The sequence below is a fragment of the Neopsephotus bourkii genome, unplaced genomic scaffold (assembly GCF_033783945.1).
Source record: "Neopsephotus bourkii isolate Nb327-2 ecotype Australia unplaced genomic scaffold, CSIRO-AGI_Nbou_v1 NB_329, whole genome shotgun sequence".
NCBI classification, from domain to species: Eukaryota; Metazoa; Chordata; class Aves; order Psittaciformes; family Psittacidae; genus Neopsephotus; species Neopsephotus bourkii.
In genome coordinates, this window is record NW_026900837.1 from 9114 (window position 1) to 66916 (window position 57803).

The 57803-nt window shown below is 63.1% G+C and overlaps 3 protein-coding genes across 3 annotated transcripts; 2 read left to right on the forward strand and 1 right to left on the reverse strand.

Moving 5' to 3' along the window:
* Nucleotides 1-14439: 14439 nt before the first annotated feature.
* Nucleotides 14440-31128, forward strand: COL1A1 (collagen type I alpha 1 chain). The gene is made up of 52 exons (XM_061347831.1): nt 14440-14625; nt 16948-17142; nt 17291-17325; nt 17417-17452; nt 17540-17632; nt 17715-17783; nt 18664-18708; nt 18988-19041; nt 19233-19286; nt 19396-19449; nt 19596-19649; nt 19758-19811; nt 19908-19952; nt 20149-20202; nt 20305-20349; nt 20509-20562; nt 20877-20975; nt 21070-21114; nt 21192-21290; nt 21469-21522; nt 21608-21715; nt 21946-21999; nt 22144-22242; nt 22377-22430; nt 22517-22615; nt 22800-22853; nt 23099-23152; nt 23235-23288; nt 23404-23457; nt 23692-23736; nt 23838-23936; nt 24067-24174; nt 24466-24573; nt 24673-24726; nt 24827-24880; nt 24978-25085; nt 25162-25215; nt 25609-25662; nt 25814-25975; nt 26113-26220; nt 26330-26437; nt 26617-26670; nt 26760-26867; nt 27096-27149; nt 27256-27363; nt 27468-27521; nt 27640-27747; nt 27828-28110; nt 28893-29083; nt 29162-29404; nt 29485-30346; nt 30377-31128. The coding sequence occupies exons 1-51, from the start codon at nt 14544-14546 to the stop codon at nt 29629-29631; spliced, it is 4362 nt and encodes a 1453-aa protein (XP_061203815.1). The 5' UTR covers nt 14440-14543; the 3' UTR covers nt 29632-30346; nt 30377-31128.
* A 1770-nt stretch (nt 31129-32898) lies between these two features.
* SGCA (sarcoglycan alpha) lies at nt 32899-40226 on the reverse strand. The gene is made up of 10 exons (XM_061347832.1): nt 40024-40226; nt 39207-39301; nt 38593-38802; nt 34942-35084; nt 34793-34865; nt 34517-34715; nt 34273-34435; nt 33988-34193; nt 33844-33870; nt 32899-33124 (listed from the first exon to the last, which is right to left on the reverse strand). Exons 1-10 carry the CDS (start codon nt 40224-40226, stop codon nt 32941-32943), a joined length of 1503 nt encoding a protein of 500 aa, XP_061203816.1. The 3' UTR covers nt 32899-32940.
* Nucleotides 40227-41663: 1437 nt separating this feature from the next.
* On the forward strand, nt 41664-54319 carry PPP1R9B (protein phosphatase 1 regulatory subunit 9B). Its single transcript, XM_061347830.1, has 10 exons — nt 41664-43388; nt 46890-47022; nt 47130-47250; nt 47361-47465; nt 49766-49901; nt 50013-50165; nt 50885-50938; nt 51642-51871; nt 52421-52517; nt 54225-54319. The coding sequence occupies exons 1-10, from the start codon at nt 42120-42122 to the stop codon at nt 54276-54278; spliced, it is 2352 nt and encodes a 783-aa protein (XP_061203814.1). The 5' UTR covers nt 41664-42119; the 3' UTR covers nt 54279-54319.
* The last annotated feature ends 3484 nt before the right edge of the window (nt 54320-57803 follow it).

Here is a 57803-nt window from a genome sequence, read left to right on the forward strand (position 1 = left end):
GGGGATGGGGATGGGGATGGGGTGGGGATGGGGGTGGGGATGGGGATGGGGATGGGGTGGGGATGGGGGTGGGGATGGGGATGGGGATGGGGTGGGGATGGGGATGGGGATGGGGTGGGGATGGGGATGGGGATGGGGATGGGGTGGGGATGGGGATGGGAATAGATACGGACATAGGAATAGGGGTGGGGATGAAATAGAATGGGGATGGAGATAGGGATAGGGGTGAGGATGGGTTGGGATGGGGATGGGAATGGATAGGGCATAGGCATAGGGATGAAATAGATGGAATGGGGATGGGGATGAAGAAAGGGATGGGGATGGGAACAGAGATAGGGACAGGGGCAGGGTGTGAGGGCCCCACTCAGCAATGTCCAGACTGCACCCACAAACACCAGCCCCCCCCCAGAACCCTCCCCCTTGCACCCCAGCACCCCCAGCCCAGGACCCAGCGCAGCAGAGAGCTTTGGCACCTTAAACACAATAAATAGAGACCCCCGTGGCCCCACATCCCCCTGGTCCTCAAGAACCCGGGGGGGGTGGTGGTGGCGTGGGCCCAGGTGTCTGGGGGGGCATTGACCTGAGCATCGCAGGGGAGCATCCTCAGCGGGGTGACCCCTAGAAGCTGGTCTGGGGGGGCGGCGCCCCAGGGCCGCGGCTGCACTCGGGGCACGGCCCCTGCAGTGAGGGGTACAGGAAGGGCTTCGCCGTCACCTGAGGGGGTCGGGGGGGGGGGCATGTGGCACCCATAATCCCTCATGCTCTGATGAGCCCCATTACACCATAGCTCCCAGCACCCATCACCCCACACCCACAGCACCCATCACCCCATAGCCCCAGCACCCATCACCCCATAGCTCCCAGCACCCATCACCCCATAGCCCCAGCACCCATCACCCCATAGCCCCCATCACCCCATAGCCCCAGCACCCATCACACGGTACCATGGGCACCCACCAACCCATAACCCCATCGCCCCATCACCCTCAGCACCCACTGCCCGCTGGCCCCACCTCGCTGTATGGGGGGGGCTCGATCCCCACGGGCACTGGAGCCAGTGGGGGGGGGCGCGGGGGCTCGGCACAGCTTGCGGCAGAGGTAGAAGAGCACGATGAGGAAGAGCATGGCCATGAGGGGGATGAGGATGATGATGAAGAACACGGCCCTGGGGACACCGAGGGGCCTGTGCTGGGCAATGGAGGATCCCCCGGCCCCAGGCACCCTTATGGGAACTGAGGCTTCCTGGCACCCTCATTGCCAGAGCCGGACTCCGGACCGGGGTGCCCGGGGACACCCCACTCCCTGTGCCCAGCACCCAGCACCAGGCGCCCTTTGCACCCTCCCTGCCCCACTGTGCACTTTGCCCTGGGTGGGGGCTCGGGGGGGACCCTGTGCTGGAGCGCCCTGGGGCCATAGGGCTGGCGGCCTGTGGTGGGAGGGGGGCTCTGTCCTCTGGTGCTGCAAAGGTGGGGGTGTCCCACACTGAGGGGGTGCAATGGGGTCCCCAAGGACTGGGAGATCCTGGTGTCCTCCCCTGGGGATGGGGACCTGGCATCTGCCCCCGGCCCTGCTGCTCCCATCGCCCTCCTCGGGGTGCCCCTCTCCCTCCCTCCTCCTTCCCTACCCCGGGAAGCTTGGGGGGAGCTGCTCAGCTCCGTGTCCCCGTAGCCTGGGGACACCTTGGGGCTCGCCCCCACCTCTGTCCTTCCCCACCACATCTGGCTCCCAGCTGTGGGATGGGGCCCTTCCCCATGCTGCTGATGTGGCGGCCAGCATGGCTTGTGTCCCCGTGTCACCATGTCCCCATATCCCCCATGTCTGTGCATGTGCAGTATCCATGTGTGTGTGCACATGCATGTGCAGCACACACTAGGTGTGTGGGGAAGCAGCATAACGAGGGGTGCCTGCGGAGGTTCATAGGGTGCAGAGGCTGGCGCATGGGGTGCCCAGATTGCCACAAGGAGCCCATGGGGATTATGGGGTGCCATGGGGTGCTCAGGTGGCTCCCAGCCTGTACAAGGTGGCATAGGGGCTGCCCAGCGCTGTGAATGGGGTGAGCAGAGAGCGTGCATGGGGCAAGTGAAAGGTGCCCATGGGGTGCAGGGGGGACACCCATCCCTAACCCTAACCCTAACCCTAACCCTAACCCTAACCCTAACCCTAACCTAACCCTAACCCCCATCCTCACGCAGTCTGTGCCAGCGCCGAGCCGGCGGCGAGCGCGGAGGATCCGGCTCATCCCGGTCCCGCGGGTGCAGCAGCCGCGGCTCAGCACCGTAAGCTCCCCAAAGCCGATCAGCGCCCTGAGCCCCGTGCAGGGGTGCCCGCACCGTGCCCCCAGTACCGAGGGGAGCGCAGGAGCTGCACGGGGGCGGGCGGCGGGGGCAGAGGGGACCCTGGGTGCGGGGGCAGAGGGGGCGGTTTGGGCGCAGGGGGCTGCGGGGGCTCTGACCCGGATCATCCCCCCCGAGGGGCTCCTGCTTCTCGGGCACAGCCCACGAGAGGCTCCAGGGCCGTAATTGGCTCAAGGGCTTAGGGAGGGATTTGCCTCCACGCGACCTCCAGTGCCCCCCGCAGGTCCCGCATGGGGGACACCCCCCCCCGTACATCGCATCCCTCCCTGCGCGCTGAGCGTGCCGGGTGTCAGCCGCGGCTGGGGCACGGAGCCGTGGCCATGGGGCAGGACGGTGCCTGCGTTTTATTTTGGCTCCTAATTACAGGGTGGGATTAAATCCGGGCTGGAGGCAGAAATAGCCCTGAGGCAGGTGGGTGCCGGCGGCCGGACCCGGCCGGACACGTGGGCACCCAACTCCGGGGTGCGCATGCTGCACACATGCACACACACATGCACACACACATGTACACACACATGCACACACACATGCACACACACATGCACACACACATGTACACACACGTACACACACATGTACACACACATGTACACACACATGCACACACACATGCACACACACATGTACACACACATGCACACACACATGCACACACACATGCACACACACATGTACACACACACGTACACACACATGTACACACACATGTACACACACATGCACACACACATGTACACACACGTACACACACAGGTACACACATGTACACACACATGTACACACACATGTACACACACATGCACACACACATGTACACACATGTACACACACATGTACACACACGTACACACACATGTACACACACATGCACACACACACGTACACACACACGTACACACACAGGTACACACACATGTACACACACATGTACACACACATGTACACACACACGTACACACACATGCACACACACATGCACACACACATACACACACATGTACACACACATGTACACACACATGTACACACACATGTACACACACATGCACACACACGTACACACACATACACACACATGCACACACACAGGTACACACACACGTACACACACAGGTACACACACATGTACACACACATGTACACACACATGCACACACACATGCACACACACAGGTGCACACATATGTACACACACACATGTACACACACACGTACACACACATGCACACACAGGTACACACACACGTACACACACATGTACACACACACGCACACACACGTACACACACACATACACACACACGTACACACACAGGTACGCACACATGTACACACACACCACAACAGTACACACAGACACACATGCACACACACATGTACACACACATGTACACACACATGTACACACACGTACACACACATGCACACACACATGTACACACACATGTACACACATGCACACACACATGTACACACACAGGTACACACACATGTACACACACATGTACACACACATGCACACACACATGTACACACACGTACACACACATGTACACACACATGTACACACACATGTACACACAGATGCACACACACATGTACACACACATGTACACACACATGTACACACACATGTACGCACACATGTACACACACATGTACACACATGCACATACATCCCCCAGCACATGGAGCCTCCCCAGCCCCATGGATGCCCCCGTGTGCTTGTATGGACAGGGCTACCACAGCGCCACCAGTTCCATCGGGCGCTGTCCCCAGGTGACCCCGTCCCATCACAGCACAGGACGGCGCTGGGGGTGACACATGGGGCAGCGGGCACTGGTGCCACCGCAGCAGGGCCGCGCCAGGGCGGGACACGCTGCAGTCCCCACCAGAGCCGGTGGTGGCACAAGCGGGGCACCCGCCGTGTGCCTCAGTTTCCCCGTCAGGGTGCGGGGCCGGGGGCTGAGCTGCCTCTGTGCAGCGGCTGCGCACAGCCGGGTGTCCCTGTGCCCTCCCGGCCGCTGCTCCCTGCGGACAGGGCTGCCGCCGAGGGGACCGTGTGTGCCTGCATCCCCAGCCCCGAGCCCTGCCCCGCCGCGGCCCCTCTCCCTTCCCTCGGCCCGGCCGATCCCGCTCCGGCTCCCTTCTGCTTGGAGCCAGTTTTTCCACAGCTCCTTCCAAGAGCCGCTAATGAGAAACAAACGGGATTCTCCGGCCGCTGCTGTCGCCGCCCACGCCCCGCCGGCGGCGTTCGGGGCATCCCCATCCTGCCCATCCTGCACCAGCCCCACGCATCCCCCTCCTGCCCATCCAGCATTATTCCTGGGCATCCCCATCCTGCCCACCCGGCACCATCCTGGCCATCCCCATCCTGTTTATGCACTGCTGCCTCTGGGCACCTCCATCCTTTCCACATGCCACAGTCCCCAGGCATATCCATCCTGTACATCCAGCCGGCATCCCTGGGAATCCCTGTCCTGCCCATCTAGCCACCATCCCAGGAAGTTCCATGCTGTCTTTGTGCCACTACCCCAGGTCACCTTCATCCTGCTCACCCCAGGTCAGCTTCATCCTTCCCATCTAGACCCATCCCAAGACGTCTTCATCCAGTTTATCCAGCACCAACCCTGGCCATTTCCATCTTGCCAATCCAGCACCATCCCCACATCTCCATCCTGCCCATGCACCACTGCTAATGAGAAACAAATGAACGGGCTCGTCCCGGCATCTTCATCCTGCCCGTGGGCATCCGCATCCTTCTGATGCACCACCAGCCCAGGGCACCTCCATCCCATCACAGAGCAGGGCTAGGGCAGGGTGCCACCATTCCCCTCAGCAGCCTCCTCCGCTGTGTGTGTCCCAGCAGGGACGTGGCCGTGGCCAGGGCCAGGCACAGGAGGTGTGAGGGAGTCCCGAGCTGTCCCCCCGCCGCGTCCCCCCCAGCCGCCGTGGCTCAGCTGGGGCCGCAGCCAAGCCCAAGCTCTTTCAGTTGGCCCCAGTTATCTGCAGCTCCGGAGCCAGTCACATTTTCCACTGAGCCTGTTTGTGTTTGAAAGCAGCCGGGAGGAGGGGAGAGGAAGGAGCGCGGGAGAAGGGCAGAGACCCCCTGGAATCCGGGTTCACACCACGAGAAGTGGGATGGTGCCTTTGTGGAGGAAGGGATGGGAGCAGGATTGTCATCCAGCAGCAAGTGGAGGTGGGAGTGGGATGAAGGGATGGGATCAGTAGCAACGACGGGAGCAGTACCTGGGATGGGAGCGTGGCTCCAGATAGGAGATGGTACCCAAGAACAGAGCCATGACCAATGATGCGAGCAACGCCTGGGGGTGGGAGGGCAGTCTGGGTGTGGAAGCAGCACCCATGGTTGGAGTGGCACCCAGGGAAGGCACAGTACCCACGGATGGAGCAGCACCCATGTATGGATCAGCACCTGTGGATGGAGCAGTGCCCACGGATGGAGCAGTGCCCACGGATGGAGCAGTGCCCACGGATGGAGCAGTGCCCACGGATGGAGCAGTGCTCCTGGAGGGAGTGGTGCCCAAGGACGGAGCAGCACCCATGGATGGATCAGCACCTGTGGATGGTGCAGTCCCCATAGATGGAGCAGTGCTCCTGGAGGGAATGGTGCCCAAGGACGGAGCAGCACCCATGGATGGATCAGCACCCATGGATGGATCAGCACCTGTGGATGGAGCAGCACCCAAGGATGGTGCAGTCCCCATAGATGGAGCAGTGCTCATGGAGGGAGTGGTGCCCATAGACGGAGCAGCATCCATGAATGGAGCAGCACCCATGAATGGAGCAGCACCCAAGGATGGAGCAGCACCCATGGATGGAGCAGCGCCCATGGATGGAGCAGTGCCCATGGATGGTGCAGTGCCCATGGATGGAGCAGTGCTCATGGAGGGAGTGGTGCCCATGGACGGAGCTGCACCCATGAATGGATCACCACCCAGGGATGGTGCAGCGCCCATGGATGGTGCAGCGCCCATGGATGGTGCAGTGCCCATGGATGGAGCAGTGCCCATGGACGGAGCAGTGCCCATGGATGGAGCAGTGCTCATGGAGGGAGTGGTGCCCATGGACAGAGCAGTGCCCATGAATGGAGCAGTGCTCATGGAGGGAGTGGTGCCCATGGATGGTGCAGTGCCCATGGATGGAGCAGTGCCCATGGACGGAGCAGTGCCCATGGATGGAGCAGTGCTCATGGAGGGAGCGGTGCCCATGGACGGAGCTGCACCCATGGGTAAAGCAGCACCCAGGGATGGAGTGGTGCCCATGGCAGGCGCAGTGCCCATTGAAGGAGCAGCACGCAGCCGGCGCAGGCGGTGCATGAGCCGACCCCTTCTGCTCCCCACTGTCCCATGCTCGGTGCTCGCAGCTCCCTCCTCATCCTCAAGCTGTGGGCCCCGGGCAGTGCAATCCCCGCCGGGGCTGCGGGGCCGGGCCGGTTCCTCGAGCGCAGGAGCAGGGGCCAGGAGCGGGCTCGGCCTGAGGGGACGTCACCGGGGCCGGATCCTCGCCTGCTTCCTCGAAGGAGCCGCCGCTGCGTGCCAGGGTGACGCTGGCGGCTCGGGCCTGACCTGCTTTCCCTGCTCCAGCCCTTCCCCTCTCCGGCTTCCCTCCGGCACGGCCGAGCGCTCGCCGGCTCCCTGTAGGCGGCAGGAACTTGGCCCCGTCCGGCGGGGCTGGAGCCGGACCCGGACAAGGCGCAGCGAGCACAGCCCCAGCACCAGCACCGGCACCAGCACCAGCAACGGCACCAGCACCGGCACCGGCACCGGCAGCAGCACCGGCACCAGCACCGGCACCAGCACCGGCACCGGCAGCAGCAGCAGCAGCACTGGCAGTGGCACCAGCACCGGCAACGGGACCAGCACCGGCACCAGCACCGGCACCGGCACCGGCAGCAGCAGCAGCAGCACCGGCAACGGCACCAGCAGCACCGGTGTTCCATCGGGAACCTGCCTGGCAGCGGGGACGTGGGAGAGTGGAGGGGGTGGCAAAGGGGTGGCCCATTTGGGCCTTGTGTGTGTGCAGCCGTGGCACAGGCGTGGCACAGGCATGTGAATCCCACTGGTGCTGCCCAGCACACACAGGAGCACGAGCTGGGGTTGCACGCGTGTTACACACCCATGGGTTATGGGTGCCCGCATTGCACTCACAGATGCACACATGCAGGGCTCGCACACACGGATGCATGCGTGCAGGGCTTGTACATGCAGCCTCACAGCCCATCTCTGTCCCGCTCCCCTGGGACGTGGCTCCAGCTGCTCGTCGCCTGTACCTGGAAGAGGAAACACCAGGATTCCCGGTCTAACATGCTCTGTGGCCCGCAGACCAGGTTTAGTGTCATAGGGCTGGTGGATGGCGGGTGCTCAAGCCTATATTAGACATCAGAGAATCCCCAACGGCCTGGCTGTGCAGCCAGAGTAGGAATGCTCAGGGAGCTGAGACCAGGGCGCTCCCTGGGGCGGGAAGCTGGGGGCTGCTCCAGTGGGAAGCATCCCAGGGTGCTGCTGTGGGCAGGGTGATGGGGTCCTGGGGGACCTGTGAGTGTGGGGGAGCGAGATGTGGGGAGAGGGGAATGGGCGGACACGATGGAGGAGAAGGAATGGATGGAGCAGGGAGAGGGAGGGAGGATTTGGGGGCATGGAAAAGGAGGGAGGGAGGAAGTGGTGGAGGCAATAAAGGAATATAAAGTGGTAAGAGTGGATGGGTGGATGGATGAGTGGATGGGTGGATGGATGGATGGATGGGTGGATGGGTGGATGGGTGGATGGGTGGACGGATGGGTGGATGGGTGGATGGATGGATGGACGGATGGGTGGATGGGTGGATGGATGGATGGATGGGTGGATGGATGGATGAATGGACGGATGGATGGTGGGGGACAGACAGGCGGCTGCAGCGAGGGGCAGCTGTGTCATGTCCAAGAGGGACACTTAGCGTGGTGTCATCACACCCTAAAAGCCAACCCCCCCCTTGATGTCACCCCTTACTCCCTCTTTGCTTCAGGCCCTCTCCATCCTGCAGTGCAGCACCAACCCCCGGGTGCCCATGGTGGGTCCCCAGTGCTGCTCACGGCACCGTATCCCGCCTTGCCCTCAGCGCTGCGCAGCTCCCGCTGCCCGCCCGGGCTGGGCAGGCTGGGGAAGACCCCGCACATCCAGGGGGTCCCTCCCGCACCCCCGCTCCCGCCGCGGCCCTGGCCCGGCACCGCTGCCGACGTGGAGGCTGCGCTGGGACGTGTCCGCGGCGCCGGGAGCCAAGGGCATCGCCTGGCCCGGGAGGGGGGGGGCCGAGCCCTCCCCGCCAACGGGAGGCACCGTCCGCGGCCGCACCGGGCCCGGGCCCGCACGGAGGCGGCTGCTCCCGGCAGGGGCGCATGGACGGGGCCGGGGGGACCCCGCTGCTGCCCCTCGCAGGGGGCTCTGTGAGCACCAAGGGGGTGCCCATGGGGACCCCGTGCGTGCCTCAGTTTCCCCCCGGCGCACGCTGCGCTCGGGCAGGGACAGGAATGGGGCTTTTTGGGGGGGGGGGAGAAATGACTTTTTTTGGCTTTACCCCAATTTCATCCCTTTTAAATCCTTTTGTTGAAGGGCCCCGCCCCCTCCGCACATGTCCCGCCCTTCCCTTCTCCCATCCCCCCCCCCCATTCTTTCCCAACCACCCCCATCTATATTTCCACGATGGCTGGATCCTGCTGCCAAAGCGGCTGGGACGGGACGTGGCAGGGATGGAGGGATGGATGGATGGATGGGGGATGCCGTAGAGATGGGGGACATGGAAGGGATGGGGGAGACCCCCATGGGAATGGGGGACACCATGGTAATGCGGGGACACGGCGGGGATGTGGGACCCTATGGTAATGCAGGTACACCATAGGGATGAGGGGGACATCCTGTGAGGATGGAGAACCCCATGGGTATGTGGGACACGGAAGGGATGGAGGGAACCCCATGGGGATGGGGGAGACCATGGGGGTGGTGGGGGGGCATTGTGGGGGTGGGGGACATGGAAGGAGTGAGGGGTCCCCATGGGGTTGGGGGACACAGAATGGATGAGGGGTCCCTGTGGGGAGCAGCAGGCTTCAAGGGAAGAGTTGTCCCCCCTTGTCCATGCTGATCCCCTGGGCAGGGAACTGGGATGAACTGGGGTGGGGGGAGCCGGGAGGAAGGTGCTGACGTGGGGCTGGGAAGTGGCTGGGGGAGGAGGAGGAGGAGGAAGAGCTGAGGCTGGGCTGGAGCATCGCTGCTGCTTGAGCCCGGCTCCAGCTGGAGGGACCCCTTATCGGGGGCGGTGGAGATGGAGGGGCCAGGCTGGGGGGGCCGGGCTGGGGGGCACAGACCCAGCTCCCCTGCCCAGCCCCACCCAGCTCTGTCTTGCTTGGGGTGGGTGAATCCTGCCCCACAGCTGAGCCGTGCCTCCCAGCCCCACCGACCCTGGGACCCCCAGCTTTGGAGATCCCCTTCCCATGGGCTCAGCAACTCTCTGGAGCAAGTGGTGGGGCTGGGGGGGTGTGGAGGTTGGGGGACCCCCATGGATGTGGGACTTCTGAGCACTGATGTCCCTGCACCTCCCAGGGGGCACCCACCTCGTCCACACCTCGCCTGTGCATCTGTCCATCCCGCACCGTCCACACCCCCACTGCTGCCTGTGTCTGGAGGACCCCAGCCCCCAAATCTGAACCAAATCATTCCCAATGTTATAAACTGCAGCCCAAGACCCCCCCAGCCCAACCATCCAACAATGTCAACCCCAACACGACCACCACCAACCCAAACACCCCAGCTACCCACCCAACAGCCCTAACCCAACAACCCAAATACCCCAACCCAACATCAGCAAACCACCAACCTCAACCTGACAACGCAGTGATGGCAACCTCCCCCAACAACCCCAACCACCCCTAACAACCCCAGCCACCCCCAACAACCCAACAACCCCAGCCACCCCCAACAACCCCAACCACCCCCAACAACCTAACAACCCCAACCGCCCTCAACAACCCAGCAACCTCAATCACTACCCAGCAACCCCAACCACCCCCAACAACCCAACAACCTCAATCACTACCCAGCAACCCCAACCACCCCCAACAACCCCAACCTCCAACCTAACCACCCCAACCATCACCCAACAACCCCAACCCGACCGCCCCATTCCAGCACCCAACTCCCTGACAAGGGAGACCTGGCTCTCCAGGGTGCCCCCCACAGCCGGGCTCCCGCTGGCTGGGGCACTGGAGGGTGCGAGGCTGTGCTGGGAGCCCCATCCCTGGCCACGTGGCACCGGAGCCATGGTCCCCGCCAGGCCCCGGGCTCCCGGCCAGCCCGTGGCGGATGAGGTCACCCGGCTCTGTGCCGGCAGGAATCCCAGCCAGGCTGCAGCGCCGGCAGCAACCCCATATCCCCATCACATCCCCGTCCCCTTCCTCATTCCCATCCCACCCCCATCCCCTTTCTTATTCCCATCCCCATTCCAATCCCATCACATCCCCATCCCCATCGTATCCTCATCCCCATCCGTACCCCATCCCCATCCCCCAGAGATGCTTTTCCTTGGAGTGGAATGATGAGGGTGAGGGGGTCCAAAGTCCTGGGGGCTGTGGAGAGACTGAGGGGAGTCCTGCATCCCTCCCCATCCCATGGTCCCACTGGGATGGCGCTGGGAGCACTGTCCCATTCCCGGGATGCCCCGGCGGAGGGTGCCCGGGGGGGGAGCAGCAAATTCTTCAATGAAACTGAAAAGGAGGAAAAAAGGGAAGGGGGGGGGGGGGGAGGGAAAATAGGAGCGAGTCAGGAACTGCAACGGAAAATGTTCGGCGTGGACTCGGCCCTCAGAGTTTCCATCCCAGCTCCCTGAGCCCAGACAGTGGGGCCCGGGCTGGGCTGGGGCTCCCGGCCCCCCCCCAAAATACCCCTGTGATGACCCCCGGGTTGCCCCTCAGCTCCCCTGCTTTGTGGGGTGCAGATGGGTGGGATGAGCCCCCCAGGAGGGACCCAGTCCTACGATGTGGGGTGCAGAGCGGCGGGATGAGGTTCCCAGCCCTGGGAAGGGGGTGAAGCCCAAATCCCCTCCTCGCCGGTCCCATCCCAGCAGAGGGACCCCCATGCTGTGGTTGTCACCTCCATGACCCCCGTTCAAGCCAGGGGCCCCGGCCACCCTGCTGGGGACAGGAGGTGGCCCCATTGCGGCCCCCCCCGGCACCGGTACCCGCGCCGGGCAGCGGCGTGGCGCTGGCAGCCCCATTGGAGCCGTTTGCCTGTCCCGGTTGGAGCGGCTGGAAATAGCCGGGAGTCGCGGCCCGTGATTACCGGGTTCTGCCCTGCCCGCCACAATTGAGGGTGCCGAGGGCAGGAATAGCCCGGGCGGAGCCGGGCTGCGGGCTGCGGGCGGGCTGGGATGGGGAAACTGAGGCACCGAGTCCCCCACTGTGTCCCCAGGGGGAGTGAGGTGGGGATCAAGGTGGTGGTGGGGGAAATGCACCCCCCCCATAGGGCTGGTGCTGTGTGTCCTGTGGGAGCGTGTGTGGGCTCCTCAAGTGGGGACCTCAATGGGGTCAAACCTCCCTGATGGTGTCAAGCACCTGCGTGTCACCACCTGGCTGTCACCCACTGCCTTCGGGTGGGACATGGTAGGGACCGACGGGATGGGTGTGGGACAAGGGGCGGGATGATGGCATGGGGGAGATGGACACGGTGCGGGGCCAGCTCCCGGGGCTGCCGAGTGGGGAACAGGGAAAGGAGGGGGGAGAAAAAAGGGAGTTAATGGGATCCATGTGTCTGCATTAACTCACACCAGATGCCGACGTCTGCTCCAGGCAAACCAACCCCAGACCCCCCTCCCCCCCCAGTCCCGGCCCCATCGGCGCTGGGTGTCAGTACCCTACCCAAAGGGGGTGGGCAAGACCCCCCCACCCCACATCCATGGGGCAACCTCAGCCCTGAGTGCGCTCGCTGCCTTTTTAGAGCATCCAAAACATTTTTGATGTGAGCATGGAATTTCTGCCATGGCAATGGACTTTTTGGGGTGACCACTGGATTTTTGACGTGTCCAACCCCACCAGCCTCAGGTCCAGTTTGCACCAGTAAAACCAGTTTGAGTTGTGCCGGAAAGGGTCTCAGATCCCTCCAAAGGCTGGGGGTGCTGTGGGTGACAGCCCCTTGTCCTGGTGTCCGCAAGGTACCAGGTGATGGCCCCAGAAGGTGGGTGCAGGACCCAGCACCTCAGGGCATCCCCATCCCGCACCCCTGGTGCACAGGAGCCGGAGCAGGCCTACGCTTGGCGTCTCCCATTCCGCTTCCTTGCATCCTAATGGCTTTTCCAGGCTCTTTGCATTTTATTATTACCCTCATTATTTTATTTTCCTTTTTTTTTTGTTGAGTGGGATTTCTTCCCTTTTCCCTCCCAGCCCCCAAACCCTGCACAGAACCCTCCTGCATTCCTGGGGAGGGTGGCTGGGGGGCTGATGAGGTGGCATCGTCCTGTTCCATCCCATCCCATCCCATCCCATCCCATCCCGCCTCCCCCTCCTTTTCCCTCCCTCCCTCCCTCTCCATGCATATAAAAACTTAAAAAACATTATAAAAACCCCGATGACATTCTTTTCTTTTCTGTCATGCTGCAAAAATTAAAGACACATCTTCAGGCTGGAGCCCGGCCAAGGGCCTGCGAGTCGCCGAGGCAGGATTGGAGGAGGCTCCTCGCTGCAACGTGTCTCGGATGCATGGATACAGGGCCAGCTGCTCCCGGCGCGCGCACGCGTGTCCCCGTCTGCATGCGTGTGCATGCGTGTCTGTGTGTGCGCACAGGACTCCTCCTTGGGTGGGTTTGCTGCTTCTCCTCTCTGCATTGAATTGCAGCTGGAAGGGAAGAGCTGGGGAAGTCACTGGGGGTTGGGGGGGTTTGGAGCAAGTTTTGGGTGGGTTTTTGCTATTTCAGTGCACTTCCTGCCCCCACTCCATTATTTCATTGTTCAGTTGCAGTGATTTATAACTATTAAAGATGATAAATAATAAATATATTAATGAAAGACCCCTGCTTGGAAGGGGTTTCCCCTCTGTGTTGAGCCCAGTGCTCCCAGTGCCCTGTACATCACAGTGCTGGGGGGGCAAACAGAGGTGCAAGAGCCAGACCCACCTCTTTGCTCCCACACTCAACAAGACCCCAGCCCCATTTCCCGCTTTATTCCCCTAAAAATCACCCCTTCTGTGGGTGCCCCCCCATTGCCCAGGTGCCACATCCCCTTTGCAGGGCTCCTTCCTCTCCCCCCATGCCCCAGCCCTGGTAAATACGTATATTTTTTGGCGTGTAATTACAGCCTCTCAAATTGCATGGTCGATTGTGGATTATTGTCAAGGAGCTTTTGCTTTTTCCAACCAACGTGGCTCCTTCAAATGTGGAAACGGCTGTGGAAGTGTGCCAGGAGGGGGGAGAGGGGAGAGGGATGGAGAGGAGGGAGAGGGCTGGGGGCGAGAAAGGGGAAAAGGTGGAATAGAAAGAGACAAGAGACTGAAAAAGAGTGTTCCTTTGGGGGTGTTTTGGGGTGTCTGAAGGTTGGGGGTCCCACATGGGGATTGTGGCCCAAGAGGTACTCCAGGGTCCTGGTGCTCATGTCCTTGGCCTTTGCACTATGCTGGGGTATGAGGGTGCTTGTGAATGATGGGGAGCCCCGGGGTGGGGGGAGTTTGCAGTCCCCTGAGCCCCCAGTGTTGCACGGTACTGAGGTCCCCCAGGTGCCACAGGTCACATTGCCTATCCCCCCCCTACTCGGCCACATCCAGTCCCCCAACACCTCAGGATGGGGAACCCCCCCTAAACCCATCCTAGCACCCCCTTCCCACCCACCCCACAATCATGCTTGTGCATGGTTGTGCATGCGTGTGCAAGGATGGATGGATGGACAGACAGACTGGGGGGGGGGGGAGGGCTGAGGGGTGCCCCCCGACTCGCTGGGTGCCGCTGATTGGCCGAGGGGCTGTCCAAAATTCCCTGGTTGCGATGGGTCCCACCTCTCCCCGCCGGCGCATCGTATATAAGGGGAGGCGAAGGAGTGGGCAAGGGCAGTAGGAAGTTTCTGCTGGGGTCTGGATTTGGAGCTCCAGAGTTGGATCGGCCCCGTATGACCCCAACCTAAGAACAAAAGAGACCCCAAAGAGTCTACATGTCTAATATTTAGACATGTTCAGCTTTGTGGATTCTCGGTTACTGCTGTTGATAGCAGCGACTGTACTACTCACCCGCGGGCAAGGAGAAGAAGACAGTAAGTAGTTCGGCATCCGTGACGGTCCTCAGCGCCGCTGGGATGTGAGGTGGTGGTGGGATGAGGTTGGGTGGCATCGTCGACGCTTGGTCCGGCTGCCACGGCCTGGGGACGGGTCAAGGGGTGGTTGGCATCCGGAGCAGAAAACCCACCCCAAACCGGGGAGCGGGGGAAAGGCGAGAGGAGAAGGAGGATCGGGAGGAGTCGGGGGTGAAGGGGTTCGGGGGGTGCCTGAGCCGGCGCTGGGAGCCGAGGCGCCCTGCCAAGAGCGGGGCGGGAGGGAAGGGTGGAGAGGAGCCGGAGGGAAGGAGGGAGCTGGGGAGGAGGAGGAGGAGCAGGGAGGGAAAGGGGGGAAAGAGCGCGGGAGCTAGGGGGGAAGAGGCGAGGGGGGGAGCGGGGGGGAGCTGGGGGTGGGCCCGGCCCCGGGAGCTGCAAAACCCATCAGGAAAGAATTAGACAAGTCCTGGATGATTCATACGCGAAACGTCCCGGGCTGGCCCGGCGGGACCGGGCTGCCCCGCTGCGCCCCACCGCGGCTGCCCCTGCACTGTGGGCACGGGGCACAGGGACGGAGCCGGGCCGGGAGCATCCGCGGGTCCGACCCAGCTCGGCCTCGCGGGGGGATTTTGTGCCTTCTTTATTTTTATTTTTATTTGATTTTTTTTTACTTTTTTGGGACATTTTGCACTTGAACATCTGCGGGCTGCAGTTTGCAGTGGCCGCTCTGCAGTTTGCAGTTGCTGGTCTGCAGTTTCCAATGGCTGTTTGCAGTTTCCAGTTGCCATTTGCATTGGCCACTCTGCAGTTTGCAGTGGCCGTTTGCAGTTTCCAGTGGCCATTTGCACTTTGCAGTGGTCATTCTGCGGTTTTCAGTTACCATTTACGGTTTCCGATGGCCATTCTGCAGTTTCCAGTGGCCGTTCTGCCGTTTGCAGTGGCCATTCTGCAGTTTGCAGTTACCATTTACAGCTTCCAGTGGCCATTCTGCAGGTTCCAGTGGCCATTCTGCAGGCTCCAGTGGCCATTCTGCAGGTTCCAGTGGCCGTTCTGCCGTTTGCTGTGGCCGTTCTGCAGTTTGCCGTTACCATTTAGTTTCCAGTGGCCATTCTGCAGGTTCCAGTGGCCTTTCTGCAGTCTGCAGTAGTCATTCTGCAGATTGCAGTTACCATTCAGTTTCCAATGTCCGTTCTGCCATTTGCAGTGGTCATTCTGCAGTTTGCAGTTACCGTTTACAGTTTCCAATGGCCATTCTGAAGTCTGCAGTTACCATTTACAGCTTCCAGTGGCCATTCTGCAGGCTCCAGTGGCCGTTCTGCAGTCTGCAGTGGTCATTCTGCAGTTTGCCGTTACCATTTAGTTTCCAGTGGCCATTCTGCAGGCTCCAGTGGCCGTTCTGCAGTCTGCAGTGGTCATTCTGCAGTTTGCAGTTACCGTTTACAGTTTCCAATGTCCGTTCTGCCGTTTGCAGTGGCCGTTCTGCAGTTTGCAGTTACCATTTACAGTTTCCAGTTACCATTTACAGCTTCCAGTGGCCATTCTGCAGGTTCCAGTGGCCGTTCTGCGGTCTGCAGTGGTCATTCTGCGGTCTGCAGTTACCAGTCACAGTTTCCAATGGCCGTTCTACCATTTGCGGTGGCCGTTCCGCAGTTCCCCTCCTGCCTTTGGCCTCTTGCAGCGGGTGTTCAGCCTCTTCCCTTTCGCCTCTTTGCAAGAGCCGCCTTTCCCTTTGCCTTTTGCAATGGGTGTTTTGCAGTTCCATTTGATTTTCGCCTCCTTTTGCTCTCACCAAGCCGGGGCCCACTGGCAGGGCCACCACCCCCCCCCATCTCCAGGCCCCTTCTCCGCCATGGGGCAGCCCTATGTCTCTGGCTCGCTGCCCCACGCCTGCTTCCAGTCTCCACTCTTCTTCCCCAACCCATCCGGCCTGATCCAGCCCTATCCCGCAGCCGCCTGGATCTGATTTCAGCCCAGACACTGTGGCCAACCCACTCGATCCCTCTCATCCCGTCCCGTTCCCATCCCATCCCTGTCCCCCGTGGACAAGGGGACCCCAGCGCTGACCCCCTGCCCGCCGTGGGGGTATTTGCCTTGGCGGGGTAAGGAAGCTGGAGCTGGCTGGAAGGGTTTGTTTAAATTCCAGCGTATGTGGGAAGAGTTTATTGTGGTGCTTTTCCTGTGTCACCGCGATGGGATGATGAGAACCAGATGAAGGGAGAGAAGCTGCAGGAGCGAGGCGAGGGGGATGGAGGGGAGGGCGAGGAAGAGCAGAGCTGTGTGTGGGGCCGGGCCCCCCTCCCTCACATCTCCCCCTGCTCTCCGCAGTCCAAACTGGAAGCTGCATACAGGATGGTCTAACATACAACGACAAGGATGTGTGGAAACCAGAACCCTGCCAGATTTGCGTCTGCGACAGCGGCAACATCCTCTGCGATGAGGTGATCTGTGAGGACACCTCCGACTGCCCCAACGCTGAGATCCCCTTCGGAGAATGCTGCCCCATCTGTCCCGACACCGACGGTACTGCCCCGTCCCGTCCCGTCCCCGTCCCGTCCCCACCCCCACCCCCGGCGGCGCGGTCCCCACGGCTCAGCGCCCATCCCCGTGGTGTCTGGGCTGCGAGGGGGTCACAGCGGGATCCTCCAAACCCCCCTCCTTTCTCCCACAGCCTCCCATGTCTACCCAGAAAGTGCTGGAGTAGAGGTAAGGGCTCCTTGTCCCCCCCCAAACCCCGCGACACCCCCGGTTGTTTGTGAGCCCCTTTGCTAACCAAGGCTTCATCTCTCCTCACCAGGGTCCTAAGGGAGACACTGGCCCCAAAGGAGACAGGGTGGGTATCACCCCACAGACCCCCCCCACGCCACCGGCACCCCGGTCCTGCTGGTCTCACCCTCCTCTTCTCTCCCCCCCTGCACAGGGACTCCCCGGCCCCCCTGGCAGAGATGGCATCCCCGGACAGCCCGGCCTCCCGGGGCCCCCCGGCCCCCCCGGCCCTCCAGGCCTCGGCGGAGTGAGTATGGGGGTGTCCCCCTGGGGGGAAGCCCTCGAGGGGGGTGCCTGTGCCCTGCTCATCTCCCCCCTCCCGCCTGCAGAACTTCGCTCCTCAAATGTCTTATGGCTACGACGAGAAAGCCGGAGGCATGGCTGTGCCCGGCCCCATGGTGAGCACTCGGAGGTGCCAGGGGGGGGCATAAGGGGGCTGTGGAAAGGGTGAAGTGCCTCAAGCGCTGCTGGTGCTGGTGGTGCTGAGGATACTGAGTGGTGGGAAGTGGGAGGCATGGGGAGGGATGTTGGTCCTGGAGGTGATGGGGACAGGGATGGGGACAGAGATGGGGACAGGGATGGGGTGGCAGTGGCAACAGGATACAGTTGGTGAGGGGACAAGGATGGGGTGGTGATGGGTTGACAACAGGGATAGGGATGGGATTGCAATGGGAACAGGGAATGGCTGGTGATGGGGACAGGGATGGGGTGGCAATGGGAACAGGAATGGGGTGGCAACAGGGACAGGGATGGGGTTCACTGGAGTGGTGATGGGGACTGGGATGGCTGATGGTGGGTACAGGGTTGGGAACAGGGATGGATGGTAATGGGGTGTGTGGCAATGGGGACAGGAATGGGATGGTAATGGGGATACAGAATGGATGTAAGGGGGACAAGGAATGAGCAGTGATGGGGGCAAGGATGGGTGGCAGTGAGGATAGGGATGGGATGACAATGGGAACAGGGATAGGGGTTGTGATGAGGACAGGGATGGGATGGTGGGGGGTGATGGGGTTCAATAGGGACAGCAATAGAGTGGCAATGGAACAGGGATGGGTGTGGTGATGGGGACAGGGGTGGGGTGGTGATGGGGTGGCAATGAGAATAGGATGGGATGGCAATGGGAACAGGGATAGGGGTGGTGAGAGGGATGGGGACGGGATGGTGGTGGGGTGGTGATGGGGTTCAGTGGAGACAGCAACAGGGTGGCAATGGGGACAGGGATGGGGCCAAGGTGACACACAGCCACTTAGCACCACTTCTCATTCTCCTTCCCAGGGTCCCGCTGGCCCCCGCGGTCTCCCCGGCCCTCCTGGTGCTCCTGTGAGTATCTTCCTTTTCCTCCTCCTCATCCTGCCCTCTTGTTTTGGGGATGAACAGCCCCAGGGGCTCCTTTGGGTGGGATGGGATGGGACAGGGGAGGGACAGGGCATCTGACCATTCCCAATGGCTATGGAAACGTGGGGACGTGCTGCAGGGACAGCCACACACACACACACACACACCCCCACGGTGCCATTGCCACTGGGGTCTTCAGGCCCAATCTTCTCATTTTCTAACCCATTTTTCCTTTCCCCCCCTTTTTCTCCCACTGCCCTGCAGGGTCCTCAAGGTTTCCAAGGTCCCCCCGGTGAACCTGGAGAGCCCGGTGCTTCTGTGAGTCACTGTCCTGCCACCTCCTCCTCCAGCCTCACCCTGCAGGGATGGGGATGAGGCTTCCTATTCCCAGCCCTGGCCATGGCCATGCTGTCCCTGCTCCAGGGCATCACAGCCTTGGGAATGGGGCAGGGTGACAGGGGCCAGCCATCAAACACAGCACCCTCACCACTGCCCCATGTCTCTCCTAGGGTCCCATGGGTCCCCGTGGTCCCGCTGGCCCCCCTGGCAAGAACGGAGATGATGTAAGTGGCCTGTGGATGGTGTTCCCCACCCCGTTTGGGCCTGGTGACCCCTCCAGCCCCCCTCAAGCGGGCAGGGGATGTGCCACCAACCCAGTGTCCTTGTCCTTAGGGTGAAGCTGGGAAGCCTGGCCGCCCCGGAGAGCGTGGCCCCCCTGGCCCCCAGGTGAGACGCCCTCCCCATGGGGACACCCCACCGTGGCGAGGTGCAAGGATGTGACCCCAGCTGCCTGTTCCCCCTGCGGGCACGGGTCGCAGGGTGCGGGACACCCCACCCTAGGCACCTCCATCACGGGGTCCCCTTTCCTCTAGGGCGCACGTGGTCTCCCAGGAACTGCTGGTCTGCCGGGCATGAAGGGTCACAGAGTGAGTCCTTCCTCTCTGCCATGTTTGCAGGGTTTGGGGGGGGGGAGCCCGACCTCACTGGGGTGCCCCTCCTGACCCCCCCCCACTCTTCTCTCTCCTGCTGCTCAGGGCTTCAGTGGTCTGGATGGTGCTAAGGGTGAGCCTGGGCCTGCTGGCCCCAAGGTAAGGAGCGGCGGCAGCATCACCCTTGTCTCGGTACAAAGCCATTGCTGCTCCCTCCCTCTGGAGCAGGTCCTTCAGTGTTGTCCTTCCTCCTAGGGTGAGCCAGGCAGCCCAGGAGAGAACGGAGCCCCTGGGCAGATGGTGAGTGCTGGGGACCGTGGGGACTGAGGGCAAGATGTGGTGAGGATCCAGCTCATCCACAGGGATGCTTCTCCAGGGAAGGGGTGGGAGGGGGTTTAACCCTGCAGGCAGGACCAGGAGATGCAGGGGTGGGAGGAGGCCTGGGAAGGGGAAAGCATCTCCCCCGGTCCCCAACCTTGTCCTCTCCCCTCTGCAGGGTCCTCGTGGTCTTCCCGGTGAGAGAGGCCGTCCCGGTCCCTCTGGCCCTGCTGTGAGTATCCCGGGGCTGGGCTGAGCCGCCCCCCATGGATGGGGGGGCCGTGGGCACCGCTTCCACCACTGGGCATCGCTAACGGGGCCTCCTCTGCCGCAGGGTGCTCGTGGTAACGATGGTGCTCCCGGTGCTGCCGGTCCTCCCGTAAGTACCCCCCGAGCCCAGCAGCGGAAGTGGCTCTGGCTGCTCCAGAGGGAGATCCCGATCCAGCTCTGCCGTGGCCAGAGCCAGACCTCTCCTGCCTGGAAAAGCAGCTGTGGAGGTGGAATCCCTGCTCTGACTCCTGCCCTCTCTCCTGTCTAGGGTCCAACTGGCCCCGCTGGTCCCCCTGGCTTCCCCGGTGCTGCTGGTGCTAAGGTAGGACCTGCCTGAGCGTCTCCTCCCAAGTGGCATCTCCTGGGCTGGGAAGAACTGGTGGAAACTGGGAGCGGAGGGATGGGGAGAAGGATGAAGCACCACATGAGCTCCTCATGCGGCCCCAAACCAAGAAAGCCCAAAGTGCTGTGGGCTGCCTGGGTCACTGGATGGAGATGTCCCCAGCCAAGCCCCATGGACACCTCTCCTGGCTTCGCCTCCATTAGAAAGGAGATGATGAGGGGGAGCTCAGCCGTGTCAGGGTCTCATGGCCGCCCTTGTGCTCATGCTTCTTCCTCCCTCCTCTTCCTCCCCAGGGTGAAACCGGACCCCAGGGTGCTCGTGGCAGTGAAGGTCCCCAGGGTGTTCGTGGTGAGCCCGGTCCCCCCGGCCCTGCTGGCGCTGCTGGTCCTGCTGTGAGTCACATCCAACAGCTCCCTGTCCTTTGCCTCGTGGCTGCCAACCCCAGGGTAACCATCCCCTTCTTCCTCCTCCTCCTCCTCTCCGCAGGGCAACCCCGGTGCTGACGGCCAACCTGGTGCCAAGGGCGCAACCGTGAGTGTGCATCCCCCGTGCCCCGGCCCCGGGCTGAGGGGCTGAGCTGCTCCCTCACCCCCATCCGCTTCTTCCAGGGCGCTCCGGGCATTGCGGGCGCTCCCGGCTTCCCTGGTGCGCGCGGCCCCTCTGGACCCCAGGGTCCCAGCGGTGCCCCCGGCCCCAAGGGCAACAGCGTGAGTACCCCCGAACACCCCCCTGCGCCCCCTGCCGTGGGCTGCTCCCTGCTCCAGTGCAGGATGCTCCGGTGCGGGATGGCACTGGGGCACACAGATGCAGAGCAGGATGTGGCTCAGGGCTCCCTTTGCTCTTCCATCTGGCATTCAATGGCTTTTCCCTCTTCTCCTCCTCCAGGGTGAACCTGGTGCTCCAGGCAGCAAGGGAGACACTGGTGCCAAAGGCGAACCCGTAAGTGACCCCCCCCATCCCCTGGGGGTTTCAGCCCCTCCTGGCTCCCTGCACTCGGTGCTCATCTCTTCCCCTTCTTCCCCAGGGCCCAGCTGGTGTCCAAGGTCCCCCTGGCCCAGCCGGAGAGGAAGGCAAGAGAGGAGCTCGTGGTGAGCCCGGCCCTGCTGGGCTTCCCGGACCCGCTGGTGAACGTGTGAGTAGGAGCAGCCCTGTTCCATCCCCACCAGGTCCCTGTCCCCGTCCTCCTCCCATCTCCTGATGTCCAGCAGCTGAGCCTTGTCGGTGCTTGGGGACAGACACACGCGTGGGGCCATCCCCAGCCTCCTCCAACACAGGACACCAGATCCCACACCCCTGCACCCCTCCCCTGCACCCCCGAGGTCAAGCCCTGTCTCCACACTGACCCCTCTGTGTCCCTCGCAGGGTGCTCCCGGCAGCCGTGGTTTCCCTGGTGGTGATGGCATCGCTGGCCCCAAGGTAGGCGCCCACATCTCCCTCCTGTCTGGGTGAGAACGTCCTCAGTGGGGACACCGGGCATCTCCCACCCATCCCCACGCGGTGGCCTAATGCCGCTGCCACCCCTGATGGGGTAACTCTGTCCCCTCTCCCACCCGTCCCCAGGGTCCCCCCGGCGAGCGCGGCTCCCCCGGCCCCGTTGGCCCCAAAGGATCTCCCGGTGAAGCTGGACGCCCTGGGGAGCCCGGCCTGCCCGGTGCCAAGGTGAGTGCCGCTGGGCGGGCACAGGGCTCTGTGCTCTCCGTGCCCTCAGGGAAGCCACTTTCCGGGATGCTCACATCCGCGGAAGCATCCCTTGGGATTCCCGAGCTCCTCATGCACCTCGCGCTGTCCTGCAGGGTCTGACTGGAAGCCCTGGGAGCCCCGGTCCCGATGGCAAGACTGGACCCCCCGTAAGTTGTTCCCCCTGTGCCCCCCTCCTGCCTTGGCTCACCCTGGACTCTGCTAACAGGGGGCTCGCTCACTCCCCCCATAACAGGGTCCCGCTGGTCAAGATGGGCGCCCCGGTCCCCCCGGCCCCCCTGGAGCCAGAGGTCAAGCCGGTGTGATGGGTTTCCCTGGTCCCAAAGGTGCTGCGGTGAGTGAGTGGGAGCTGCGGGAGGTGATGCATCCCCATGGATGCAGGAGCTCTGGTCCATGACGGATCCCACTGCCCCCACCTGGTAGTGGGGTGGCTCTGGGGATGTGTCCCCCTCCATCCTGCCCGAGCCCCTTGCCGTGGTGGTTCCCTCATGGATCTCCTCCTGCTCTTCTCCTTCCAGGGTGAGCCCGGCAAACCCGGTGAGAGGGGTGCTCCCGGCCCCCCCGGCGCTGTGGTACGTATGCACCAGAGCTCAGCCCAGTGAGAGCTTGCCTGGGAGCTTCCCCCTCGGGCGGGGGGGTCGGGATGGGTCTGGGATGAGGGAGGCCGTGAGCCGGGATGGGAGGTGATGTGGCTCAGCGAGGCTGTTCCTGGCCCTCGGGGGATGCAATGGCCACGTCCAGCCCCATGCCCGGCTCCTGGGGATGCAGAGTCCCACTGGGGTCATGCTCTCATCTCCCTCCTCTTCCTCTTCCACAGGGTGCTGCTGGCAAAGACGGTGAAGCTGGTGCCCAAGGTCCTCCTGGCCCTACCGTGAGTATCAGTGAGCCCTTGGCCACCCTTGCCCACTGGAGCTGACCGAGCACCCCCCTCATGCTTGTCCTGTCCACCACAGGGTCCCGCTGGAGAAAGAGGTGAACAAGGTCCCGCCGGTGCTCCTGGCTTCCAGGTGAGAGGTGTCCCCACCCCTTGTGCAGGCACCGGCCATCCACGGGGGCGGGGTGGGGGTGATGCTGCCCCTTTCCTTGTCCCCTGTGCCTCATCATTCCTCTTCTTCCCCCCAGGGCCTGCCGGGCCCTGCTGGCCCCCCCGGTGAGGCTGGCAAGCCTGGGGAGCAGGTGAGTGCGGCTGAGCACGGCCCTGGAGCGGGGCCGCCCCTGTGCCCTCCGCACCACAGGGCTGGGGGCTGCTGATGGGTGCCCCCAGTGCCCCCTGAAGCCATGCAGCCTTTGGAGGTCCCTGGGAGCAGCGGCGACCCCAGCCCCATGCTGGGACCCTCCCCATCCTTGGGGGCATCCCGGGGTTCCCTGTTCCCATCCTGACCTGACCCTGACTCTCTCCCTCCCTCACAGGGTGTCCCCGGAGATGCTGGTGCCCCCGGTCCCGCCGGTGCCAGGGTAGGTTGAACCCCCCCTCACTGCCCAGCCGGGTCGTGGCACCCTCCAGCACCCACCGTGCCCCTCATGGCCTTGGCCCCTCTCCTGCCTCCCCCCTCCAGGGCGAGAGAGGATTCCCTGGAGAACGAGGTGTCCAAGGCCCCCCCGGTCCCCAAGGTCCTCGTGGTGCTAACGGTGCTCCCGGTAACGATGGTGCTAAGGTAGGAGCGAGGTCCTGGCTATCAGGGTGCAGATGTAAAGGGGGGTGGGGGGTTGGCTTGGCCCCCTTTGCTGGGGCTGGTGTTGAGGCCGGGCTCTCGCTAACACCCATTTCCTATCTCTCCATCCCAGGGTGATGCTGGTGCTCCTGGTGCCCCCGGGAGCCAAGGGCCCCCCGGTCTGCAGGGTATGCCCGGAGAGCGTGGTGCTGCCGGCCTGCCAGGCGCCAAGGGTGACAGAGTACGTTTTGTCCCCAAATCCTGCTGTCCCCCGCTCCCATGCCCTGCTCCTGACCATCCCTGCTTCCCCGTCACTGGGGCTGGATGCACTCCCCGAAGCCAGGGCACCCTGCAGGGGGATGCTCAGTGCTACCCATGTCCTCACCAGAGCGTGCTCCTTGGGGACAGCCCCTCGCTGAGCCCAGCTCTTCCCTGGGAGGAGAGGGATGCTCCCAACCTCCCGCAGGGAGGGTGAAGGTCCAGGGTGCCCCGGTGCTGCTGTGCTTAACCTGCCATCATCTTCCTCTACCAGGGTGACCCCGGCCCCAAAGGTGCTGATGGCGCTCCTGGCAAAGACGGTCTCCGGGGTCTGACCGGTCCCATCGGCCCTCCCGGCCCCGCTGGTGCTCCCGGTGACAAGGTAGGGCCACTGCATAGGGACTGCCGTGCCCTGCTCCCTGCCGCCACCTCCTTGACGCAGCCCTGACATCCTTGGCTTGGTTTTCCTCCCCTTTTCCAGGGTGAAGCCGGTCCCCCGGGTCCTGCTGGTCCCACTGGTGCCCGTGGTGCTCCCGTAAGTGTCCCCCTGCCCCGGCCGTGGTGCCCACCCCTTGGTGGCCATGGGTGCCCGTCTCTTTCTCGGTGTCACGCCTCCGTCTCGCTGTCCCCTGCAGGGTGACCGTGGCGAGCCCGGCCCTCCAGGTCCTGCTGGATTTGCTGGCCCCCCTGTAAGTGATGTCCTCATTCCCCTCTTCCCCGGAGCCTGATCCTGCCCCACTGGGGCGATGCTGAGCCCCCCGGCTCACCCTTCTCTGCTCCCCACAGGGTGCCGATGGCCAGCCTGGTGCTAAAGGTGAAACTGGTGATGCTGGAGCCAAGGGTGATGCCGGTCCCCCCGGCCCCGCTGGCCCCACTGGTGCTCCTGGCCCTGCCGTAAGTAACTCCCCCCACCCCGAACCCCATAGGGGTGCAGTCCCACAGCACAGCTCACCCCTCTCCTCCTCCACAGGGTGCTGTTGGTGCTCCTGGTCCCAAAGGTGCTCGCGGTAGCGCTGGACCCCCTGTAAGTATCAGTCTTGGGGGTGGGGGGGCTATTTCAGAGAGTGATCCAGGCCCAAACACCCCTGAGGGGGTTTAAACCCCCCCTGTGCCTCCCTCTACCCCCCAACGCATGGGGCTGAGGGGAGCTTCAGCACTTCCCTGCACCCCAAACCCTTATGGGGGGACAACACTGACCTGGGGTGGCTTCATCCCCGGAGGGATGGAGCAGAGGGGAAGGGGGGAGTTTCCTTTTATTCCCCCCAACACCAAATCAGCCCCAGGCCCCCCTGGATGGGCGTTTCCCTCTTGGCCACCAGCCCCAGGGCTCCCTGTGGTGTCCCCTGGCACTGCTCTCCTGGTGGCTCAGCCGATGCCTGGACCAGGACCCTCCTAACTCCATCTTTCCCCCTTCCAGGGTGCTACTGGTTTTCCTGGTGCTGCTGGAAGAGTCGGTCCCCCAGGCCCCTCTGTGAGTACCCCGGTGGGGTGAGAAACGGGTGCCGGGAAGGTGCTGGTGCTGGGCACCCATCCCTGCTGTGCCACAGTTGGTGCTGGGGCACTCCTGGCCATGCTTCAGCTGGCTCTGACGGCATCGCCTCTGCATCCCTGCCTCTGCCCAGGGGAACATCGGCCTCCCTGGCCCCCCCGGCCCCAGCGGGAAGGAAGGTGGCAAAGGACCCCGCGGTGAAACTGGCCCCGCTGGCCGCCCCGGTGAGCCTGGCCCTGCCGGCCCCCCTGGCCCCCCTGGCGAGAAGGGCTCCCCCGGTGCTGACGGACCCATCGTAAGTCCCCCCTGATGCGGAGCCAGGGATGCGGGCATCACCCATCCCACGGGGGCACCAAGCCCTCGGCAATGCCCTCCATCGGGAGGGTGCCCCCCGCAGCTGCAACACCCCGAGGTGCTGTTTGTCCTCCCCAGGGCGCTCCTGGCACCCCCGGACCCCAAGGTATCGCTGGTCAGCGCGGTGTCGTTGGTCTGCCCGGACAGAGAGGCGAGAGAGGCTTCCCTGGGCTGCCCGGCCCCTCTGTGAGTACCTGGGGGCGGTCCCTGATGCTGGAACCGCCCCGGGATGGTACCAACCCATGGAGGATGCTTGACAGTGCCTGACCCCGGCCCCGTCCTCTCCCCTCCTCAGGGTGAACCTGGCAAGCAAGGTCCCTCCGGTTCTCCCGGTGAGCGCGGTCCTCCCGGCCCCATGGGCCCCCCTGGCCTGGCCGGGCCCCCCGGTGAAGCTGGACGTGAGGTGAGCGGCTGTGGGCAACCATCGGTGTTGGGGGGCATGGACACGCTCCCCCCCCCGTCAGCATTGGGCTTGCTGCATTCACTGAGGACTTGCCAACTCGTGGCACTCGTGAAGGTAGTGACACTCAGGCCCATGGTAGCCCTGTGCTGCCCTCATGAGGGGTCTCTGCTCCTCTGTAGGGTGCTCCCGGTGCTGAAGGTGCCCCTGGTCGTGATGGTGCTGCTGGTCCCAAGGTGAGTGAACAGCCACGGGAATGGGTGATGGGGCTGTGCTGGCTCACACTGACCTCTCCTCTTCTTCCTCCTCATCCTCCTCCTCACAGGGTGACCGTGGTGAGACCGGCCCTGCTGGCCCCCCTGGTGCTCCCGGTGCCCCCGGTGCCCCTGGCCCTGTCGGTCCTGCTGGGAAGAGCGGAGATCGCGGTGAGACCGTAAGTGATGCTCTGCCCTGTGCCCCCCTCGCCTGCTCCCAGCCCAGGGCTCTAGAGCAAGGGCTGACCCTGCAGACCCACTGCGGGCTCAGGTCTGGCCCTGGGATCTGCTCCTGGTGCTGGTTCCTGGTGCTTCCTGGGAATGCAGTGTAACACCACCCTGCCCGGCTGGAGCTGCCAGCACAAGGTGGACGGTGCTCTAACCTGCCCCCTTCTCTCCTGTTCCAGGGTCCTCAAGGTCCTGCTGGCCCCCCTGGTCCTGCTGGTGCTCGTGGTCCTGCTGTACGTTGGTGTTCACCTCCATCCTCCTTGGTGCTTCTGTGTCCCTGTGTGCACAGGGGCAGTAGACATCCTGGACCCTGCTCAACACATCTTCCTCCTCCTCCAGGGTCCACAAGGTCCCCGTGGTGACAAAGGTGAAACCGGTGAACCGGGTGACAGAGGCATGAAGGGTCATAGAGGCTTCTCTGGTCTCCAGGGCCCACCTGGTCCTCCTGTAAGTGTTATGGGGTGGGTGATGGTGGCCCTGGGTGCTGAAGGACGTCCTGGAACCAAGGCAAGATTCTCACGACACCGCTTCTTGTTCCTTGCTTTGCACAGGGCTCTCCTGGTGAACAAGGTCCTTCTGGTGCTTCTGGTCCTGCTGGTCCAAGAGTAAGTCCTCAGCTGAGTCAGCCTCCAGTCTCCACTGGAGCATCCCAGGGAGAAGGTCCCCACTGTCTCCAGGCTCCTCGTGGGGATGATGGCCATGCTCACCCCTTTTCTCCCACAGGGTCCTCCTGGCTCTGCTGGTGCTGCTGGCAAAGACGGTCTCAATGGGCTGCCCGGTCCCATCGGTCCCCCTGGCCCCCGTGGTCGCACTGGTGACGTCGGCCCTGTCGTATGTATTGGCCCCTGTGCTGCTGCCTGCCCAAAGCTGCCAGCCTTCATCTCCTGCTCACCATTATCCTCCTCCTGTAGGGTCCCCCTGGCCCTCCTGGCCCCCCTGGTCCTCCCGGCCCCCCCAGCGGTGGCTTCGACTTCAGCTTCCTGCCCCAGCCGCCCCAGGAGAAGGCTCATGATGGTGGGCGCTACTACAGAGCCGATGATGCCAACGTGATGCGTGACCGGGACCTGGAGGTTGACACCACCCTCAAGAGCCTGAGCCAACAGATCGAGAACATCCGCAGCCCTGAAGGCACCCGCAAGAACCCTGCCCGTACCTGCCGCGATCTCAAGATGTGCCATGGCGACTGGAAGAGTGGTCAGTGTCTCTGCTGGTGCCCTCCGAGGTGCTCACGCTTCCATCCCTCTCTCCTGTCTGCCTACTCCTCACTTCCATCCTTCTTCCATCACCTCTGGTTGAGCCTCAGCTTCATTCCTCTGTCCTATCTCTCATGGCTGCTCTCACCTCCATCCTTTACCTCTTGTGGCTGCTTCTCACCTTCATCCTCCATCCCTTCACACTCCATTGCCTGTGGCTCTTCCTCACCTCCTCCCTCTGTTCCTCATGGCTGTTGCTCAACTTCATGCCCCACCCCCAGATCCCTCCTACCTGCTCCTCACCTCCCTCCTCCATCTCTCATGACTGCTCCTCACCTCCACCCACCATCCCTTCATCATCCATCTCTCACAGCTACCCCTCACCTACCCCTGCATCCTCTGACCCTCCCCCTGCTCCTCACCTGCATCCTCCGTGGCTACTCCTCACCTCTATCCTCCATCCCTTATGGCTGCTCTTCATCTCCATCCTCTATCCCTTATGGCTGCTCTTCACCTCCATCCTCTATCCCTTGTGGCTGCTCTTCACCTCCATCCTCTATCCCTTGTGGCTGCTCTTCACCTCCATCCTCTATCCCTTGTGGCTGCTCTTCACCTCCATCCTCTATCCCTTGTGGCTGCTCTTCACCTCCATCCTCTATCCCTTGTGGCTGCTCTTCACCTCCATCCTCTATCCCTTGTGGCTGCTCTTCACCTCCATCCTCTATCCATCGTAGCCACCTGCTTCCCTTCCCACTCCTTCACTCTCCTCCCTCTACCCCACAGGCGAATACTGGATCGACCCCAACCAAGGCTGCAACCTGGATGCCATCAAGGTCTACTGTAACATGGAGACAGGTGAGACGTGCGTCTACCCAACCCAGGCCACCATTGCCCAGAAGAACTGGTACCTCAGCAAGAACCCCAAGGAGAAGAAGCACATCTGGTTTGGCGAGACAATGAGCGACGGCTTCCAGGTTAGCATGGGGATGATGAAGGGGGGACAACCGGGATGACAACCAGCTCCGTGGTGCCTAATGCCTCTCCTCTGGCAGTTCGAGTACGGTGGTGAGGGCTCCAACCCCGCCGACGTCGCCATTCAGCTGACCTTCCTCCGCCTGATGGCCACTGAGGCCTCCCAGAACATCACCTACCACTGCAAAAACAGCGTTGCCTACATGGACCAGGACACCGGCAACCTGAAGAAGGCCCTTCTCCTCCAAGGCGCCAACGAGATTGAGATCAGGGCTGAAGGCAACAGCCGCTTCACCTACGGTGTCACTGAGGACGGCTGCACGGTGAGTGGGGCCGGGGATGGTCCCGGTGCTGGTGGTGGGGATGGGTGGTAGGCATGGGGCTGATCCTGAGCTCCCCACAGAGTCACACTGGCGCCTGGGGCAAGACAGTCATCGAGTACAAGACAACAAAGACCTCTCGCCTGCCCATCATCGATTTGGCTCCCATGGACGTTGGTGCTCCAGACCAGGAATTCGGCATTGACATTGGCCCCGTCTGCTTCTCGTAAACCGGATGCCCCACACGTGACAGGAGAGAGTAATAATAATGATAATAATAATAAAAACAAACAAAAAAAAACAGCCAAAAAAAAAAGGAGAAAATTTCACATGGACTCGAATTTGTGTCGGTTTCTATCCAGCGTCTCTAAAACTATACCAGAAAAACCAAAAAAAAACACCCTAAAAAGCATTAAAACCCCCAAAAAAGAATAAAAAATAAATGACTTTTCAAACCAAATCACCAGGACGTGGGTTCGCTTTGCTTGCCCCCTCCCCTCCCCGGCGTTGGGTTCAACTCACCCAGCCCAGCCTCATCTGGAGCACCGGGACCCCGCACCCCCTCATTCCCCCCCAAACCCTCTCTGCTTCTCGCATCTCATCAGCCTGCTCATACTTTCGCTGCAAGGAAGATGCTCAACCCTCGGTTCTGATTCGCTGCTTGGGTTTGGGGGTTGCCCCTCTCCCCCTTCCCTTTGGTTTGGTTCTTTTGTTTTTGGGTCCTTTCTTTTTGCTTTCTTTTCTTCCCATTCAGGCAGCCACAACAACCCATTCCCAAGCACTGCAGGGGAGCAGACGCTGCCCCGGCGCCACAGACCCGAACCCTCGCTCCGCACTCTCCTTTTCCGGAAGGCTACCTCACCGGGGTTAAAGATTTGTCGCATTTTGGGGGTATTTTTGCGTCATTTTCATGTAGTTTTAGCTTCGTTTGGTTTTTCGGTTTTTGTTTTTGGTTTTTTGGTTTTTTTTTTTCAGCTGTGCCGGGACTTTCCTGCCAGGTTCAGAGCAAAGGTGCTAATTTTTTCGTCTAACGTTCCCACTTTCCCCCTTGTTTTGTTGCTCTATTGCTCTTTGATGTTCATTTCCCTCCATTCAAGGTCTCTCAGGAGTCATTGAGGTTTCTCACCCCCAGGATTTTTAGCCTGTTTTTTGGTTAATTCTCGTTCATTCCGGTCCCGAAACACCCGAGCCTGGGGCCGCCTGGTGCTACCGCCTCCAAAGACTCACCTTTGATTTATCTTCATTTCCCTCTGTTTGATTCTTTCCCCCCTTTCTTTGCTGTCCAGCTCCACTGGTGAGTTTTCTAAAGGTGCTATTCAACCCCCAGCCCATCCCACAAGCAAATCCCGGAGCAAACGCAAAGTAGAGCCAGCGCAGTTCAAAGCCTTGAAAGGGAATAAGGAAAACTGCACTTTCCAGGTTAAGCATGTGGATCTCCAGCTCTGCTCTCATCTTCCAGCAGCTTTCTCCCCATCCATCCATCCATCCATCCATCCATCCATCCATCCACCCATCACTGCATCCATCCACCCACGCATCCATCTCTGCATCCCCTATGGGGCACGAACCCAACCCATTTGCCGGCTCATTTCCCGGTGGATGCTCGGGGATCTCCCGGCTCTGTACCGTGTTTGTATAATGTATAATAATTTGAAATTGTTCTTTTTTTTTAATTATCTATTATTTTTCTTTTTTTGACTGCTGAAATAAAGCATGTGAAATGATCCAACCAACCTGCTCTGCTCTTCGCTCTCGGGGGTCGCCGTGGGGATCCGGGGGGGGTGCATGGGCTTGGGAGCTCCTCGTCCTCCGTCCCGGCTGCTCCCGCTCTGCTCCTGCGCTCCTGCGCTTCTGTGCTCCCTCCCCACCGTCCTCCCACCCCACCACGGCCCCCGGCCTCCTCCTCCTCCTCGCTCAGCCCCTGCTGCCCTGGGGCGGGGGAGAGGAAGGAAGGGGGAATCCACCCCCCCACCCCCCACCCCCCCAGCAAGGACGGTTGGGCTGGATTTGGGGGGGGAGGGAACTTTGGGGTTGTCCCCTCCCCGAATGGGGGGAGACATGGGGCAACAAAAAGGGACATGGAGGGTGGCTGGAGGTGCCACGGTGCATGAGTGCCATAGTACATGGGTGCTACAGTGCATGGGTCCCATGGTACATGGGTGCTACAGTGCATGGGTGCCATGGTACATGGGTGCTACAGTGCATGGGTGCCATGGTACATGGGTGCTACAGTGCATGGGTGCCATGGTACATGGGTGCTACAGTGCATGAGTGCCATAGTACATGGGTGCTGCAATGCACGGGTGCCATGGTACATGGGTGCTACAGTGCATGGGTGCCATGGTACATGGGTGCTGCAATGCACGGGTGCCATGGTACATGGGTGCTACAGTGCATGGGTGTCACAGTACACGGGTGTCATGGCACATGGGTGCTGCAGTGCATGGGTTTCATGGTGCATGGATGCCATGGTGCATGGGTGCATGGCGCATGGGTGCCTTTGCAAGCGGGTGCCACAGTGCAAGCCCCTTACACCCACTGCAGGTCCCCCCTGCCAGCACCACCCACCCCAGCTCACGCTGCGCACACTCCCTGCTGCAAGGGCAGCCGGGCAGCACCAGCAGTCACGCGTGTGCCCCTAAGCGCCACCCTCGGCTCCCCCAGGGTACCCCCACGGTGGGCGCGGGGCTGCGCAGGCACCAGGATGAGACCTCAATGGCTCCTTTCTCCTCGCCTGCCCCAGCCCATCAATGGTTCCTCTTGTTCCTTCCTGCCCCCCCCCCCCCCTGTTTTCTTAACCCCCACCCTGGCGCCTGCCCCGTGCGGGGGGGGGGGGCCGCTCTGAAAGATGCTCTTTCTTTGGAGGTGAGGGGCTGGGCTGGGGGGACCCCCGGGGGCGGGGGAGGGGTTTGGGGGTGCTGAGTGGGATGCCTGGGTCTGCGCGGTGGAAGGGGGCGAGCTCCAGGCACCATCCTGCAGGGCACAAGGACCCAGGTGAGCCGGGAGACACTGGGGTGCTGCGGGTGCCGATGCGGTTCCCTGGGACCGTGTTTCCCCTCTTGTCCCTGCCCCTGTCCCCATCCCTACTCTCCACGATCCCTTTTCCCTCTGCACGGCTTGGGGGGGGGGGTCATGGATGAAGCAGGGTGGGAGGAGGGCACCCGGACGGAGTGAAGCAGCTGAAAACGGCGGCAGAGGGGTGCAGAACCTGCACCAGCAGGGAGGGTAGAGCAGGGCCCCAGCCCCACAGCACCTGGGGCTGGCTGGGGTAAAGAACCGGCCAACTCAATGCAGTTTGCAGCCAGAGGAGCCCAGCAGCAGGCTGCACCCCAAAACCTCCCCCTTCACCCGCCCCCCGGCAAACAGCCAAAAATAAAGCAGAAAAGCCACATCCATCAATCAATGGCCACTTTATCGGCTGAAACCCGCCCACAGCGGGGACACCCCCAGGGAGATACCAACTGCGGAGTGCCCACAGAAGCATCCGGACACCCCTTCACCCACCCCTATCCCTGGGGTTGAGTCTCCTCACCCCGGCATCACTGCGGGAGGAGCGGGACACGGGCTCCATCTGCAGCTCCGGGCAGGGGTTTGATGCGCTGCCCCGTGCGCACGTTGAACATGGGCAGGGTGGAAAGGGGCCGCGGGACGTCCCTGCTGCCGGCCATGTGCCTCAGCTCCTGCGTGTCACCGTGGATCGTGGTGTGGTGGAAGAGCTGGATGCTGTGGGGGAAGGACAAGTGGGCTCGGTGGGGTCGGTCACCCCGTTACACGCTGTTTGCTCCCCATCAGTGGTGTATGGCCACCCAGCCTTGGGGTCTGCACCCATCACTGGGGTTGGTCCCCCATTACTGGGGTCTGGAACCCAGCCTTGGGGTCTGCACCCCATCACTGGGGTTGGTCCCTCATTACTGGGGTCTGGAACCCAGCCTTGGGGTCCGCACCCCATCACTGGGGTTGGTCCCCCATTACTGGGGTCTGGAACCCAGCCTTGGGGTCTGCACCCCATCACTGGGGTTGGTCACCCATTACTGGGGTCTGGAACCCAGCTTTGGGGTCTGCACCCCATCACTGGGGTTGGTCCCTCATTACTGGGGTCTGGAACCCAGCTTTGGGGTCTGCACCCCATCACTGGGGTTGGTCCCTCATCATCAAGGTCTGCCCCTCCATCTGTGGAGTGCTCCTCAGTGCTCTTGAGTCCTGCAAGGCTATTGGAGAAGTAAAACAGCTCTTGTGCTCCAGCCCATGTCCATGGGGCGTTACTGGGGACACCAACATTTGGGGAGGGGAGGAGGGGCCTCGGGGGTCCCCTTTGGAACGGGGACACCTTTATGGTCCCCAGAGAGAACTGTTCCCATCCCTGCTCCTGGCCCTGCTGCCCTTCCTCATGCTTGGCCATGACAGAGCCCCCCCTGCCCCTCATCCCGGGGGCAGGGACTTACTCAGATGTCTCCAAGTCCCGTTTTTGCCTAGAGAACAGAGGAAAACGCAACAGTGAGAAGGGCGTTCACCCCCCAGGGTGTCCTGGGGCCCCCCCACCATGGCCGAGGGGGGGGCACCTGGGGGTGGGGACCCCCCCTACTCACACTCCCTCCCTGCGGCAGCACATGAGGTGTCCCAGGAGCAGGCAGAGCAGCGCGGCCACCGCCAGCGGCACCAGCAGCGTCACCAGGAACCCGGGCAGCAGGTCCTTGGGGGGCACCTCGGTGGGGGGCTGGAAATCCCCCCCCTCGTCCAGCACCCCAGAACCCCACATGGGCCCCGGCTCTGTGGGGCTGGGCCAGGCCTGCAGCTGCAGTGGGGTGATGGTTACCGGTGGGGTCCCCACGGGTGCTGTCGTGCAGGGGGGGGGGGGCACACGTGGGTCTCACCAGGGTGAGGTTGCACCAGTGGATGGAGAAGCGGGGGGCGAAGGTGTCGTAGCAGGAGGTGAGGGGCTGCTGGCCCAGGCTGCAGAGGAAGAGGCTCTGCGCCGAGGTGGCCGATGTCAGGCACCCTGAGAAGGGTCCGTGGGACCCCACCGACACATAGACCCTGTGGGGCGGCTGCAGGTCACCCCCAGACCCACACACGGAGGCTGGGGTCTGCGGGGGGCACCCCCAGCGCTGCTCATACCCCTCCTTGCGCCCCCCGATGGGCAGCGGGACGCGGGCACCGCGGTCCAGGGCTGAGGTGATGTTGATGACCTGGAGCTCATCCTGCTCCCAGACCCCCGCCGTGGCCTGCAGGAAGATGTCCCGCGCCGCCGCGGGCAGCAGCTCCTCCACGTTCCTGTCTCCCACCAGGAACTCCGCTCGGAACGGCGGCTCCCCACCTGCAGGGACACGGGGCACCCATGGGCTCGCTGCACGCAGGGGCCTCCCGGTGCGGTTTGGGGTGCGCAGCCCTTACGTGGGGCGCGGGTGACAGTGATGACGAGGCGCTGAGCCACCGTTGCGTACGTGAGCCGGTTGTAGGCCAGGACCTGCCAACAGAGGGAACACCCCCAAAGATGCCAAGCCCACTCTCCCCAGGACAGGGCCGGGAGGGGGGACACCTACCTCAATGGTGTGGGTGCCGACCTCGGTGGCCGTGGGGCAACCATAGAGGTATCCTGGCTGGTGGGGGCTGCGCTGGATGTACCGCAGCCACTGAGGAAGGTCCGGGTGGTCCCGGAGGTGAGCATGGAAGGTGATGGGGGTGGCTGTGGGTACCAGGACACAGACACTGGGGTTCATGTGCCACAGCCCTACAAGCCCTTCCCCATCCAACTGGTCCCCACAAGGAAGCAGGAGTGGTCCCTGCATCAGCTCGGCCCTGAGAGGTCCCGCTCCCCTTCTGGGGGTGAATGACTCCAATGGGGATGACCCTCAGAGCCTAAATGGGGGGGATAAAGGGGTGCTGCTCCTGGGTGACTTCAACGGTGTGAGGGGGCAATGCTTGGGAGGCCCCAAATGGGTGGAGGCGTGGGGTGGGATGGAGGGATGGATGGAGAATAGCATGGATGCAGGGTGAAATGGACGTGGGGTGGGATGGATGGAGGGTAGGATGGATGAGGGGTGGGATGGATGGGGGCTGGGGTGCATATGGGGTGGGATGGATGGGGGGTGGTATGGGTAGGGGGTGGGATGGATGGAGGGTAGGCTGGATGGGGAGTGGGACAGATGGGGGGTGGGATGGATGGAGGATAGGCTGGATGCAGGGTGGGATGGATGGAGGATAGGCTGGATGGGGGGTGGGATGGATGGAGGATAGGCTGGATGGGGGTGGGATGGATGGAGGATAGGCTGGATGGGGGTGGGATGGATGGAGGATAGGCTGGATGCAGGGTGGGATGGATGGAGGATAGGCTGGATGGGGGGTGGGATGGATGGAGGATAGGATAGATGAGGGGTGGGATGGATGGAGGATAGGCTGGATGGGGTTGGGATGGATGGAGGATAGGCTGGATGCAGGGTGGGATGGATGGAGGATAGGCTGGATGAGGGGTGGGATGGATGGAGGATAGGCTGGATGAGGGGTGGGATGGATGGAGGATAGGCTGGATGGGGTGGGATGGATGGAGGATAGGCTGGATGCAGGGTGGGATGGATGGAGGATAGGCTGGATGAGGGGTGGGATGGATGGAGGATAGGCTGGATGCAGGGTGGGATGGATGGAGGATAGGCTGGATGAGGGGTGGGATGGATGGAGGATAGGATAGATGAGGGGTGGGATGGATGGAGGATAGGATAGATGAGGGGTGGGATGGATGGAGGATAGGCTGGATGCGGGGTGGGATGGATGGAGGATAGGCTGGATGAGGGGTGGGATGGATGGAGGATAGGATAGATGAGGGGTGGGATGGATGGAGGATAGGCTGGATGCAGGGTGGGATGGATGGAGGATAGGCTGGATGGGGGGTGGGATGGATGGAGGATAGGCTGGATGCAGGGTGGGATGGATGGAGGATAGGCTGGATGGGGGGTGGGATGGATGGAGGATAGGCTGGATGCAGGGTGGGATGGATGGAGGATAGGCTGGATGGGGGGTGGGATGGATGGAGGATAGGCTGGATGCAGGGTGGGATGGATGGAGGATAGGCTGGATGAGGGGTGGGATGGATGGAGGATAGGCTGGATGCAGGGTGGGATGGATGGAGGATAGGCTGGATGCAGGGTGGGATGGATGGAGGATAGGATAGATGAGGGGTGGGATGGATAGAGGATAGGCTGGATGCGGGGTGGGATGGATGGAGGATAGGCTGGATGAGGGGTGGGATGGATGGAGGATAGGATAGATGAGGGGTGGGATGGATGGAGAATAGGATAGATGAGGGGTGGGATGGATGGAGGATAGGCTGGATGCGGGGTGGGATGGATGGAGGATAGGCTGGATGAGGGGTGGGATGGATGGAGGATAGGATAGATGAGGGGTGGGATGGATGGAGGATAGGCTGGATGGGGTTGGGATGGATGGAGGATAGGCTGGATGACGGGTGGGATGGATGGAGGATAGGATAGATGAGGGGTGGGATGGATGGAGGATAGGCTGGATGGGGGGTGGGATGGATGGAGGATAGGCTGGATGAGGGGTGGGATGGATGGAGGATAGGATAGATGAGGGGTGGGATGGATGGAGGATAGGCTGGATGGGGTTGGGATGGATGGAGGATAGGCTGGATGAGGGGTGGGATGGATGGAGGATAGGCTGGATGAGGGGTGGGATGGATGGAGGATAGGCTGGATGCAGGGTGGGATGGATGGAGGATAGGCTGGATGCGGGGTGGGATGGATGGAGGATAGGCTGGATGCAGGGTGGGATGGATGGAGGATAGGCTGGATGCAGGGTGGGATGGATGGAGGATAGGCTGGATGCAGGGTGGGATGGATGGAGGATAGGCTGGATGAGGGGTGGGATGGATGGAGGATAGGCTGGATGAGGGGTGGGATGGATGGAGGATAGGCTGGATGCAGGGTGGGATGGATGGAGGATAGGCTGGATGCAGGGTGGGATGGATGGAGGATAGGCTGGATGAGGGGTGGGATGGATGGAGGATAGGCTGGATGAGGGTGGGATGGATGGAGGATAGGCTGGATGCAGGGTGGGATGGATGGAGGATAGGCTGGATGCAGGGTGGGATGGATGGAAAGGCTGGATGCAGGGTGGGATGGATGGAGGATAGGCTGGATGGGTGGGATGGATGGAGGATAGGCTGGATGGGGGATGGGAGGATAGGCTGGATGAGGGGTGGGATGGATGGAGGATAGGCTGGATGCAGGGTGGGATGGATGGAGGATAGGCTGGATGCAGGGTGGGATGGATGGAGGAATAGGCTGGATGCAGGGTGGGATGGATGGAGGATAGGCTGGATGCAGGGTGGGATGGATGGAGGATAGGCTGGATGAGGGGTGGGATGGATGGAGGATAGGCTGGATGAGGGAGGATGGATGGAGGATAGGCTGGATGCAGGGTGGGATGGATGGAGGATAGGCTGGATGCAGGGTGGGATGGATGGAGGATAGGATAGATGAGGGGTGGGATGGATGGAGGATAGGCTGGATGCAGGTTGGGATGGATGGAGGATAGGCTGGATGCAGGGTGGGATGGATGGAGGATAGGATAGATGAGGGGTGGGATGGATGGAGGATAGGCTGGATGCAGGTTGGGATGGATGGAGGATAGGCTGGATGCAGGGTGGGATGGATGGAGGATAGGATAGATGAGGGGTGGGATGGATGGAGGATAGGCTGGATGCAGGTTGGGATGGATGGAGGATAGGCTGGATGCAGGGTGGGATGGATGGAGGATAGGATAGATGAGGGGTGGGATGGATGGAGGATAGGCTGGATGCAGGTTGGGATGGATGGAGGATAGGCTGGATGCAGGGTGGGATGGATGGAGGATAGGATAGATGAGGGGTGGGATGGATGGAGGATAGGCTGGATGCAGGTTGGGATGGATGGAGGATAGGCTGGATGCAGGGTGGGATGGATGGAGGATAGGATAGATGAGGGGTGGGATGGATGGAGGATAGGCTGGATGCAGGTTGGGATGGATGGGGGTGGGGTGGGTGGAGGTTTACAGGACTGTGTAGAAGGATGGAGACACGGCCCAGCTGGTGTCATGGCTGGCGGGCCGCAGGCTTAGCCAGGGCTCCCCATTAACAGTCTCAGCCCCCAGAGGCCCCGCAGGACCCCTCCTCATCCCCACTGCACTCCTGTGGCCCTCACCACCATCGTCCTTGCTCCTGGTGAGGAAGGCATCGAGGAACAGCTCCCGCTTCAGCTCATGGACAAAGACAGCTCCGGTCTCGGAGGAGGCGCGGTGGTCAGGGAGGATGTGGTGGTCGGGGAGGGTGCCCTGGGACTCCCCTGGGACCACGGCTGTGGCCAGGGACAGGGCTAGAGCCAGGGCTGAGCACCGTGGCTCCTCCCTGCCTCAGTTTCCCCATTGCCCAGAGCCCCAGTGAGCACAGGACAGGGCCAGGAATGTTCCCTGCAGCCGAGTGCCTTGGGATAGCGGGTGGGCTGTATTTAGGAAGGGGGGGGGAATGGGGCCAGGGGAAAGGATGGGGACAGGGACGGGGACAGGGATAGGGTCAGGGATGGGGGCAGGGATGGGGACAGGGATGGGGACAGGGATGGGGACAGGGATGTGGACAGCAGCCCCCCGCTTGCCCCGGATCCCCAGAGAGGTCCCACTCCCCCCCTCCCCGTCTCATCCCAAACCCCTCCAGCAGCCCCACCGAGCTCTGTCCCCTCTGACCAGCACCCCCAGCCGGTCCCCACTGGGGTCTCCCCAGCCCGGCCGTGTCCCCCCCATGGGTGCCGGGGCCCACACTCGCCTGCCAGCACCCAGAGCAGGAGCAGCCCCGGGGCCTCCATGTTCCAGCGCTCGGGCATGGGGCCAGGGCTGATTGACAGAGACAACGGGGCTGGCCTGGAACGGGGGGGCCCATGGGGGTATCCCACGGGGGGCACATCCCAGCACGGCCACGGGCACGGGCACGGCTCGTCCTGCAACCCCCACGTGTGGGTGCTAGAAGAATTCCATCTTGGCCATGATCTGATTTAATTAATGGTTTATTACAACTGATTAATATCGAGAGGCAATGAGCGAGCAGCGCCGGGTGCGCAGGGAGTCTCCGCTGCACCCAAGACGCACCCCGAGATTTCAGGGGGAAAATCTCATACTCCTCAGTCTTGGGTTTCAGCCAATCCTGCCATCTCCTTCACCCCAGTATCGATGTGGTTCCTTTTCACTGTTCTCCTCCTGTTGCTGGGATCTTATCTTTGGGTGAAGAAACTTCTTAAACAGTCACTGAATTCCTTGGCAATGCATTAACAGGGGATGTCTGCCACAAGCTTAACCACCACCTTAGCCCCCCTCAATTCCATTGCTTATATAGTTACTTATTCAATACACAAGTTTCACCTCCTCCTGTAAGGGAAGGTATCCCTTGATTACCTAACCCCCTTAAGGCATTCAAGCGGTTAAACAAAGCACCCCTGTAATTAGCAAAGCGTTTGAGACATTCAAGGAGTCAAAGTACCCCGTGAAGTAACAAAGCGTTTGATGAGGAAGGATTATTCCTTTGTTTCCCCTTCTGTTTCATCTCGGTATTGACAGAAGCATCCATCACAACCTCATCACTCTCATACATCGGTACCGTGACTCCAGGGATGGGCGAGCCCCCCGAAGCACAACGGTCACAGGGGCTCCCAAGCTGCCGGCTCGAACCCTTCCCGTGCTCCTCACATGGGCGCAGGACGGGCTGGGGGACGCTTGGGGACACGCAGGCAGCAGCAAGGCGGGAGCAGGGGTGCGCACACGTGTGTGAGCTCACACGGCTGTGCGTGCACATGTACGGGTGTGCGCACGTGTGTGCACACGTGTCTGTGTGTGTGCACGTGTGTGTGAGTGCATATTATGTGTGTGCGCACAGGTATGTGCATGTGTGCACGTGTATGGACATGTACATGTATGTGTGCGTGCACATGTATGTGAGTGTGCGCGCATGTATGTGCGTGTGCACATGTAGGTGTGTGTGCACATGTAGGTGTGTGTGCACATGTGTATGTGCACATGTATGTATGTGCATAGGTTTGTGTGTACACATGTATGTGTGTGTGCACATGTATGTGTGTGTACATGCATGCATATATGCACATGCGTGTGTGCACGTGTGAACATGTATGTGTATGTGCACGTGTGTGTGCACATGTATGTGTGTGAGCACATGTATATGTGTGTGCACATGTATTTGCGTGTGCACATGTGTGTATGTGTACACATGTATGTCCGTGTGCACACGTGTGTGCGGGGCGTAGCGCGGCCCCTGCTGGGGGGCTCATGCTGGGGGGCGGTGGCAGGAGCAGGGGGTGGTCTGGGGGGCGTCGCCCTTGTGACGTCACGCCGTCACTCCGCTCACGTCAGAGGCTGTGGGGCTGCGCCGGGGGCAGGGTCCTGGTGCCTGCGCGTTCCCATCTCGGGGTGCCCCCCACGTCCCCCCCGCACATCCGGGCCCCCAGCACGGCCCCGCTCTGCCCCCTCCGCCACCCTCCCCCCCCTCTTTCCCCCGGTGCCTGCTGGAAAGCAGCGAACAACCCCGGGCACCCCCATCAGAGGTCACTTGTGGGGTGCAGGGATGCTGGGCCCCCCCCGGCCCAGAGCCCTCCCCTTCCCCGCTGCAGTTTCCCCTCCTGCCACCCCTGCGTGGAGGTGCCTGGGGGGGGACGTGACGTGTTGCACCCCAGGGATGGGTTTATGGGGCCAGGAAGTGAATGGGGGCCCTGTGGGGACGCCACGAGGCAGCCTTTGGGTGTGGGGTGGGAGCAAGGGGATGTGCCGAAAAATGGGGGGACACGGGAGGGGAACAGGGTGGGCGAACTGTGGGTACAGGGATAGGATGGGGGTGGAAGTAGTTGCAAACATGGAGGGGCGTATAGGGACAGGACGGGGGGATATGGGGACAGATTGGGGGGATGTGGGTACAAACACGGGGCGATACAGGGATGGGATGGGGGCACATGGAGACAAAATGATGAGGATATGGGGGAGATGTGGGTACAAAAGTGAGTCCAGAGGTGGGACTGAGGGGACACGGGGACAAAACCGGCGGGGTGCAAGGGCAGACAGGCATGGTGGGGGACGGAGATGGGGGCACTTGGGGACAGAGCTGGGGGGACATGGGGAGGACTTGGGAACAGAGATGGGAGAACGTGGGGACAGAGCAAGGGGGGGACGTGGGGACAGAGCCGGGGGTGTGAGCCCGGAGGAGCCGGGCTGCCGGGTGCGGGAGGGGCCCGCAGGGCATGCGGAGACGAGGGGGGTGTTGCGGGGGGGGGGGTCCCCGTGCCCGCGCCGAGGCGGCGGCGGTGAGGAAGAGGAAGAGCGAGCGCCGCTAAGACCCAGCGGGCTCTGCGGGCAGCGGGGCGGGCGGATCGCAGGCAGCGGCTCCATCACCAGCACAGAGAAAGGGGAAGAGGAGGCGGAGAAGGGAGGGAGGAAGGAAGCAGGGCCGGGCCCCCCCTCCCCGGAATGGACATGGCCTGACCGGGCCCCGCAGCCCCCCGCGGCCCGGTGCAGGTTTGCGGGCGGCGCCTGCCCCCCCCCCCCCTCCCCATGGCGCTGTAACCGGCGAGGGGCCGCGGCGAGCGGCGGCGGTGCTGGTGCCGGTGGTGCCGGCGGTGCTGGTGGCAGCGGCGGTTCCGGTGGTGCCGCGGCGGGCGATGCGCGGCACAGCCCCGGTGCCGGCATGCTGAGGACAGAGGCAGGCGGCGGGGGGGCCCCGTCCGCGGCAGCGCCGGGCGGCGGTGGTCTCCGGAGCGCATCCCCGCACCGGAATGCCTACGAGGCCACCATCCAGGCCCTGGCGCCCACAAAGGAGGCCGATGGTGAAGATGGCAAGAAAAGCCGGGGTAAGAAGTATGGCTCCAACGTTCATCGCATCAAGAACATGTTCCTGCAGATGGGGACAGCGCCCGGCCCCGAGGGCGCCTGCGACCTGGCCAAGGCCAAGGAGAAGCCGGTCTGTCTGTCCCTGCCCCGGGCTGGCAGCCTCAGCGAGAGCATGGACCAGGGCAGCCTCCTCAAGCTGGGCACCAGCGTCTCCGAGAGGGTCAGCCGCTTCGACTCCAAACCCGACAAACCCTTCTCCAAGCTGCAGGAGACCCGCAAGATCTTTGAGAGGAGCCCGCAGGAGAAAGCCACCACCACCAAGCTCTTGCTGCGTAAGGAACGCGCCGGGTTCCAGGACCGTAAGCTGGACGTGGTGGTGCGGTTCAATGGCAGCACCGAGTCCCTGGACAAGCTGGACACCGAGGCCGTGTCGCCCACCGTCAGCCAGCTCAGCGCTGTCTTCGAGAAGGCCGACCTGCGGAACAACCTGCACAAAGCGCAGGGGCGAGCGGTTGGAGCGCTGGGCACCAAGGTGATGGGCAAGCGGCCCCGGGTGTTCCTGCCGGGTGCCGAGGCTGCTCGGGCGGGCGATGGCCACGCTGCCCAGCCCCGCGCCCGGCCGCCAGAGGAGGAGAAGGCGGCGGGGAAGAGCGCCCGGGCGGCAGAGAAGGAGCCGCCGGCCCCGCGGGTGCAGGAGGTCTGCAAGATCAAGCCGGTGGAGGTGGAGGAGAGCGGCGAGGCCGAGGAGGAGGAGGCGGCAGCGGTGATGGAGCCGGTGGCCGTGCCCCAGCCGGCCGTGGGGACCCAGGACCTGGCGCCCGCCCCGTCCCAGCTGGACAGGGGCTCCGGTGTGGCCGTGGGTGAGGAGGGCGTCAAGGGAGAGCAGGCGGAGGAAGGCGATGGCTACGAGGAGGCCAAGAAGGAGGACTTCTCCGAGGCGGACCTGGTGGACATAAGTGCCTACAGCGGGCTCGGGGAGGACTCGGGGGGCAGCGGACTGGAGGAGGAGGAGGAGGCCGAAGGGCTCTATGAGCCCGAGTCAGGTTGTGTGGAGATCCCAGGGCTGTCCGAGGAAGAGGAGCCTGTCCCCAACCGCAAGATCCAGTTCAGCACGGCCCCCATCCAGGTGAGACCGCCTGGAGATGAGGGGGTACCCCATGGTCAGGGTACCCAAGGTTGGGGTACCCTAGGATGAGGGTACCCCGGGCTGGGATGTATGACCCCCACCCCTTTGGGGCAGCTGGTGCTGGGGATAGGGAGGTGTGGGGAGGTCCGTGGGCCCCAGCCCCCTGCCATGGGGCACAGCATCCCACTTGGTGCTGGGGGAAGGAGGCTCAGCACCCAGGCCTGGCTAACAGGTCACCTCATCAAGAGCCCTGGTGTGGCCTGAGGCCTCCCCCAGCCATAGAGGGGCCACCCTGGGGCTGGTGTGACAGGGGTGGGGGTGGCCCTGGGCCCCCCGGGGTGGTCGATGCGGAGCACCCAGAGCCAGCCCACTGCTCTGTCCAAGCCCCACCGCGTACTCTGGGTGGGATGCCTGATGTGTCCGGGTGCGGGTCCTGGCTCCTCTGCCCTTGGTCCCCAGTGGTCCCTTGGTGCCGGGGCTCCCCCCATACTGGGGGTCCCAGGCAATGGGGCAAGGGGTTGGGGGTTCTTTTCCCCACCATAGGCCCAGCCAGCAGCCAGCAGCGTTCCGGGAAGTGGAGGAAGGGGAAGTGGCGGCACGGCCGGGTGGGACGCAGCATTTCCCGTCCTCCCCATCCTTCCCGGCTTGGTTTGGGGGCTCCATCAGGGCTGGGGGGGGGGGGAAGAGGCCGTGCCGCTCTTTGGGGTGCGCTCTCCCGCTGGAATCCCCCCCGGCTGGAGCAGCCGCGGTCGCTTTGTGCTGGAGCTGGGTTATTTTTAGAGCTCGGCCTATATTCTGGCTCTGAGTCAGAGCGGGGGGGGTGGCCCCAGGGGGGACAGGGGACAGGGACCCCAGTGCCCAGGGCAGGACCATGTGCTAGGGGGTTGCACGCTGAGGGGGGGGGGGGGAATTGAACCCGTGGAACCAGCCAGGCAGGCCTTGAGAGGATGCCCCCTGCCATGGATGGGTTTTTGGGGTGCTCTGCTCTCCCCAGCACTTGCTTGTTTTAGCCATCTCCCAGCCCAGGGTGATGGTGGGGGTCCCGTGTGTACTGGTGGGGAGGAGACCCGCACCCATCGGGTGACATGCGGGACACATGCACCCGATGCGCAGGTGATGCTGAGCCACCCAAACAGGAGGGGTTGGAGCCAGGAGCGCTGGCTCCCCGCAGCACCAGCATGGGATGGGGCAGTCACCAGCAGCCTCTTCCCCTGGGCTCTGGCTGCTTCCCCCTTGGAACCCACGCATCCCAAGATGCCCAGGACCTGGTGACAAGGGTGGGGGCACTGCAGGGTGAGCCTGCAGCCCTGCAGCACCAGATAGAGCCATGTCCCGTGGCACCCCTGGGGGGTCCTACCCATCCGTGGGTCTCAAGACCTTTGTCCCTTGACGCTCATTCCTAATGCCCGTGTGGCAAGCCTTCAGTCTGTGGTGGGATCCCTAACCTGCTCGCCCCTCCGGGGCCATCTGCCAGGCTCAGCTCCAGGAGAGGGGTGCTGGCACCTCCTGGGGTGCAGGGCTATGGCACCCCCCCCCGCTGCCTCTGGCTCCTGGTGCACATCTGACCTCAGCCAGGAGCACGCCGGTGCCCAGCACGAGGGCACCCAGCGTGGGATGAGCCAGGGCCTGCCCCCAGCCCCCTCTGAGCTCCCAGGTGGAGACCCAAGGGAGGAGGTGACCCCCAGCTTAGGGTGGGCAGGATGGTGGGGTTGGGTTTCTGGGCCCTGGGCTTGCATGGAGGTGCCCAGGAAGGCTGAGGGGCAGGGAAGACTGAGGTGAGGCTGCCCCAGAGGGTCCTTCCCTGACCCATGGGGTTGGCAGTTGGAGCCATGAGAAGGTGGGCACAGGTGAGAGGAGAAGGGGAACAGGCCCAGTGTGCCTGCCCCAAACTGTGGCTGAGAGCAGCCAGTGCTTCCACACCCTGTCTGTCCGTCCACCCATCCATCCGTCCACCCATCCATCCATCCATCCATCCATCCCTCTGTCCATCCATTCATCCACCCATCCATCCGTCCACCCATCCATCCATCCATCCATTCATCCCTCTGTCCATCCATTCATCCACCCATCCATCCATCCATCCATCCATCCATCCATCCATCCCTCTGTCCATCGATCCCTCTGTCCGTCCATCCATCCGTCTGTCCATCCATCCATCCATCCATCCATCCATCCATCCATCCATCCATCCCTCTGTCCATCTGTCCATCCATCCATCCATCCATCCATCCCTCTGTCCATCCATCCCTCCTTGTGTCCATCCATCCATCCATCCATCCATCCATCCATCCATCCATCCATCCCTCTGTCCATCCGTCCCTCTGTCCATCCATCCCTCTGTCTGTCCATCCATCCATCCATCCATCCATCCATCCATCCATCCATCCATCCACCTGTTCCCCCATCTGTCCATCCATCCATCCGTCCATCCATCCATCCATCCATCCATCCATCCATCCATCCATCCCTCTGTCCATCCGTCTGTCCATCCATCCCTCCGTCTGTCTGTCCGTCCGTCCATCCATCCATCCATCCATCCCTCTTTCCATCCATCCCCCCTTGTGTCCGTCCATCCGTCTGTCCGTCCATCCATCCATCCATCCATCCACCTGTTCCCCCATCTGTCCATCCATCCATCCATCCATCCATCCATCCATCCATCCACCTGTTCCCCCATCTGTCCATCCATCCATCCGTCCATCCATCCATCCATCCATCCATCCATCCATCCATCCATCCCTCTGTCCATCCGTCTGTCCATCCATCCCTCCGTCTGTCTGTCCGTCCGTCCATCCATCCATCCATCCATCCCTCTGTCCATCCATCCCCCCTTGTGTCCGTCCGTCCATCCATCCATCCATCCATCCATCCATCCATCCATCCATCCATCCATCCCTCTGTCCATCCATCCATCCATCCATCCGTCCATCCCTCTGTCCAACCATCCCTCTGTCCATCCATCCCTCTGTCCATCTATCCGCCCTTGTGTCCATCCATCCATCCATCCATCCATCCATCCATCCATCCCTCTGTCCATCCATCCCTCCGTCCATCCATCCATCCATCCCTCTGTCCATCCATCCCCCCTTGTGTCCATCCGTCCATCCATCCATCCGTCCATCCATCCATCCATCCATCCATCCATCCCTCTGTCCATCCATCCCCCCTTGTGTCCATCCATCCATCCATCCATCCATCCATCCCTCTGTCCATCCATCCCCCCTTGTGTCCATCCATCCATCCATCCATCCATCCATCCATCCCTCCGTCCCTCCATCCCCCTTAACTCCCTGACATGACTTGGGGAGGGTTTCTCATAGGCTCAGTAACATCCCCGTGCCCCTGCCCTGGGCTCCCCTGCCCCAGGATGCCCTCATGGCCATGGGTGGGAGGCTGCCGCGTTGTCCCATCCCATCCCATCCCATCCCATCCCATCCCATCCCATCCCATCCCATCCCATCCCATCCCGCACCGCCCTGAGCAGCTCCGTGCACCCCTCAGGTCTTCAGCACTTACTCCAATGAAGACTACGACCGCCGCAATGAAGATGTTGACCCCATGGCTGCATCGGCTGAGTATGAGCTGGAGAAGAGGGTGGAGCGACTGGACCTCTTCCCTGTGGAGCTGGAGAAAGGTGGGTGCTCATCCCATCCTGCGCCCCGGGCCCTGCGGCAGCTTGGGGACTCCATTGGCGTTGGGTGGCCGGTGCCACCCTGCCAGGACACGGCTCTGTCCCTGCAGACTCGGAGGGGCTGGGGATCAGCATCATTGGCATGGGCGCGGGGGCCGACATGGGCCTGGAGAAGCTGGGCATCTTCGTCAAGACGGTGACGGAGGGGGGGGCTGCCCACCGGGACGGCAGGTAAAGGGCTCCCCAGCCCGAGGCCACCCCATGGCCTTGGGTGGTGATTGAGGAGCTGGTGCGGGAGCGGGCAGAGGGGGGCCCTGCTCTGAGGGGCTCTGTGTCCCCAGGATCCAGGTGAACGATCTCATCGTGGAGGTGGATGGCACCAGCCTGGTTGGGGTCACGCAGAGCTTCGCTGCCTCCGTCCTCAGGAACACCAAGGGCCGTGTCCGGTAGGGCCTGGGACTGGGGACCTGGGGGGACTGGGAGACCCCCCCAGCCCATGCTGGGCCCCCTGCAGCACCCTGCCCCATAGCCTGTACCCAGAGCACCTCAAACCCCAAGCTGGGCTGTTCCTCCGCCCCAAAATACCTCTATCCCCTCCAGTCCCATGCCTATTACCTGCCCTGGGCCACCCTAGTGCCCCCCCAGATCTTCTCACATCAGTCCAGGATCTCCCCCAGGCCCCAGCTTATCCACCCATAGCATCTCTGCACAGAGCACTGCCTGGCCCTCAGGGACGTTCCATGCCACTGGCATGTCCCCCACTACAGACCCCCATGGTCGCAGCCCCCCATCCCCACTGACCCCCCCCCATCCCCACTGCCCCCCCATCCCCACTGAGCCCCCCCACCCCCACTGAGCCCCCCATCACCACTGACCCCCCCCATCCCCACTGACCCCCCCCATCCCCACTCACACCCCCATCCCCACTGACCCCCCATCCCCACTGAGCCCCCCCACCCCCACTGACCCCCCATCCCCACTGACCCCCCCATCCCCACTGACCCCCCATCCCCACTGAGCCCCCCATCACCACTGACCCCCCATCCCCACTGACCCCCCCCATCCCCACTGACCCCCCCATCCCCACTGAGCCCCCCCACCCCCACTGAGCCCCCCATCACCACTGACCCCCCATCCCCACTGACCCCCCCATCCCCACTGACCCCCCATCCCCACTGAGCCCCCCATCCCCACTGACCCCCCCCATCCCCACTGACCCCCCCATCCCCACTGACCCCCCATCCCCACTGAGCCCCCCATCCCCACTGAGCCCCCCATCCCCACTGACCCCCCCATCCCCACTGAGCCCCCCATCCCCACTGACCCCCACCCCACTCCCCCCCATCCCCAATGAGCCCCCCCATCCCCCTCCCCACTGAGCCCTCCCATCCCCACTGAGCCCCCATCCCCATGACTGAGCCCCCCATCACCCCCAATGACCCCCATCCCCACTGAGCCCCCCCATCCCCACTGACCCCCATCCCCACTGACCCCCATCCCCATGACCCCCCGCCCACTGAGCCCCCCATCACCACTGACCCCCCCATCCCCACTGACCCCCATCCCACTCCCCCATCCCCACTCCCCCCATGAGCCCCCATCCCCACTGAGCCCCCCATCCCCACTGACCCCCCCACCCCACTGAGAGCCCCCCCATCCCCACTGACCCCCATCCCCACTGAGCCCCCCCACCCCCACTGAGCCCCCCATCCCATCCCCCCACTGAGCCCCCATCCCCACTGAGCCCCCAGTCCTCCCTCCAAGCCCCCACCCCAGGACCATCCCACTGAGCCCCATCCCCACTGAGCCCCCATCCCATCCCCACTGAGCCCTCCCATCCCCACTGAGCCCCCATCCCCACTAAGCCCCCATCCCCCCTGAGCCCCCACATCCCCACTGAGCCCCCCCATCCCCACTGAGCCCCCCATCTCCACCCTGAGCCCCCCATCTCCATTGAGCCCCCCATCTCCACTGAGCCCCCCATCCCCACTGAGCCCCCCATGACCCCCCCATCCCCACTGAGCCCCCCATCCCCACTGAGCCCCCCCATCCCCACTGAGCCCTCCCATCCCCACTGAGCCCCCCATCCCCACTGAGCCCCCCCATCCCCACTGAGCCCTCCCATCCCCACTGAGCCCCCCATCCCCACTGAGCCCCCCCATCCCCACTGAGCCCCCCATCCCCTGAGCCCCCATCCCCACTGAGCCCCCCCATCCCCACTGAGCCCCCATCCCCACTGAGCCCCCCCACCCCACTGAGCCCCCCCATCCCTCCCACTGCCCCCCATCCCCACTGAGCCCTCCTGTCCCAGCCTCCCATCCCCACTGAGCCCCCATCCCCACTGAGCCCCCATCCCCACTGAGCCCCCCATCCCCCACTGAGCCCCCATCCCCACTGTGCCCCCCATCCCCACTGAGCCCCCCCATCCCCACTGAGCCCCCCCATCCCCACTGAGCCCCCCCATCCCCACTGAGCCCCCCATCCCCACTGAGCCGCCCATCTCCATTGAGCCCCCCATCCCCACTGAGCCCTCCCATCCCCACTGAGCCCTCCCATCCCCACTGAGCCCCCCATCCCCACTGAGCCCCCATCCCCCACTGAGCCCTCCCATCCCCACTGAGCCCCCCATCCCCACTGAGCCCCCCATCCTTCCTGAGCCCCCCACCCCCACTGAGCCCCCCCATCTCCATTGAGCCCCCCATCCCCACTGAGCCCCCATCCGCACTGAGCCCCGCATCCTGCGCAGGTTCCTCATCGGTCGGGAGAAGCCGGGGGAGCAGAGCGAGGTGGCGCAGCTGATCCAGCAGACGCTGGAGCAGGAGCGCTGGCAGAGGGAGATGCTGGAGCAGCGCTACTCCCAGTACCCGGAGGATGACGAGGAGGTGAGGGGCTCACGGGCCGGGTTCCGCACCCGCTGCCTCAGTTCCCCCAGGCTGAGGGTGCCGGGCTGGGGCCACCGCTCATGGGCAAACCCTGGCCCGTGCCTGCCGCAGACGGGTGAGTACGCCACGGATGAGGAGGAGGAGATGAGCCCCATGTTCCCCAGCGGCGAGATGGCCATTGAGGTGTTCGAGCTGGCCGAGAATGAGGACACGCTCTCACCGGTGGAGATGGACCCCGAAAAGCTGGTGCACAAGTTCAAGGAGGTGCAGAGGGGCTGCAGTGTGCTGGGGGGTACAGGGGTAGCAGGGGGTGCCCAGGGGTACCAGGGGGTGCTGGGGGTACTGGGGGATGCTGGGAGTGCCAGGGGTACCGGGCGTACCAGAGGATGCTGGAGTGTCAGGGGTACAGGGGTACCAGGGGGTGCTGGGGGTGTCCAGGGGTATCAGGGGGTACCAGGGGATGCTGGGAGTGCCAGGGGTACAGGGGTAGCAGGGGGTGCTGGGGGTGTCCAGGGGGTACCAGGGGGTACCAGGGGGTGCTGGGGGTGTCCAGGGGTACAGGGGTGCCAGGGGGTGCTGGGGGTGCCAGGAGTACTGGGGTACCAGGGGGTGCCGGGGGTACAGGGGTACAGGGGTACCAGGGGGTGCCAGGGGTGCTGGGGGTGTCCAGGGGTACAGGGGGTACCAGGGGATGCTGGGGGTGCCAGGGGTAGAGGGGGTACCAGGGGTTGCTGGGGGCGTCCAGGGGTACCAGGGGGTACCAGAGGATGCTGGAGTGTCAGGGGTACAGGGGTACTGGGGGGGGTGCTGGGGGTGCCAGGGGTACAGGGGTACCAGGAGGTGCTGGGTGTGCCAGGGGTACCAGGGGGTACCGGGGGGGGTGCCAGGGGTACAGGGGTGCCAGGGGGTACTGGGGGGGTGCTGGGGGTGCCAGGGCACTGTGCCCCCCGTGGGGACGTGTGAAGGGCCGCTTCCTCTCGCAGCTCCAGATCAAGCACGCTGTCACTGAGGCTGAGATCCAGCAGCTCAAGAGGAAGGTGAGTGGGTGCCCTGGCTCTCCTTGGGCAGGAAGGACCCCCCCTCATTCTGCCCTGAGCCCCCTCCTCCACCTCCATCTCCCCCATCCACTCCTAGCTCCCCACATGTACCCCAGAGCCCTCACCATGCTGTGCCGTGCTCTGCCTGCTCTTGGCCATGCTCTGCCGTGCCGTGCCGTGCCGTGCTGTGTCAGTCATGTCATGTCACACTTTGGACCTCATCGTCCTTCCAGTGCCTGAAGGGAATCTGCAAGGATGCTGGAGAGGGGCTCTGCATCAGGGACTGGAGTGACGGGACAGGGCTGGGGGGGTCAGACTGAAACAGGGGAGATTTAGGTTGGAGATAAGGAAGCTCTTCCCTGTGAGGGTGCTGAGGCGCTGGCACAGGGTGCCCAGAGAAGCTGTGGCTGCCCCATCCCTGGCAGTGCTCAAGGCCAGGTTGGACACAGGGGCTTGGAGCAAGCTGCTCCAGTGGAAGGGGTCCCTACCCATGGCAGGGGTTGGAGCTGGAGGAGCTTTAAGGTTCCCTCAACCCGAACCCTTCTGTGATTCCATGGTTCCCTCCTGCCATGCCTGCTCCTCGCCTGTGCTGTACCATGCCGTGCTGTGCGGTGTCGCGCCCATTCCCTGCCTCTGCCGCGCTGTTCCGTACCGTGTCATGCCTGTCCCTGGCCGTGCCGTGTCCTGACCCTGCTGCCCTCAGCTGCAGAGCCTGGAGCAGGAGAAGGCACGCTGGAGGGCCGAGAAGGCGCAGCTGGAGCAGAGCGTGGAGGAGAACAAGGAGCGGATGGAGAAGCTGGAGGGGTACTGGATGGAGGCGCAGAACCTCTGCCAGGCTGTGGACGAGCACCTCAAGGAGACCCAGGCTCAGTACCAGACCCTGGAGCGCAAGTACAGCAAGGCCAAGAGGCTCATCAAGGAGTACCAGCAAAAGTGAGGGCAGCGCCAGGCTATGGGCACCCATCCATCCCCATGGGCATGATCCATCCCGAGGGTACACATCCACCCCCATGGGCACTGAGATCCCGGTGGCACCATCCCCTTCCCGGGCACCCCTTGCCCCTGGGCAGACCATTGGGTATGAGCCACCCCATGGGCATGGATCAATGCTGTTGGCACGGACTCACCTGTGGGGCGCTGACCCCTTCATGGGCGCCCATTGTCCTTGGGCATGGACCATCCGTTGGGCACGAACCTTTCGCCAGGGCACCAGGGTTTTCCTGGGCATCCCCCATGCCCTGGGCAGGGACGTTCCCCTCTGGGCACAAACCCATTCATGTGGCCCCAAACCCCTCCTGGGCACCCTTCACCCCCCCGAGCAGGGACCTTCCCTTGGGTAGGGGCCTTCCCCTTGATGTGGAAGCATCCCCTGGGCACCAGCTCCTTCCCGCTCCCTCCCACCCGAGCCCCAGCTCCATGGGGTGTCCCCAGTGCTGGGAGGTGGGGGGGGCCGGGGCAGGCACCCACTCACTGGTCCCGCAGGGAGATCGAGTTCCTCAAGAAGGAGACGGCGCAGCGGCGGGTGCTGGAGGAGTCGGAGCTGGCGCACAAGGAGCAGATGGAGAAGCTGCAGGAGAAGGTGGGCACCGGGCGCCGGGACGCGGGCTGCCCCTGAGCCCCGCCGCCGTCACGCCGCTCCCGCCACGGCCCATGGCTCCCCATGGCTCCCCATGGCCTCCGGTCGCCGCTGGATCCCAGGATGGGTCGCAGCAGATCTGCTCGGGCGCCCAAGCCGCTGGATCCCGCCGCGGGCAGCAGCGGAGCTGCCGGAGGCGCTGGCTCCCCTCCGGACTGAGCTCCGGCCGCGGGATCCCAACGCCGGATCGCGGTGGATCTGCTTTCGGCACCGGGATCCCACCGGATTTGTGCTCTGGATCGCAGTGGATCTGCTCAGGCGCTGGCGCACGCCCGATCCTCCTCCTGGCACTGGATCCCACACTGGATTGCAGTGGATCTGCCGAGGGTTTGGGGTTCACTGGATCCTGCCTCAGGGTCTGACCTCCCATAATGGATCAAAAGGGATTTTCTTGGGCACTGGATCCCAGGCTGCTTGCGCGGGACCCCGCAGTGGTTCCCTGTTGATGGGCATGAGGCATGGGGCCGCACTGGATCCTCTGTTGCGACCTGGATCCCATGCTGGTCATGCTGGATCCCACAACAGAGCGCGCTGGATTCTGCGCCAGGGGCTCCCCTGCAGCAGGCAGGGATCACCGGATCCCCCGGGATCCTGCAGCACTGCCGTGGGTTGCAGCGGGGGGCTCATGGGCACCAGGGTGCAGGGGAGCACGGGGAGGACCCCTGGTTCAGAGCTGAGCCCCACATGTACCCCCCCTCCCGGCACCCTCAAAAGGTCCCTGACACCCCCCAGAGGCTCACCCATCGCTGCCTGCAGCCCCCAGGGCCCAGCCCTGTGTCCCCCAGCACCCCAACCCTTGGCCCTGTGTCCCTATCCCATTGTCTCCCACCGCCCCAGCACCCCCATGTCTTGCCCCCCCTTGACCTGCCCTTCCCATCCCTGTATCCCCATCCCTATGTCCTCTCACTTGTCCCCTACAGTCCTGTCCCCCCACTACACGTTCGCATCCCTGTCCCCGTGTGTCTCCCCTGTCCCCGTGTGTCCCCCCTGTCCCTGTGTGTCCCCCCGTCCCCGTGTGTCCCCCCTGTCCCTGTGTGTCCCCCCTGTCCCCGTGTGTCCCCCCTGTCCCTGTGTGTCCCCCCTGTCCCCGTGTGTCCCCCCTGTCCCCGTGTGTCCCCCCTGTCCCTGTGCCCCCCCGTCCCCGTGCCCCCCGTCCCCGTGTGTCCCCCCTGTCCCCGTGTGTCCCCCCTGTCCCTGTGTGTCCCCCTGTCCCCGTGTCCCCGTCCCCGTCCCCTGTCCCCGTGTGTCCCCCCTGTCCCTGTGCCCCCCCGTCCCCGTGCCCCCCCTGTCCCCGTGTGTCCCCTCTGTCCCCGTGTGTCCCCTGTCCCGTGTGTCCCCCCTGTCCCTGTGCCCCCCCTGTCCCCGTGTGTCCCCCCTGTCCCTGTGCCCCCCTGTCCCCGTGTGCCCCCCCTGTCCCCCCTGCTCCCCTGTGCCCCCCCCGTCCCCGTGTGTCCCCCCTGTCCCCGTGTGTCCCCCCTGTCCCCGTGTGTCCCCCTCTCCCTGTGTGTCCCCCCTGTCCCCGTGTGTCCCCCCTGTCCCCCCTGCTCCCCTGTGCCCCCCCCGTCCCCGTGTGTCCCCCCTGTCCCCGTGTGTCCCCCTGTCCCCGTGCCCCCCCTCCCCGCTGAGACCTCTCCCTTTGCTGTTTTTCAGATCTCCGAACTGGAGGCCAAGCTGCAGACTTTGAAAAATTCCAACCCGACTTAAGTCACCCTCAAACCGCAGCGATCCTGGGGGGGGGGCTCCCTGCCCCCCAAGTCCTCTCCCTGCCCCCCTCCCCAAAACCTCTTCCCCATCCGGGAGGAGCTGAGACCCTGCCAAAGCCTCCTGGTGCCCCGACCTCCCCCTGCGGGCACAGACTTGGGGGGGGGGGAGGGAAATGGGGGGACACACCCCACCTTAGTGTCTGTGTCCAGTGTGAGTCTCGTGGTAACGTGATGGACAGATTGGGGGGGGGAGCGCCCCCCCCCAGGCTCCCCCATCTCCCCTCGACGTGATGCCCTTCCCCCCCCCAGACCCAGAGCTGGCACCTGGTTGGACACTTGGGGGGGGACGGAACAAAAACCCCCCCCCCAATGTGAGCTATATTGGAGAGCAAAGGGGGGCTACACTGGAAGTCCCCCCCATCCCCAGCTCCTCTTGGGACTCACCTAAAGCTTGGTTGGGGGCGGTTGCCTTTGGGTCCCTCTCGCGTCCTTGATCCCAGCCCCACAGTGGGGTGCCCCCCCCACCATGGTTGGGTGTGGAGAGGGGGGGCTTCAAGTGCCCTCCCCCCCCCCCGTGGACAGGAGGGACCCTCTCAGCCTTTGCCAGCCCCTGCAGTGGGCATGGGAGGGGCCTGGACTCCCACTTGTAGGGGGGCACGGCCCGGGGGGCTGCCCCCCAGCACCCACTTCCCCCCCAAGCCCAGGGCTTTCGCCTTCCTGGGCGGGGGGGGGGACACACACGGGGGTCCCCCTCCAGGGTGGGGGCGATGCTCTCACCCCCCCAACTGTAAATACCCCCCTGTCCCCCAATAAATCCCAGTATTTCTCGGGGCTGGGATGCCCTCACCACTGGTCACCCCCAGACGGGTCGGGGGATCCCGGACCCTCGGCCCGGGGGGGGGAACTCCTTTATTTTTTATTTTTATTTTGACCCCCTCCCTGTTGTCCTCCCCCCTCCCCCTGTCGTGCCCCCCCCCCCCCCCGAAGTCTCCGACAGTAACTGGATGTGGGGGTAACTGGGAGCCAGAGCTGGTTATACTGGGAGGGGGAGGAGGGAGGCACGCTGGGGGTGAGGGGGGGTCCGACTGGATTGGAGCCGCTCGGGGGGGGGGGGGAAGTATTTAAGGGGGGGGACGGGCCCCGGAGGGGTGCTGGGTTATTTAAGCTCACAGTGTACCGTGTATATACTATATATATATCTGTACAATGGAGGCACTGGCCCTCGTTTGTTACGGCCCCGGGCCCTGGTCTGCGGGCACTGGGAGCACTGGGGAGGATGGGGGGCATTGAGGGGACTGGGAAGAACTCGAAGACCACAGGGGGCGCTGGGGAGACTTGGGCAAGTGGAGGGACTGGGGGGTCCGGGGGGCTGGTAGCGCTGGGAACACTGGGAAGGATGTGGGACACTGGGGAAGACTGGGTGCATGGGGAGCACTGGGTAAAAACTGGGAGTTCACTGGGAAGATCCGGGAGAGCGCTGGAAGGACTGGCAGCACAGGGAAGGACGGCGTGAGTGGGAGCAGTGGGGGGTCTGGAACAGTGGGAAGGGTGAGGGCGCTGGGAAGCATGGGGGGCACTGAGGGGACTGGGAAGGACTGGAGGGGCTGCGGACACTGGCAGCGACAGCTCAGGGCACACCCGGCGCTGTCCGTTCAGTACCGCCAGGCAGAGCAGAGCCGGGACGGGCGGCTCATCCCGGCCCCTTCGCCGATCCTGCCCCACTGCGCCGCGGCCCCCAGCGCTGCCCCGGCGCCATCGGCCGGGCGGCGGGAGGGGATCAGGATGCCCAAGGAGAGCAAATGAATGGCAGAACGCGGATGCGCAAAGCCCGGGATGGGCCATCAGCCACCAGAGAGCGGCAGGGCACGGGCACAGCCCCAGCCCCAGCCCGGCCGCCGTAAATTCCCTCCTTCCTCTGGTGCCCCCTCGCGAGCGTCCTGGAGCACAGTGTGCAGTGCATGAACGTCCGGCCCCTGCTGCCAGAGCCGAAGAGCCAGGAGGGCGATCTGGTGCTGGGGATGCTCAGCACACAGGGAGCTCCGCAGCGGTGCCACCATCATTGCTGTCGCTCCTTGCTTTCCCACCTAAACCCAATTACGCGCAACCCCTCCGGCGCCCTCTCGCGGCCATCCTGCAGCACAGCGGCAGAGCAAGAACGCCCGGTCCCTGCTACCGCAGCCGAAGGGCCAGGGCAGTAAAGCTGCTGCTGAGCCTTGCCTACACTCGATGAGCTCCGCAACGGTGCCACTGAACGCTGCCATACAGGACACGCTGGAACTTCACTGGGAACCTGTTGGAGTGGGAGACGGGCCCGGAGTAACGGTAGAATCTCGATATGAGTATGATCGTTCTCCTTTATTGCACAGGCTCACCTAATTTATACCATTGGTGATAGTTTACGTGACAGCTGTACATCTTTCACTGGCTACATAAACCTGTCCACGCGCCCGTCTGTACATTGCTGTTGGCTAAGCTAAGTTTTACACACATATCTCTGCAGCAGCAGGGTGCGTGCCTTGCGATAAGCGGTGCATTCCTTGTGGCCAGCAAGCTCCTGTTGCAGCGTTCTGCTTACATTTCTTTGACTCCAGGCCTCCTCGGCTCAGCTGAGTCAGAGAGAGTTCAAGGCTGTCTCAGCTCTAATCCTGGGTTGTGCAGGCCCTCGTGAGAATCAGAATTTATGTTACCTAACCACTGCTCCACAGGAACCTGTCGTGGTTTAAACCCAGCCAGCCAGAACCCAGGACAGAACCGCAGATCAGGGCAGCCAAGTGGGATGGCACAATTGATACCGCAGTGCATTGTCTCAATCCCGGCTGGCAGCGTGAATCAGAAGTGGGATCCAGCAGGGCCAGCATCCAGCTGCTGGCAGTCCCTGGCCCCAACCCTGCCCAGGCCTGGGGGACCCGGCACCCTCCACTCTGCAGTGGCTGCCCCAGGCACAGCTCGGCTGGCTCCAGCGCAGAGCTCCTCTCCTGTGGAGTCCCCATGTCCTCCCAGGCCACCCTGGGGCAGCTGTGGGGTCTCTCTGCCCCCCTGCCTCATCTGCCATGGCCCTCAGTGGGAACGGAGGCACTTGCTGGACCTGCTGCTGCTCACCTGAAGGGAAATGGACTTGGAGCTGTGACTCACTGTGCTTCACAGGGGAATGGTTCAGAGAAGTCAGCCCTGTGGGGATAACTGAAGGGACCTTATTAATGACCAATGGTAATTAATCAGGGACTGAATTAAAATCAAATGGGAATCCAATGGTGATTTAGAAATAATTGAATTTTAATTCAACTGTGAATTCACAATGATTTGAAGATGATGTAAATGATAATTTAGATGATGACTTAGACAATGAGTTTGCCTTCCAGTATCTGGTTGATGCTTACAAGAAAGCTGGAGGGGAATTCTTTACAAAGGCATGTAGTGATCAGACAAGTGGGAATGGCTTTAAGTTGGCAGAGGGGGGTGAATGAGATGAGACCTTAGGAGGAAGTTCTTCCCTGTGAGGGTGGTAGGACACTGTCACAGGTTGCTC

Coding starts and splice junctions, on each gene's coding strand:
- PPP1R9B (XM_061347830.1), top strand. CDS start 42,120: ATGCTGAGGACAGAGGCAGGCGGCGGGGGGGCCCCGTCCGCGGCAGCG. Junction 49,902..50,012: donor ACCCGGAGGATGACGAGGAG/GTGAGGGGCTCA, acceptor TGCCTGCCGCAG/ACGGGTGAGTACGCCACGGA. Junction 51,872..52,420: donor ATCAAGGAGTACCAGCAAAA/GTGAGGGCAGCG, acceptor CTGGTCCCGCAG/GGAGATCGAGTTCCTCAAGA.
- SGCA (XM_061347832.1), bottom strand. CDS start 40,226: ATGTGCACGCACAGCCGTGTGAGCTCACACACGTGTGCGCACCCCTGC. Junction 35,085..38,592: donor CAGGAGCAAGGACGATGGTG/GTGAGGGCCACA, acceptor TGGTACCCACAG/CCACCCCCATCACCTTCCAT. Junction 34,866..34,941: donor TCGGCACCCACACCATTGAG/GTAGGTGTCCCC, acceptor CTCTGTTGGCAG/GTCCTGGCCTACAACCGGCT.
- COL1A1 (XM_061347831.1), top strand. CDS start 14,544: ATGTTCAGCTTTGTGGATTCTCGGTTACTGCTGTTGATAGCAGCGACT. Junction 19,953..20,148: donor ACGGAGCCCCTGGGCAGATG/GTGAGTGCTGGG, acceptor TCCCCTCTGCAG/GGTCCTCGTGGTCTTCCCGG. Junction 24,881..24,977: donor CTGGATTTGCTGGCCCCCCT/GTAAGTGATGTC, acceptor TGCTCCCCACAG/GGTGCCGATGGCCAGCCTGG.